Raw genomic sequence first — 72,089 nt, 5'->3', positions numbered from 1 at the left:
ACTCATTTAACAACTATTTGGCTTAGCAACAGAAATGTTGGGCTCAGTTGAGATTGTAAGTTGAGGTCTACCTGTATTCTCTTTATTTTTTACCCGAAGAATCTCCAGAAACCTGGGGATTTGCCCCAAATTTCTTTTGCACCTAGAAGAGCTGCATCTTCAGTATGAGCGTGCAGCCTTTACTGGGTTCAGGGCTGTCTCTGGCATGCCAAAGATCAAAATCAACAAGGAGTATATGGGGTCAGGGCAAAATATACAATTGGTTTTTAAAATATCATCTGAAATGTAATGAAAAACACATATAAGAAATATGGTTAATCTACACTTCAAAAACTGTTTTTAAAGTTTGTGGGCTTGTAGCTAATGCTTTTCAATATATAAATATATCCCTGAGGCCTTTGGTGGCCGTTCAATTATATCCATATCCAAAGGACAATGTTTATCATATACACTAGATAAAAGGATATTCTTATATAAAGATATAGCATAGCTATTATACATTCTTATGTTATGATCTCATGTTAAAAACTGTAAATCTTGTTGAAATAAAGCATAATTATATTTAATAAATATGTCCTATCATGAAATTTATGTGTTAGTAAATTATACATTTCTGTGATGTAAATGAAACAGGAAAAAATGGGTGAAGGAATCTATTAATGTCACCAGATCAAAAATTATGTTTTCCCCTATAAGAAATAGTCAAATAACATCAGAGAAAAATTACTAGGTAGAACTTTTCAACAGCTTTGCTTGGATATGTACATAGATTTAGCTTCTATTTCATTTTTTTCTAAATATATAGTTTAAAATTTTCAGTACATAGTAAGTTTATTATTAACTCTAGAAATGTAAAGGAACTTCCAGAGATGAATTTGATTTTCTAATTTTTTAAAATTATTTTGTTATTCCTGCTACTTTTGTAAGTTCTAATTTAGCCAAGTAATTTGAAGGACTCTCAACTGATCACAGAAATAGTGAAGAAAAAGAGAAAAGGTATAAAGAGAACAGTTGGAGGGTCTGTGATACTGAGCAAGTTTAAGAAGGACTAAAGGGAAGATTTCTAAGAGTCCCATGTACGCTGCTTTGAGCATCTCAGTGGATAATTTTAATCAGTTGAGACATGGGGATTGGTGGATATACATGACAGGTCTGGTGGAGTCAGACTGCAGTGCAGATATATATGTACACTGAAGCTATCAAAGTAAGTAAGAACATTACATCAAAATAAATTTCTGCTCCAGATTCTGGAATTTTATAGGAGGTAGACTATGCTGATATATATACATTTTGTTTTAAAATGCAGAAGCATTAAGGGATTTCTGTAAAAAAAAGGAGAGAGAGAATTTGTTTCCTGGTAAAGCCAACACTGCTGAATCACATGTGATTTACTTGCTGGGATCTGTAGGGAATGAAATATGAGATCTGACATGGATCAAGACGAATTTGTCATCTCAAGTAATAATGCAAAGATACAGAATTAAAAGTAAGGGGAAATGTAGGCTTTGCTTAATGTAGATTTTATAATAGCTATCAAGGAGTCTTTGAAATTGGTTACATAAAATTGGTAACTCAAAAGCAGGAAAGAAAATTTAAGAGCAGAATTTATGGATAAATACCGTTGAATAGCAGCAATGTGATCTGAGCATTAATAACATGGTTATTAGTCCCAATGGTGGAGACATGATTGCTGGTTTGATCTTACTCCTGTTCCACCCCCATCAGTGCTACATCCACACTTGCTCCCCAGACAGCATTGTCTCCCTATTTCCACTTTTATTCCTGTGATGACATCATTATTGATTATAAAAAATACCCTTTCATAAAAGTTCAGAAAAAAGCATTTTTCAAAAAGTTGTGAAAAATAGAGAGAGAAAATGTTGTGCCATGGTAAAGTAAAAGCAACCCGGATAATGTGCAATCCTGCTTGAGAACATTAGTGTGTATAAATTTATCGCATTTATAGAAATAATAAGTGGTTACCTTAATGCTGCCTGAGTGAACAGTTTTTGTGTACCAATAGGTAGCACAACTGATGTAGATGCAATATAAACTGCTACATCCATTTTCATATAATCTATATGGTAAGCCTGGGATCAAAAGAAGAATGTTAATGAAAATAATCATATCAGAGTTTTTCTGAGAATACTTAGAGAAACAGCTAATTTTCCTCTAGTTTCTAGGTGAGAAACATTTTTCCCACTTACAGTATTAAAATATGGAATCTTTGATACAGATAGTCCTCAATTTCTATTGCTAAGCAAGGCAGTTGTTAAGTGAGTTTTACCCCATTTTAGACCTTTCTTGCCACAGTTGTTAAGTGAATCACTGCAGCTGTTAAGTCTGAGTCTGGCTTCCCCATTGACTGCTTGTCAGAAGGTCATAACAGATGGTCACATGACTGCAACCGTCACAAATAGATGCCAGTTGCCAAGCGTCCAAATTTTGATCACATGACCATGGAGATACTGTAACAGTTGGAAGCGTGAAAAACAGTCATAAGTCATTTTTTTCAGTGTTGTTGTAACTAGAGTGCTTGTTGTCGTTTTTTATCACCTAATTTAACTGTGCATTTGATTTAATTCAATTGCACAACCATAAATGTCTGTTATTTATGTATATTGATATCCCAAAACATTAAAGCTTTCAACTTGCATTTCATAATAGTGACTATACTTTTTAAGAACATAATTATGAATTTTTATGTTATTAGTTGCTAGTCATTCATATCCAAGTGCAATGAGAGAGAGAGAGAGAGAGAGAGAGAATCAGGAGGACCCAGTTACTACTGATGGTGGAAATGTTATTCACTGATTTTCCCTTCTAAATATCTATCATTGCCAAACTCTAAGTTCAAATGATAAAATATGTTTCCCTCCTTCTTTTCCAGATTTCAAGATATAATTTAAAAGAAGAGTGAGCAATCTCAAAGGTCCTTTTTCAAAAGTCACCTGGGCTGTTTTTTCCTTGAGGAAGAAGAAGATGTTTCGCTTCCATTGCCACCATCCAGCCAGAACCAATGAAGCTTCTTGGATGAGAAGCAAAACGTCTTCTTCTTCTTCCTCAAGGAAAAAACAGTACAGTTGCCTTTTGAAAAAAGGACCTTTGAGACAACTACTATATGGCCTGGATCACTGAGTATCTCCACAGAAGACTTTTGGCATGCAGGATTTGTGTTGTTCACCACAGGAAGAGGAGTCAAGGTATTAGTGAACAGAGCAGTGATGCTAAGTGGGCGGGATCGTGTCATTCATTCCCACAGCATTTGGATTTTCTGGACTTTTCCTGAGATTTGAGGAACAGGTTTGCTTTTCTTGGGGGGGGGGAGATTTTTTTATGAGGTGTCCCTCTCTTCAAGGCCACATTAAGCCAGGAATCACACAGTGCAGCTTTAATCAATTTTTCTACCTAAAAACGATGAAACCATACTTGTAATCGAAGGCATTTGTAGTCAGAGAAGATTCTTTACATGTTATTAGTTTTTTGAATGTCAAAATTTCTATTCAAATTTGGGCATACATTTCCACAATAACCCATTTGTCAAGTTGTGATCTGCATCACAAAATTCTGATTTTGACAAGACAGCATGCTCTCCTTTGTCTATGAATTCAGTAAGTTCATATACAAAGCGTTAAGTTCACACAAAAATATATATGAGGAATTAGTTGTTTCATTTCTTACCCCACAATTAATAAAAGTCCAACAGATTATTTTGGCAACTGAGGCAGAAAGCTATGTGCTTGACCCTGAAATCCACTTGTCAGAAATGTCTCCTTGGGAGTTAAAATCCAAGGTGCATCCTTAGGGGTGCTAGAAAGTATCTTTTTTCGTACTTGCTTTATTTTTCATTAAAAACAGTTTATTGCCAGAAAGAAACAGAAAAGAACCGAGTATATGGCTGAAAAAATCAACTGTGATTCCACTACCACTCTTATATTTATGGGTTTGTGACACAAACCCATCTCATTAATTTGCAAAGATGATCTGAAGCCCATCAGTTATATTTTGTATGTGGACAGTTCTAGTAGATTAAGATTTGAAAATTTATATCACCATATTATAGAAGCTTCCATGAAATGATATTTAAATATTAATTGATAGCTGGAAAAGTTTATTCCATTTTCTTGGAATAAAAGAAACATTTATATTGTAATGGAGTATCTAAAAATAACTGGAGCTATAATTTGAGCATTTCTACATAATGAAAATGCATTCCACATGAAGGCTATTTATTCTCTCCATTAGAGAATACAACAATAAGAGCCCAATTAAATACAGACAAATGGGAAATTATATACTGCAGTTGTTTATTGCAAGGAGACTTTACATTCACATCTGGTTGAAGGGAAATTAAGGAAACAAGTTCATTAACTTTTTTTTAAAAGCCCTCAACCTTGATTTAAACAGATTCATGCTGGAAACATGGTTGGATTTTACCTTTAAATGGTTATATTTGCTAACTTTTTAATCTATCTCATCTACTGTATGCTATTGAAGTTACATGGCTCCAAATTTTATTGATTGTGTACTCAAATTTGGGATTACATCAAGTTATGTATGATTTAATAGATAACAGTTTGCTATATTCCCTGGAAAAGGGAATCAAGAATCACAGGCAAACAGTTCTGGCTGAGAAGGAAGTCTGCCCTGATTATTTCACAATAGGGTTTGTGTGTGTGTGAAAAGTCTCCTGCTCCGGCTCATCCACCATCAGCTGAACATGTTTCAAGAGTTTGGCAAAGCAGATCAAGGAACCCAGAATATAGGTGGACCTCGACTTACGACCACAATTGAGCCCCAAATTTCTGTTGCTAAGTGAGACAGTTAAATGAGTTTTGTCCCATTTAATGACCTTTCTTGTCACCATTGTTAAGTGAATCACTGCAGTTGTTAAGTTAGTAACACAGTTATCAAGTTAATCTGGCTTCCCCATTGACTTTGCTTGTCAAAACATCGCAAAAGGGGATCACGTGGCCCCGGGACACTGCAACACACATAAATATGAGTCAGTTGCTAAGCCTCTGAATTTTGATCACATGATCGTGGGTATGCTGCAGTGGTTGTAAGTGTGAAAAATGATCATATGTCAATTTTTTCAGTGACATTAAATAGTCATTAAATGAACTATTGTAAGTTGAGGACTACCTGCAATTGTGTGCAAGGAAGGCCAGATTATGCTCTTTCTTCTGGGTGATGCTGATCTGGCTATTCTAGGGGTTATTCAATAGCTTTCCAGAATTCAGCTTTGTGAAACATGAAGGGGTCATGGTATTCCAGAGGTGATGTTAATGGTATTCTGGAACAATGAGTTTTGTGTTTCCATTCTGCAGGACAATTTGGAATTATTCTAAGACTTTGCAACGTTGCCAGATCATTTGATAGTTCCAGGAAAGCTGCTAATTTTAAAATTGTAGAACTAGAGTCTTTTGTCACTGTGAAGGAAGATACACTTCCCTTTTCACTTGGTGCACTTAATATTTAATTTACATGCTACCCATCTCACAGTTCCAGGCTCATTGATCTTCTACCCGAGTTATAAATAAGTGGTTCCTGATTTTTTTTTATCTCAGTTCTTCCTCTTATCATTTTGACCACACTACGTAAAAATGGAGACAAAAAAATGGAAAGTAAAATCAGTACTTTTTAATTACAGGTACTTCTATGGATCTAGTCAATACTGCTTGTCTTTGCAGTGAGAACATGGGCCAGAGATATAACTTTACCTTTCCCCTACTGTTTTGTGTTCCACAAGTGTAACATTTATTATCAGAATATAGTTTAATGAGGAATCTCCACTAATTTTATTCGAACAACCAAATAACCTGTGAAGTAGCTTGAGCACAATAATGTATTGAATGAGGGATCTCGGGCCTCCCTGTTTCCATCAAATAAAATCCCTCAGAAAACTCTCCCTCCAAAACTTTCCCCTTCTCCAAGTGTTAACAACCCTTGTCTGTAGATATATTTTCTTACCGTAGTTCCCACATCAAAATATGAGGTGCCTTCTGTCTAAAAAAGCTATGTGATTCATCTCAAGGAAGGCTGAAACATGGGAATAGCCAAACCCTGATTTTCTTTCCCCCCATTCATTGTGCAGAGCAACATAGAATTCTTGTGTTCTGATGGTGGTAGACTGGAGGGAGAAATCCAATTTAAACTGAAGCAGTTTTCAGAGAGTTTACTGACTGTGGAAAGCTGGAGTATCATTACAGAAAATTCACAGCAGATTGTTAACATTCTGTTATGCACTATAATGTTCACCACTGTGAAAAAATAAATCAGAGCTAATTGTACAATGAAATACTGTACATGCCTCATAGCATTTTAATAGAAAATCAAGTCATTCTGTAGATTCAATAATTCCCTTTGAGTGATTTCCAGTTAAAGTGTGCAAACAGTGATGGGACACACACCAAATCATCATGTTTTTATAACAAGAAATTATAGAGATAAAATTGAAGCCCATGAAAAAAGAAAGATTCCAAATTATTTTATCACTTGCTTTCTACTTTATCCTTTTGCTTGTTATAAACTGGCTGTGAAGTAGAATGCCTTTAAAAAACCTATGGATATGCAAAGAACTCCTGTCCAAACTTGGGAGACTGGTTGGGAATTGCAGAAATCCTCAGTCAAATCCCTCTTTGTAAAAAGCATGGGGAATCACCTAGAAGGACAGGAGGAAGTGCAGTGAAAAAAGCAACGACCAGATTGAGCTTAAATTCATTCCAAGAAACTAATTTGATGATATGACTCAGACAGGCTCTTCCCTAGTTGACATAAAAATAAAGTAAGGGAAGGGAGAAGTACATTCAGATTTGAAATTCTGTTATTATAACTGTTACTATAAACAGTTCTCACTTTTACACCACTGATTTCTTAGTCTGATCTATTTTGTAGGGATGACAATCTCACTTATGTCCAGTCCAAGTCAATAACTAATTTGGATCTGGAAAAATATCCAGCCTGCTTATCTGTTTTTCATCAGAATGGGATACAACTATTATGAAGTATGCTAAATGTCACAGAAGTTATGGCCAATCTTTTGAATTGTACTCCTTTAGAATATTATTTAAAGACAGAGTATAATGAAATTTGCAGACACAGTAACCTTATAATAGGAACACACTAGCAGACAAATTATCTTGAAGGAGATTAGTGCAAAAAGAAAAGATCATGAGCAATGATAATGTGTCTTCATGAATGCAGTGTAGTTGATAATAAAGGGAGGGAGTGAATATTTGTCATTAATTAGTAGTTTACATAATGTAAATTGTTGAAATATCCAACTATTTAAATCCATCATTTACTTATCTGCTTGCACTCTACAAATGATGTATATCTTTACCTGAATTTCATGTTGTCAAAATACCATTGCAAACAAAGCAGTTTCAAATCCATTAATTTTCTTTCTTTTCCCAACAGTGATCACTATTTTAGCTGAATGATGTATTGGCAATGAAATAGAAATGAATTCTTGTAACAGAGAGGGGGAACTTAGGATGTAAAGTGTTTGTGAATTGTGGATACTATTTTAATATAATCAAAACTATTTGAAAGTGGTTGCTGGAATCTGTTGCTTAATAACAACAACTAATTCTTCTGAGAAGTCAAAGAAATGTCAGTAAACCAACTTTGGAAAGAGAGGGAAGGGGAAAACCATGTTTCCCATCAAAAGTTCCCCATATAGCACATACTTTAAAAGCATTCCTCCTTATAGATGGAGCTGTACAAACTTGTACAGTTGAACCCAAAGTTGTATCCACAACACAATATGGGTTAGCAATCACAATATTAGTGGAGCATCTCTTTTCATGTTTAAAAAAAGCTAGTATAAAAAATAAGCCATAGGACCTAATTCCTAATAAAGTAAGATATTGCTTATTTTGTGTTTTATGTTTTGTATCAGTTTAATTAGAATAATTAACTAAAAATGTAATTGATTCATTGAAATAGGTAAATATCAAGCAGTGGAATTAGGAAAAATTTAAAATTTAAAAGATTATTTACTTTTTTTAAAAAAAGTAAGATTTAAAAATTAGAAAAAAGGAATTAGGAATTAGGAAAGCTACATTAGTACCTTTGAATACTGTCAAAGCTACATTGATTATGATGTATTTTTGTGGCAAACGTCATGCCAAGCACAATGGGTTTTAAGTTTACATGTACATAAACCCCATCTTCAGAAGCTTACTTACAATAGAATCACACAGATATGATTTTACTGCAGAGTAATTAGAAGGTATATAGATTGATCTGCCCCATGCAGAACAGCACAACAAAGCCCTAAATTTATATTAATCCCAGAATTTAAATTTCAGGTCACTTCCTCTCATGTTATGAGTAAAGATTGGAAGACATCTACTCCATGTTTATATAATAGGTTAGTCTAGCTTGAGAAATGCTGGTTCCCATTTTATCAACTACTGCCTCAACAGAGATGATAATAATAAAATATTAAAATTGCTTTATCTAGGAATGTGTTTATATGAAACCCCAGGGAAAAGTTTAGAGAAAAAGACAAGGGCAGCCATTAACAATTTGTATGATTGGTTGGGGAAACTCTTTGACTTTATGAGATTTAGATAAAGATGCGAGTTGATGCCCATATTCCAGAGTTCAACATACACAATATGAAATTTTACTGATTTACAGACAGGGTCACTTATACAATATGTCTCAATGAGATTTCTCTTGTGTGTTGTTTTATTTTTAAGTGGAAGCATGTGTTAGAAGATTAAGCAGCATCCTTTTAATCTCTGATTGTCCAGCTCCCCCTGCTGTAATTACAGATTGTGAGACAGAAATGGCAACAGATGTTCAGTGTCTAAGCTAAGAATTATATACTTAGTCAATATTCCAGTAATTCACACACTGATTGAAAGAGCAGAACTTTACATTTAGACTGGATGGCAAAATGAAAGAATTTGTGAGAAGAGCTGAATATGAGTGTAATCCTAATTGCTAACTGCTAATGAGCAAAGAATGGTGCAGTCTATATGATAATTGCACTGTGCATAAATAAGATAATTTGCCATTTCTTTTTTTTCTACTCTTATTCAATATGTCATACCTTCTTAGGGATCCTTCAAATATATTTTCAGACAGCATCTTAAGTTGCTATCCTGTATTTTCCTTAACAGACTAATTAGTTAAAATTAAAATAAACTAATAACACTCAAACTCATCCAGACAGATGATGTTTCTTAGCTGACTGGCTGGCTGGCTTTTTTAATTCAGTCATTTTATTCCTTGTTCTGATTTTAAGAAAAGCAATATTGTAGATTAAAGCTCAGCCTAACAAATAGGTGAAGGACTAGATCAAGGGGGGGTAGGGAATAACAGCAGTATTAATTTACATTATTCCAGAATGTATAATGAGATCCAATTTTCTTTCTGGTTTATCCAAGCTCTTCTATTAGCAGGTGAATGAAATTTTCTATGTATTTCTTCCCCCCACCCCAAAAAAAATCCATAGAAAACACCATAAAGAAGGCTACACATGGAAGATATACCTCTCCTTGAATTCATATAATTGCTAAGTAATCAAGAAACTTTTTTTAAAAAAGCACACCCAGAAATTACCATGCTTTTATACTGACTTAAACATTTATCTAACAGTATTGTCTTATGTTCCATTTATCACAAATTCCTTTGAGTATTGCCTTTTTCTGGAAACATCACTGATATTATATGAAAAAGTCACAAACACAATAGTATACCTCCTTTCCTAAAGAATAGATGAATTGATAAAATACTTATTCCTGAGGTTCTTGGTGAGTTTCTTTAGCTAAATTATATATTTGAAGTATCTGGAAGTCATACAGTTGGGCAGAGTGATATGCCAAGTTTAGGAATTTTAGAATGTCAACAGAAATATGGAAGGGCAGGTTTCCGCAACTTTTCATATGCCCTTTTTTGCTCTCATGCTTTGTCATTTTTTGTTTAAATCATTGAGTTTTCTTAATTTCGTTGTCCAGTTTTTTAAATATAGTGTACTGCTTATATAACAATAGACCTGCTCAAAGATCCATCTTATTACAGCAGTTTGCTTCTCATAGAAGCCAACCAGTTCCATCTTGGTGTTCCCAAGCAGGAAACTTACCAACTCCCACCACTGCATTCTTGCAACTGTATTTGGAAGCATGCTTCTCGCTTGGAAGTATAGTTGAGGATTTTTTTTTTTAAATACGATTTGCCTACAATAGATTTGTCCTCAATCCAGCCCCTTTTTGAAGCCATCCAAATTAGTGGCCCTTACCACATTTTGTCATAATGAATCTGATAGGTTAATTATGTCTTGTGGCTAGAAATGTTTTGTTTGTTGTAAATCTCCTAGAGCAGTGGTTCTCAACCTTTCTAATGCCGTGACCCCATAATACAGTTCCCCATGTTGTGGTGACCCCCAAGTGGGTGTGGCCACCAATAAGAGGGAGTAGGACAGCTAGGGAAAAGGGAAAAAATGGCAGACAGCGTGGTTTGGAGACCCCCGTGAAATGGTCATTCGACCCCAAATGGGGTCCTGACCCACAGGTTGAGAACCACTGTCCTAGAGAGATAACCCAGCCCTTATCTTTGAAGTTGGAGAAAAATGTATTCTAGCCCCATGCTGTTCATGAATGTGCGTGATCAGTCTCCCCTCAGACAGCTTTCTCCAAACTAAAGATTTCCAAAATGTTTGCCTTAGAAAAGGTATTCAAACTCCCTAATTATTTTTTCCCAATTTATATTCTTTTTCTTTTTGTCTGTTTCCTTTAGTTGTTCAGTTCAATAAAAGCACCCCATAGTAATATTATGGAAAAAATTGATCCTCTATGCTTTTTTACCAGTCCTCTTTTTGTCTCCTGAATGTCATGTGCACCCATTAAATCATTTCTAACATTGGGCCTATTCTTATATAATTATCTGAAACATCTACATATTCCCAAACAGATGCTGCCCCGCACCAGCTGGCTTCCTAGGGGGCCATTAAAAAGCTGCTCTACCACCTTTTACATTTGATATACCAGCAGTCTGGTTGCATTTTAATTCAAATGGAATCTGTCTCTCTTGTACACCTTCAACTTGTCCCCAAGGCCCATATGCTATTGTAACCCTAGGAACTCTGGTACAGTGAAAGATACTATCACATTACTAAGTGTTGAAAAATTAATTGCCTGTTTAGTTGAATTTGCCCATGGAAGATGAAGAGGCATCAAATTATTCTTCACCTAACAGAGCATCCTAGTAGAATAGGACCATCTGGAACTTAATCTTGAAGTGTTTAGCTCACATCAAGTAATGACTATTCTAGAGGGATGAGAGAGAATGACCTTGAAGGACCAGAAGAAGAGCTGCTACCAAGACAAAAGACAGATAAAAGAGGGTTGAGCCCAGAACAGAAATGTAGCCTGAAAAAATGTCTCAGTCCAAACCCTCCTTATTTCTCACAAAGATAAAAGGAAGGAGACGGGAAGCACATTCAGAATTACAAGATCCTGTTGCTATGTTTTACAGTAAAAGTAGTACTGACCAGCATAACTTTGGTTTTAAGGTAGTCTGGTCTACCTTGAAGGACTGATACCTACAACATAGGTGCTATTTGTATATAGTATTGGATGGGAGTTAGTAAATAAATCATATATGTCTCACCTCGTTTGGGAATTTTTTTCCTAATGGGGGAACTTAAATGGCCTTCAGGTTTTTCTAAATATGAATTGGTGAAATTTTCTAGTGCCATGTCTGACAAGAGCAGTAACATCCAGCATATCTTCCTGCATCTAGAAGATAAGCTATTACAGAAGAGCAGTATAAATGGCCTGCAATATTTAAGTATTGATAGGGTATAACAGTAATCTATTGCTTTGATGGAAAATGCAAATAACCAAGTTCCAATAAGATGTGAAGTTATACAGATGTCATGTGGTCTCTTCATGTCAAATATATACTTTTTTCATAATCATATAATCTTTGGCAGTGGGGTGACAAAGTCAAGACTGAAGCCTTACCTCTTTTGTGAAGAGACAAATGGAGACAATAAAACATAAATTAAACTTAATAGAGTCAGAAGAATTGGCTCAACAAATAAAAAGGGTAAAACAAAACTTTTTTGAAATTGCAAGCAAACCGTGAAGATGGTTGGCATATAAACTGAAAAAAGAAAGAGAGAAGAAACTGACAAATAAACTACAAGATGAGAAGGGTGACTTACAATTTCAAACTGATGCAATAAAAAATAGTTAAAGTATTTTATGAAAAATTATCGATGTAGAAGGAATCTCTTGGGAAAAAAATGATACAATATTTGGAAAATGCAAACCTACCAAAAATACCAATGAAGGAGGTATGTAATGAGGTATTATAAGAGGCCAAACTACCAAACACATGGATGGAGGTAAATATTACTTTAATACCAAAAGAAGATTTAGATTTATAATAATAGTAAAGTTGGAAGGGACCTTGGAGGTCATCTAGCCCAACCCCCTGCTCAGGCGGGAAACCCTACACCATTTCGGACAAATGGCTGTCCAGTCTCTTCTTAAAAACTTCCAGTGTTGGAGCATTTACTGCTTCTGGAGGCAGGTTGTTCCACTGATTAATTGTTCTCACTGTCAGGAAGTTTCTCCATAGTTCTAGGTTGCTTCTCTCCTTGGTTAGTTTCCACCCATTGCTTCCTGTCCTGCCTTCAGGTGCTTTGGAAAATAGCTTGATTCCCTCTTCTTTATGACAGCCCCTGAGATATTGGAATACTGCTATCATGTCCCCCCTTGTCCTTCTCTTTGTTAAACTAGACATACCCAATTCTAGCAACCGTTCCTTATTTGACACAGATAAAAAAATTAAAGACCAATATCATTATTAAATGTGGATTACATTTTTTTGCCTCAATAATAGTAGAGAGATTGAAAAGATTCTTAATTGAATTTATCCATCCAGACCAAAATGGATTTCTACCAAGAAGACAAATAAAAAACAATTTGAGGATTATTTTAGATACACTGGAATACTATGAAAGGCATCCAGGAAAACAAATGGCTTTAATTTTTCTAGATGCTCAAAAAGCTTTTGATAATGTAAATTGGCAATTTATCACACAATTAAACTGTATGGACTTTGGAGAAAAGTTCATAAAATATATGATAAACAAACAGCAAAAGTAATTGTTAATGAAGACTATACAGAGAACTTTAATATTAAAAAAAGCACAAGACAAGGATGTCTACTATCTCCACTGCTATTCATACTAATGCTCGAAGTTCTCAATTAGAAACATCAGACAAGATCCGGAAATTAAAGGAATGGAGATAAAAGGCAAAAGTTACAATCTACAAGCATTTGCAGATGACTTGGTATTTATTGCAGAAAAACCGTTGGGTACAACATCTAAATTACTGGAAAAGATGGAAGAATTTGGAGAAATAGCAGGACTGAAAATAAACAGAGAAAAAACTAAAGTTATAGTTAAAAACCTGACAGATATGCAAAAAAACAATTGTCAGAAAAAATAGACTTACATATAGTTAAGAAAGAATATATCTAACAGCAAGATGTGCAATGATAAAAGAAGACAATGAGCAGGGGGTTGGACTAGATGATCTCCAAGGTCCCTTCCATCATCATCATCATCATCATTATTATCTTTTATTCATTAGACATGAACCTCAGTCATCTGAACATTCAAATTGACAGGTGCTGATGGTTGACACGGGTTGCTGCCAGCATCCTAGGTATCAACCAGGTATTATTGTTGTTGTTATTATTATTATTATATAAAATTATTAAATCAAATAATAATAAATACCTTGGAAAAATGGAAAAACTTGCAATTATCAGTGCTAGGAAGAATAGCGACTGTGAAAATGAATATTTTACCAAAACTTTTTTTATTCCAGATAGTACCTGTAAAAATAGGAAAAAAAATTTTTTTTTGATGATTTGAATAGATTGATCTTGAAATTTATTTGGCAAGGAAGGAAAGTCAGAATTAAACTGAAAATGCTACAAGAAACTAAAGAAAATGGAGGATTTGGACTACCAGATTGGACCCTACACTACCAAGCATGTGCTTTAACATGGCTAAAAGAATGGATAACTCTCAGAAATAAAAAGTTGTTATACTTAGAAGGATATGATTTACAACTTAAGTGCATGCATTTTTATGGTATCAAAAGAATAAAACTCATAGATAGTTCCAAAACCACTACATAAGAAACGCATTATTATCTATATGAGAAAAGATAAAACCTAAAATTTATACGAAAATCCCAGAATGGCTATCAACAATGGAAGCTTTCGCTCATCCAGATTTAGTTAAATCTGAAAAAAAATTAAGATATAAGGATATATTGAATACAGATGGAAAATTAAAATCTAAATAAGAGCTAGAAGACCAGGATATTGCCTTATCATGGTGGCCCCGACTGCAAATGCAATTGAGGTATGATAAAGATGTTAAAGCATATGGCTTTCATAAAGACCAGACAATGTTTGATCAGGTGTTGTTGACTTCTGATGAAAAAATGATTAAAAAATTGTATAATTTTCTATTGAACTTAAAAATGGAAGACGAAAAAGTGAAAAAAACAATGATTATATGGGCAAAACTTTTTGCACATAACATAGAATTAGAGAAATGGCAAAATCTTTGGAAAAGAAATTAAAAACTGACAATGGCTACTTCCTATAAAGAAAACTTATATAAAATGTTTTATAGATGGCATTTTCCATCTATTAAATTAGCAAAATTGTTTAAAAATATGTCTAGCAAATGTTGGAAATATGATCAAAATCCTGGTAAATATTATCACTTGTAGTGGACATGTGTAAAACCAAAAGAAATTTGGACTAAAATACATATTTGGTTAGAAAAGATGTTAGGAAAAAATGTAGATTTTAAACCTGAACTTTTTTTAACTAGGCATAATGCCAGAAAAGTTTGATAAACAAAATGTATATATTTGCGCAGCACTGGAAAAGCAAGATAACACCATCGAAGAAAGCAACAATTAAGAAAATATTGCACTGTGCGGAAATGGATAAACTCACACTGAGAATCAAAGAAGATACAGTATACTTTCAAACATGGAACTTATTTTATCAATGGTTGGAAAGGCGGGATAAAGAATAAGAACTTAATCTTTATGACTAGGCAAAAATTAACCCAGACAACACGTTGTTCAGTAAGCACAAATGAATTGTAATGATAGAAAACTAATAAAATACTTTAAAAAAAGACTGAAGCCTTACCTCTTTTGTACAGGTGTGATACTGTACATGTATAAAAGGGTGGAGCTTGTATCACAATACCACACTAATCATCTTTTAGATTTTGACAAACACATAACCTTGGATTCCCATGCTCAGTGCATGCTGAAGCTCTCTGCTAAACTTGTCCACAGCCTACTTCCACCTCCCATTTGTACCCCCATTACCACACTACCCTCAGCAACTGCCTAGCTTCTGGCATTGTAGCAGACCATAATCAGACTGGCTTTTTAAAAACTCGGGGAGCTAGTTTATGAGCCATAAAAGCAGTTGCAACCATTGCTTTGACAGTATTTATGCCACTTGCCATCAGAGGCCAGAACATCTGCAGCAGGCTGGTGTTACATTTCTGAACATAAAGGCAGGATCAGATATGAAATACACAGATTTGATTCCCCGCTTGGAAACTATTGTATAAGCAACAGCTTAAGAAGGCAAGACCCGTCACACAGAAATATCAGGATGTAGTGACTCCAAATATTTTGATCCTTACTTTCTTTTATGAAGTATATTGTAGGAATAGACAAAATACATATACACACATAAAGGAACATGATTAGCGTGTACAGCAAATCTCTTTCCAATGAAAAGTGTCATGCATCCATGGTCACTATATCTCACTGCTAGCTTACTGTATATTCATGGCTCCATGTTCTAGCCCAGTGTTTCGCAAATTTTTAGATGCGTGGACTTTAGTTTTCAGAATTCCACACATCTTAAAGTTGCAAGGTTGAGAAACACTTTGGTTGAGAAACCCAAAGATACAGTATGTTTTGGGGCCAGTTTGTATTACCTTTGATTAAAAGAAGCTGAAATCTGATATAGTTTAAATTTGCATAAATTGCTTTTCTCAGAACAGATGGAAGGAAGGATTATTGGTCTGAGATAGCATCAGGGAGGATGCCTCAAAAGTGGTCAGACTCTAAGGGAAGAACTGGAATGGAAAAATTCTGGCAATTAAAATGGGGTAGACAGAAAATAGATGCTGAAAATGGATCATTAGTTTTAGGACCAAGAAAGTTTGGAAAAGGCAGAGTTTATACTTTAAAGCTCAAAGTGGCCCAAAGTCCACCAAGCAATGCAGGGCACAATCCAAACAAGTGTGCTGAAGACGAGAAGATGATGAAAAGTGCTTAGGATCAACCACTAAACAATGCAGAGGACGCAATGGGAGTGTCAGAGGAAGAGACTCTGGTGAAGAAAAAAAAAAGGTTGAATCCCCGCTTTTGCATGTGACCATAATCAAACTTATCTTCTCTATTTAATCCTCTCTGACACAAATTGATTTTCCCTGCCTCAAGGAAAGCCCCCGGCAATCCCATCTAAATCAAAGATAGACACACGACTCACCTGCTCTTAGTACAGCCCAGGGAGAGCCCTAATTGCAACATAATAGCCAGGTGAAAAACTGGAACATTCCATCCTCAATGAGGGACCCTCCTATGTTCCATCTCCTTCACAATAGGCTTTTCCACTTCTGCTACTGGTCTTGAAAGGGCTGCATGGCCTTTCCATAAAAATAACCTTATACACTTGGAATAGCCCTAGAATAACCATCAAGCAAAATGATCTTAACTCTTTCACTGCCTTATTCAAATTTTAGTTTTCAGCACTTACTGAATCGTAATGTCTTGTCAGTTATGGCCAAGGAGCACCATTTTGTGGCTGCTTATACATGAACAAGGATTTTTTTAGCTTACCTCAAAGCTGCCAACAAATGAAATCCCTAGGATTTCCTTCCTTCCTCCCCCCTCCATAACCATAGCTCTCAACTTCTATAACTATCTTGGCTTTCTCATTGTTCAAGGTTCCGCCTTCCTGTAAACTGAAGTGTCAATGAATATGATCCTTTTTTTTCCAGTGTTGTGCTCTGTAGCACTGAAATTTCAACAACAAAGATGATCAAAGCCTACCAGTCAGAGAAGGGCCAACTGGCAGATGGTCTGACAAAAAGAAACTCTTTAAGTCTTTCCTTAACTCTAAAATTAGGTCAAAGGTATTATAACACAAATGCGGGCACACGCACACACAGAGGTTTAAAAGTGCTGTGCTAAATCAAGATAACTGTTCTTGAGGCTGAAAAACTGAGAATCTTCCATTGTTCTCTTGTCTGCTTTATCTTTGAGAAAGTTTGAATAGATAAAACTGAATTTTCTCAATATCTTTATGTGCATCCTGGCTAAAATATTCAAGGGAATATGATAGAGAAATATTTTTTCCTTCCATCTCATGTTTTAAAACATATCCATTGAAGTTCAGAGTAGGACTAATAAAAATAAATACCTACTTAGGCCATAAATAATTGGCAACAAACAACTTCTCTGCCATCAGATATCACTAATTTAGATTGTTTTTAAAAATGATTACACAAATTCATGGAAAACTGATTTCTCAGTTAGTAATAGACTTGATCACTTCATAGCTATACACAGCCTTCATAATCCTGAGCAGCACATTTTAAATACCAGTTACAAGAGGATATTGTCCTCTTTTGCTTATTAGCTTAAAGGCATCTGGTGACTGGCTACTGTATGATTCAACATGCTGGACCCTCCTTATGTTCTGATGATCTTGCCTTTTTTGAAAATAACTGATGGATAAGAGATGCTGCTTCAGAATAATAATCTAGCCAGTTTGGGGCTGAAATGTTCTTGAGATATTAACTCACAATTTGAAACAGACTTTCAGTATTAAGATTATTATTTAGCAGGCATAAGTACTTCAAGCATGATACATTAGCAAATCAAAGTTAGTTCAAATTTGTAAAAATATCTCTGCTGCATGTTTTTAGATAAATATAAGCATATGTGAAGCATGATCCAGAAAAATGTCATGCTGAAGGTTTCTTTAATGTTTAAGTTCATGGCAATGGTTAGTTATGTTTGTTATATGATTTAAAACTGGCTTCTAAAATGAACCACTATAAATCCTGGATTTGATGGGAAGCAGAAAGTTAAAAAACACAATAGAAACGATAAACATAAGTCCTTTGAACAAAATAATTAACAAATTCACATTCCTTTTCTTCTGTCCATCACTTCCAATGTCTTAAATCTGTCCAAAAAAGAACTAAATCCATTTGGTTTTTTGTTTGTTTTTAAGTAGAGCACCAATGGAATCGGTAAACTGGCAGTCAGTCATTACCAACATGGATGGGAATCCTCAAATTCTTAGGCTCTGGTCAAGGCCTTGAAATTGAGGAAGACATGTACAATACATATGGGTCAGAAGGGTTTTTTTTTAAAGTATCCAAACAAGCAAACAGAGAAGGCGTGGAGTAAGGAGGCATGGATTTGCTTGCTACCCTTGTCAACACTGCACCTTTTCTTGGCCCTGCACAGCAACTTTATTGTCCCCACAAAGATACACATTTGAATTAAGGAAGCTTTGTTCTCTTCATCTTTCTAACTCAGATATGTTCACAGGGAGAAGGTCATGTCTCCTTTGAAGCACTTTCCAACTTCATAGCCAAAGAGCTGCACCTTCTTAAACAATATTGTTTAAGTCAGGGATGGGGAACCTTGGCTCTTTTATGACTTGTGGACTTCAGCTCCCAGAATTGCTGAGCCAGCCATGCTCAAGAGTTGAAATCCATGTCATAAAAGAGCCAAGGTTCTCCACCCCTGGTTTAAATGATGTAAGTCATGAAGCCAAAAGTATGGCTTTTCAGGAAGAATCCAAATTTATGTTCATTTTAATGTCTAACAATTGAACTCACATTTCCTGGATAAATAAGCAAGCTGGAAGACAATTATCCATCAATTCAGTATTGTTCGGAATTCTGTGAAACTGATCAAACACATATAAACATAAGGAATATTTGTGGGAAGTTTGAACTATTATATCATGCGCTGAATAAAATAGAATAAAAAAAATCAAGACTATGGAAAATTATTTGCCAAATATAAAGTTTAGAGAAAACTGGGGATGAATTTACATTAACCTGAAAACGTGCATGAAAATGTGTACAAATCTATACATCTTTTTTGTTAAAAGATAACTTTTTAAAATAGAAGAAATGTAAAAAAATATATATATGTTCTCAACTCCTAGAGATAGGTAAACTTGCATTAGGAAGATTTATGAAAGCACTTTACAAAGTCATTTTACAACTTTGTAGTGTTCTATTGACAAGCATATGAAGAAGACAATAAAAGGCTACTTGCTGTTATTTTATCCCCAATTCTACTAAAACGTCTAATATTGTTTTATTATGGGTAAGTATAAAGACGGAAAATAAAATAACAATGTGCTTCAATATAGGAATTGCAGAAATAGCTTTTTAACTCAGAATATAAGCTAACTTCTTTAACAGACCAGGAAACTAACTTGGTGCAATCAGATGTTGCATAAGTTTATGCAGTCTAGGTTTATCTATATAAGATGCATTGTACTTAGAGAATTGATATAGAACTAGTCTCTTACCATTTTCCATCATGCCCATGGAAATTGTGGATAGCTTTTAAATTAAATTGGTTTCAACAATTTTGGGGCAAAGAAACACAGATCTGCCATAGTATTTAGTCAATGTAACACCATCCAGATATCTGTGCTTCAAGTAGATAATGAGGTCAGATTGCAGATGACTTACAAAAGTTTCAAATGCAATAAATCATAACAAAACAGCCAAAGGAAACCAGCAAGCTGAAAACAATAATGATCTGATCTCTAAAAATAGTGTCACTATATCAGATTAAAAATAATTTAGAAGTATAATTATTCATTAATTTTAATGGGAGAATTAGATTGTAATCTTCTTCTGTCTTGAACTAAGTCTCATTGGGCATAATAATACTAGTTTCTAAGTCGGTGCACATGATTTGAAGAATTAACAAAGATCAAGGATTAAAGTAGTTAATTCCAAAAGGAATTGTCATGCCTACTTTTTGCAGACATTCCTGTACTCTACTGATTTTCAATTTAAATGTTTGCTGCTGTTTTTTTAAAAAAAGAAACTTCTAATAGATTAAATAGGTTAAATATGGCATGTGATACTTAACAAACTGATTGGCTTCACCATGTTTTTCAGGAGACTCTAGATGAAAAAAAGAAGGGTTGTTTGGAGTTACACAATTCCCAGGAGACATACAGATGTGGACAAGGAAACAAGTACTGCCGTGACCTGCAAAATATGTGCTGTGTTTGTGTTTCTGCCTGAAAAAGATTGTAACTTTTCTTGCATCACTGTGTTGCTAAAACAGAAGTGAAGAATCTGGAGACTTGTTTGGCTAAACTGAGATGCACTGGGGAACATGAGAAGTGTCTGGACATAAATACATGGAAGAAAAGATCACTATTAAGAAAACAAAAACTCCAGAGGAAAAGACCTGGCAGCATTTAACTCAGAGAACTAAGAAAACTATAAAACAGTCCTGCTGTTGGAGTTCCAAAATTATTTTGGGGCCTCCTCATCAAGGTGAACCACAGACTTCTGCAAAAAAGTTTTTGCCTAATGTTCCAGGGACAGGAAGAAGAGAAGCTAGGTCTTCCCTGGAGATGCCAAAAAAAAAAAAAAAGGAAAGGAAAGGAAAAATGGGAAAGGAAGGGACTGTACAAGGGTAATGAGTGACTTTCTGCTGAGAGGAATTGAGTCAGCAATCTGCAGAGCTACCATGATATCAAGAGAAATGTATTGTTTCCCAGTGAAAAATCTGGACTATGATCGAGAAGCTGAGTTGATTAATCAAATCTACAGTCCATTTTATTTTTGTTCCCTTTCATGTTAGAACAGTGGTTCTCAACCTGTGGGTCGGGACCCCATTTGGAGTCGAACGACCATTTCACGGGGGTCGCCAAACAAGGCTGTCCGCCATTTTCCCCCCCTTTTCTTTGGCCACGCCCCTGGCACCTGGTGATGTATAAGTGGTTGGGGGTCACCACAACATGGGGAACTGTATTATGGGGTCACGGCATTAGAAAGGTTGAGAACCACTGTGTTAGAACAAATGACACTGCCAGAAAGAGCCTGGAAAGAATATTGGAGAGGAACTCAACAAGGAGATAAAATTGCTTGGTAAGCAGGTAGCATTTTCACCTATACTAAAGTTCATGGCCTAAGAAAGGAATGGAGGATCCTGGAAGTGAACCTCTGGCTCAAGGGGTGGCATTATCAAGTAAACAATGGATTCATGGGCCTGTTCTACACTACTTACCGGGACAGCTTCTGATAAGGGATAGATGACACATCATTAAGACTTAGAAAAAATAGTGGAAAAAGAATCTTACGATGGTCATCTCATGGGCTTTAAACTAAATCTAGAGATGAAAGGAGACTAATACCCTAAACCACATAATAGTGGTCCATCTGCCAGAAACTATGCTTTGAGAGATGCAGTAAAAAAAGTCTAGGCAGAGACATTTGTAAAAATCTCTACCTGTTTTGAACGAATTCAAGGCAATGGGGCCAGAGGATGGCACTGAAGGTTGCTAAAATAATTAATAGCAATGATCATAGAACCACTGACTTCAAGAGCTCCTGGAATGAACATCTTTTGGCACCTTTTCTTTGGTCAGCAGCCATACTTTATTCTTTTTTTTTAATGGCTCAAGATAGCAATAAAAAGATAGTGATTTGATACTGTTTCTAGAGGCATAAGGGAGCATCTCTCAACTCTTTTTTTCTGAGTGAATTGATAGTTCCATTTAATGTCATGTGACAACCCTACTTTGAGCTTTAATATACTGGTTTTTGTTTCACTAGCTTGTTTTCCCTCATTTATGCTATTGTTGTTTCAGTAGTATGGTTACAGGAACCATACAAAACAGTCTGGAACCATATAAGACCTACCAGTTTGCCCATGTCTGCTGTGTTGGAAGAACTAATTATCTAGAATGACACATATTGCCAAAAGTGGGACATCTATGAGGAGAATAACATCTCCTTCCAGCAAAGAAATGTTCATTAAAAATAATTAATTTCCTCTTGTGGTATACAAAAAATGTAATTTCCAGAAGATATAACCAAGCCCATTTCTTATTTTTGAATTGGACTATAACATAGAAATACTTTCAGTCGTTATAGTGGTGGGGGAGGAGGACTATTACATGAATTTTATATGTGTATATATGAACAAGAGAATGTTTGCTATGAATAAGAGGGGCTCATGATGTCAATTAAGATGGATATTATGGGAAATGTTTCTCTGTCTCAGGTAGGCCCAAAATCCTGTTTCCAATGTCTGGTGGTGCTCTTCTTTAGGACTTAGGCTAAATGTTTAGTGGTTCTTTTTATTTAAATCTAGTGGAATCTTAACCAAGTTGGCAAGCTTCTGATGAGGTCAAATCTGCAGCTCTTAATCAGTGTTTCTCAACCTTGACAAATATTAAGATGTGTGGACTTCAATTCCCAGTATTCCCCTACCAGATTCTAGCTGGGAATTCTGGGAATGAAAGTCCATACATCTTATCATTGCTAAATCTGAGAAACACTGTTTCAGATCTTTGGTGTTGCTGGCAAGGAATTCTAAGAACTACAGTACCAACACATTTTAAGTCCCTATGTGGGGGAAAGTGAGCTAAAATGGTGTTAATTTTATCTTTCAAAGGGGGGGGGGAATAGAGCTAAAAAAAAATCCAAATCATTTATCCTCACTGCACGTTGATGACGGAAATAACAGAGAAAGAATATAGTATTCTGTTTTTTTCCATACTTACAAAAAAACCTTTCATTTATATCAAGTATTCCAGAAGAATAGGCATTATAAATTTTTTCTGCCCGACCTGATATATAAGTAACTTAAAGCCATGAGCTGGCTAGTCAGTCTTTGATTAGGCATATGGTCACTGATTCCATAACAAAATTATGCTTTGCAGTCTTTCAATGGCAGAGATACCTATGTATTGAGCATCATGCACCAGAGGCGTTCCTGGGGGTGGGCAAATGATGAAGAATGCAGCACAACGTTGTAGTGCGTAGAACAAACCCTGTGATTTATATGCCTGCTTCCACTGTCAGGATGCATTCTGAAAGGCAAGGTGTGTGCACATATGTCGGATCATGTTCTTCTAACTGTACATGTATAATCAATTTTTCAACATTCTGGCTAGCTCCAGACATTTCTGCTGCCTGGAGCTAGCTGCAGTGATGAAAAATTGCTAGTGGAGTACAGTACAAAGTATAACTGTGGAAAATACACAGAGAACATACCCATACATTAAAAAAGAAATGAACGAATAAAAAGAGCATTGCACGATTTCCAGTATCAATTTTTCATTTGGTTCAGTATCATTTATCAAATGATATGATAAGAATTTGACTAAATAGAAATGATGTTGAACACAAACAAAAACATAATTCTTCCCTTTAAGAAAGACTGGGAGAAACTATAACAGGGGGATAGAAAGGTAACAAGGATGAACAAGGAACTAGATAGTAAATCCTTTCAAGGGAGATATTGATGGAATTGAGGATATTTGGTCTTGAGAAGGCTCAGCAAGATATAATTATAGTCTTCTAACACATGAGAGGATATTCCCCCCAAATATCATTGTTTCAAAGTGTAAAATACAAATACAAAATACAAACAAACAAAAAATGCAGTGCAAAAAACCAGAATACATTTGAATGCTATTAAAAAAAAAAAACCCTCCTAATGACAATTAGCAGATCAGTGATGCAATGCATTACCCAGAGCCACGGTAAGCTCTCCTTCAGGGGATGCCAGATAACCGTACAAGGGATCTGCTTTAATTTGGATTCCTGAGCATCGGAACTCCGTGGCCCCAGTAGTCCAGTTTCAAGCAATGATTCTACGGTTCTGAATCACTCTCTGTCATATGAAAAGTTAGAAGTGTTTAAATTTAATCCTGTTTTCTGGAACCTTCCTTAGAAATTTTAATCGTGTATTTATATTTCAATTTATTTTAAAATTAAAAAAAATAATAATAATGCCGTTTTGATGTCTTTTTCAGATTTATACTGACATCTGGTGGACAGATGGAGAATTGATTAAAACAGGTTTTTCCCTCCAAAAAAATAAACTGTCAAGAAGCTATGCTGTCTGTAATCCAATTTATGGGTAGGGCACCAGATTGAGAGAGGCTGCTCACACGTGTAACATGGATATGGAAAAGCTGATGTGATCAAGTCTGAAAGCTTCTTAGGCTATTCCATACTTGACACATCTTAGAAAAAGGTTTGGTTCTTCCAACTCTATATCTTTTGAGCAGATGTCTCTTTATTCTTCTATATGCACAGGGATGAATAAAAAAACACAATGGATTTGTTTACAAAAAAAAATGGAATCCGAATTAAGGATACACAATTTCACAGTGGCAAGCATAGATTTTGGAAACATGAGTATGGAAGAAAAGAGAAAGAAACCCAAGTGAAGGCGGAGCTGCAGGAAATCAAACTTTTAGAAATGGAAATAATATCTCAACAGTAGGAATGACAGTGAATTTAAGATGATGTTGAAGCTGCTTGGAGTAGAAAAAAATATGTTATAAAGCATCACAGAAGTTTGTGGAATTACAGTAATTGCAAGTATGTAAAATGAAGCTTAGTGAAAAGAAATTCAAGAGACTGAAGATAAGAAAAAAGGCATATCAGAGAATTATTATTTCAGAGAATTATCCTTATGAGGATCAGAGAAATATACTGAAGAGATAAAAATGGTTGTCAAGGATGCAATGCAAAAGATCAAGGAATTGATCAGTTTAAAAGAGGCAGAGAAAATGCAAACTAATTTTGATGGAAATAAAATTGTTCTGGAAGCAGAGCCAGCAAGAGAAAACTCCTGCAGCAGAGTGAAAATAAAAAAAAGTAAATTTTTTTTTTAAAAATTATAGAAATTCTTTGAAATAAAACAGAAGTGAAGCAATGCTGAGAAGAGTATTTTAATGTTTTGTATAGCAATGACAGTGATATGTTGAAGACTGGAATTGAAACAGTGTTCAAAACTGTATGAAAAAGAAGTTATAACTGCTGGAAATATTGTAAAAATTGGCACAGAGGTGGTAAACAGTGAGAAGTATTAAATATAGATGTAGATTGTTTATAGACTAGCAGTTAGACATCTTGAAGTTTATGTAAAAACTGCAGCAGCACTTGACATTGGGAAGAGTTCTGTTATTTTTTTTTTCTGCAAAGGGAAACATAACATGAACAAATGCATAACCAACAGGATAGCTAATTTGTTAAATCTGACAAAAAGATCACAATGAACAAAATTTGGAAGAACAGTTTGATTTTATGTCAGACAGAGTGTAGACAAGATCTTTACTCTTCAGTAGATTAGTTAGAAATGTTTGAATATAAGAAAGTGTATTGTATGTTTGCTGATTTAGAGAAAATATGTAATTGAGTACATTTGGAGCAAACAGAGTTGAATGTTGACTGCTGGATGTGATAAGAATCCTATACAATACACATAAAACCCACTTAAGAATAAATAATAACCCAACAGCTTAACATTGAGCAGCAATGGAAAGAAGGACTTGTTGACACCTCCTTGGAATAGATTTAGGGGTAACTGTAAAAGAGATGCTTGTGCTAACATTATAGATATGTTGATTTTGCCTGTACTTTTCTATGCGAACAACATACTGTTGGCTGTGGATGCCAATAATTAGCAAAGCAGCAAAGGGTGGATGATGGTAAAAACTGAAACAATTTTATTTTGTGTACTTTGGTGGAATGTTTTCTAAAGACACGAATAGAACATTTGGAAGAAGTGAAAGTACTGGGGGGGAAAGACAGTGAATGGTATATCATCTATTGCAAGGAAGGGCCTGTCTTGAGATGCTGCAGCAAAAACAGCAAATAAAAGGAAAAGAATAAGAGGAGATGAAGTTCAGCTGTTGAACTTTAAAAGAAGTTTTTCAAAGAAGAAGGACTATCTTCCTTTAATTATTCATTTAACATCTTAGCATGTTTTCTCAGGCCATAAGCAAGCACATTCGGAAAGACGTTTGAATGATAGCTTAAAAACCATCGGGTTTTTTTGAATGATAGATGCAATAGATGCAATAGAAGCTCGTAACTCAGATGTTTCATAAGGGAGATACAGTATTACACAATTTTTTCAAATTTTCAGTTCTGATCTATTTTATATATCATAAAGATAAGGAATAGTGCAATTATAATTAGTAAAACATTGTTAGAATTGAACTTTTCTCAGTAAAACATTGTTAGAATTGAACTTTTCTAACAATAAAGAATACAAAACTATTATTACTCAGCATATTAGCATATCTGATCATCAGAGGATTTTTCATTCTCTTGGGAGATGTGTATGTGTGTGTGTCTGTGTACACACATGCTTTGAGCCACTGCCTGCCCCACAGTTTTCTTGGCAAGGTTTTTCAGAAGTGGTTTGCCCTTGCTTCTAGGGCTGAAAGAGAGTGACTGGCCCAAGATCACCCCGCCTGAGACTAGAACTCATGGTCTCTCAGTTTCTCAGTTTCTACACTGGTGCCTTAATCATTACACCTAATCATAATTACATCTGAACAAATGTTTTTGTCTTTCTGAAATTATGTCATGAGTTTTCCTATCCTGAAACATTGGGACACCAAAGTGTATCATTTTTTTTCTCTCACACTGACAAAAGATTATGCTTAAGAGTTTATCTCCCTGTCTAAATAGATCATTTTTAGTTACTTTCTTTCTCTTGCCAAGTGTATATGTATTTGCTTCTTTAGTGGCAACACATTTATTTAAAACACATTGATACACTAGCAATTCAGCAGGACAAATCAGTTCATAAGGAAAATATGTCCAGTTGAATGGGTTTTATAATCAAATAAGTATGCATAGGATTGCAGTCTCCAAACCATCTTAAAAGAGTTCATAGCCAGCCAATAAGTACAAACATTTCTCTTTCAGTTTTCACCACTGTACTAGATGAAATTCTGCTGTCTGTGTGGCAATTATAAATAAACTTACAGACAGGATTGACAGAAGATCATTAAATGCAAAAAAAAAGTTGTGCTCTCTAACAAGAACATTTCTTTAATATTTGTATGTATAGATAAAAAACAGAGATAAAGCTGGCAAAATTATCAACAGCTATTAGCATGTAATTGTGATTGGGAATCACCCAGTGTTGGCTGAAAGATAGGAGGCTATATAAATATTTTAAATAAACAATAAACACCGGTAAATATAACACTGAAGAGAGAAAGACCTTTAACAATTAAAGAAAGGAGATGCAACTTAATATGGTTGGCAGAAAAGGTACAGCAGATGATATCCAATTAATCTCAAAATAATAATATGTAATTTGGCTTTTACTTGCTTTTTGTGTTTATTTAGTGTATGGCATAAAATGCATAAAGTGTATTAAAAATATATGAAAAGAGGTCATAATACTGTGGTACACATACGATGGAAATACGTAATCATTTTTGTAAGGTATGACGAATTCATGAAGTTATATATAAGTTATAAATTATATTTTGAAATACCTTGGCACATGAGAACGGAATTAGCGTTCTATGTATTAATATCTAGGACTTTTATCCAATTAAGTGCAGTATTTGTCAGCTGGAGAAAATCTGCTTTTCATCCAGTATAAGCTCTTAAATGGCAGTTGGTCACCACATGATCCGGTGTCTGGCGAGGAGCACCACGGTCACATTCAGACGAGGATCCTCTGTCCCATTTAAGTAAGGAGTCTTGACAGATGCCATGCAAGATGCAAATCCTATTCAGAGCTTTCCAGCACTGGTGTGGGGCACCAACATTTTTTTTCTTTTTTTTTCTTTTGCTTTTTTGTGTGATGCGCTACATAACATCATTCTCCAAATTTGATAGTATTGAAGACTGCCAGATTACTTTCCTTTATGTAAAAAGGATGGATATATTTCAATCAGTGCTGCAAACAAATCCAGGTATCCAAGAGACTTGGTATTTTGTAAAATTGATGGAAAAGTATTTTTATTTTATCCAAGCACTCATTTAGCAGAAGGTGAAATCTGATTCAAATCTAAGGACTTTTTTTGCCTAGTGTGTCCTGGCCTCTCATTTTAAGAGACCACAGACTACAGATTGGTCTTTAAACCTGATGATCAGATTTCATCTTATTTGTTTAATGTGCAGATTCAAGAAATGTTCCACTGAGCTTATTAGTTACTTTTTCAAGGACTTAGTAAAAATATTATCTAACTGTTGATGGCTGTTGGATTCCCCCTCCCTTAATGACTTGATTGACTTGCTTCTAAGTATTTTAAATATTTAGAAAAATATTCATGCTTATCAAGTGTTGTTCTATTAGGTAAGTATTGTCATTAGCTCTGGTCAGTAACATAAATGAAGACTGTAATTGCCTGGGGAATCCATTATTAAAGAATTTTGCTAATAAATCATATGGAGTGTAATGTTTTTCTAGGTCATCTAGCATAGGGATAACACTCTATCATTGTGGTGCTAAGTGGCTTAGATTGGCTAAGCTTCAGAATTTCAGCTCATTGAAAAGTTCTCACACTTCCCTTTATACTACAGCGTAAATAAATATCACCAGGGTCTAGAAAACATAAAATACTTCACATCTTTATCTTTCTTTTTAATTTATAAACAAAACTGGATTATAATGAAAGTAATTTCTGAGATCATATTTAAAATACACTATTCTCTGCTTAATTTAAACATAGCAAATATTAACAAGTATCTCAGATCTGTAAATATTTTTAAACAAAGTAACGTGATGCTAGGGAAACCAGCAAAGAACCAATTTTTAATTTAGTTGTGTTTATACACATACCCATACCAGTCATGCTACTGACTTTTGGTGTAAGTAGTATTATATTAATTGTTGAGTAGGAGCTTCTTGGAGGTCCAAACACTCTCTGCCTGGCATAAAGCCACACTTCACCTCCCATTTTCTCTCGGTCACCTTTCATATCATTTGATCAGAATTCTGTCCAATACCTTACGAGAGACACTTAATTACATCCCTGTAATTTCTGTATTCATTCTTGCTATTTTTCTCTTTGAAAAGGACAACCATAACACCTTTCTTTCAATTATCAGACACAAATACAATCTTCAATCATTGGGTCACAGAAGTCACAAAGCAAACAATATCCCTATTTTAATATTTCTCCAAATAAACCATCTGCACCATAAACAAGATTTATGACATTCTTTACATCTTTGGTTTCTTGGATACTAACATTTATGGCATTTGTTTCAGTTGCACATTTGAACATATCACAGAGCAGAATAACAAAATAGAAAGGGACGTTGGAGATCTTTTAGTCCAGTGGTTCTCAACCTTTTTAATGCCACGACCCCCAACAGGTCGTAAGTCGAGGACTACTCAACCGGTCGTAAGTTGAGGACTACTCAACTGGTACAGCACCGTTTGCAGAATGGGTCTTTTGGCAGGCTCAGCAGGGCAGGGACAGCCTGGACAATTCCTATTGGCTTTTGATAGCCAATAGAATTAGACTCTATTCAAGAGAGTCTATTCTATTGGCTTTCAAAAGCCAATAGAATAAAAGGGAGTAGCACAGCTAAGGAAAAGGGGGAAAAATGGTGGACTGCGTTGTTTGGCGACCCCTGTGAAATGGTCGTTCGACCCCAAATGGGGTCCCGACCCACAGGTTGAGAACCACTGTTTTAGTCCAATCCTTACCATTTCAGACAAATGGTTATATAGTCTCTTCTTAAAAACCTCCAGTATTGGAGTACATACAACTTCTAGAGGCAAGTCATTCCATTGGTTAATTGTTCTCGCTGTCAGGAAATTTCTCCTTAGTTCTAGGTTGTTTCTCTCCTTGATTAGTTTCCATCCACTGCTTCTTGTCCTGCCTTCAGGTGCTTTGGAGAATAGGTTTACCCCCCCCCCCTCTTTTTTGTGGCAGTCACCCAAATACTGGAACAGTGCTATCATGTCAGCCCCTAGTCCTTCTTTTCATTAGACTAGACATACTCAGTTCCTGCAACCATATTTCATATGTTTTAAATGATTAAACCATATGTTAAATAATTGAACTAAAATTTTCTGTTCTTAAATGTTAGTCTTTTGGTCCCTCCTGTGGCTAATGTTGGAGTAGAACTTAAATGCGCGTGAGGTTGCCCTCTAGATATAGTTTGTAAACCACAGCTGTATTAAAAATGCAGATGAATAAAAAGATGAAGAGAAAAAGAAAGTGAAAAAAATTGGTATCTCAACTGAAGATAAAAAATGAAATATCAGTTTGTAGTTAGGGTAAAAGGTGATAGAAAAGTAATAGTTTGTAATAACACTCAAGAGGTTTTTTCCTTTAAAAATACTGTAGTCTTTATAGTTTGTAATCCACAGACGTAGAGTGCTATTTGCAGACCAATAGTATCTGAGGTGTCTTATTGCAGTTTAGAGCACAGTTTTACAACCCTGGTAAATCAGTTTACAATACTTGAAGTCCACAAGTCTTAAAGTTGCCAAGGTTGAGAACCCCTGCTCTAAACAAGCCTTGCCTTGTAATAATAGCCAGAGAATCTATAGTATAAACAGCCTTGTAGTGTAAACAAAGTCTTGATCAGTATTTTCAGGATCATTCAATACATAAAATCAATCAATCAATCAATAAAATTCAAGAAGTGGCTCACTTGCTTATAGTAACTTGAGGTCCTTTACCTAGGAATATGTTTGCCTGACATCACCTTCTTATGCATTTGTCTCTCCTGCTTTTCTAAGATGTGTAAGTAGGAGTGCAATAGTTTGGGGGGGGGGGCTTCTCTCAATATTCTTTGGAGAGAGTCCCACTCGCAAGTGCTGTCTAATAAACATTGCAGTAAGCCTTGATTATTTGCCTTCAGTCCTGCATTTGACTCTACACTTGTAAACAAGAGAATGAATAGAAGGCAAGACAAGAAACAATGGATGGAAACTAATCAAGGAGAAGCAACCTGGAATTATGGAGAAGCTTCCTAACAGTGAGGACAATTAACTAGTGGAACGGCTTGCCTTCAGATGTTGTGGGTGTTTCATCACTTGAGGTTTTTAAGATGAGACTGGAGAGCCACTTGTCTGAAATGGTATACTGTAGGGTCTCTCCTGCTTGAGCATGGGGTTGGACTAGAAGACCTCAAAGGTCCCTTCCTGCTCTATTCTGATTGGTTGAATGTGTCTAATAGATTACCACCTCAGTCACTCCATTGCTATATGCAACATTCCCTGGTAATAGTAAGAAAAGTAGCAGTCAGCTTTGGCAGATTTGGGATGGTGTGTCACAAGTGTAATCAAATCCCAGTTTTACCTCAAGCATGCTTGTTATTGTAATGTAAAATAGGATATCTAATTTACAGACCTGGAAGTGCACAACCCACAAACTAGGAGTAAAGTGCCCTGCATAGATCACACAGGCAGGATGTGGGCATTTAACCATTTATCCATAACCATTATGTCTCCTTGAATGCTTGTTCAATCTGATGCTATTGTCATTCAACTTTATTATCATTTGGGGTTTTAAAACAGGCATTTTTAAAATCCGTTACTAACATTTAGTTATCTCTCTATAAACAGGTACCCAAACCATTTTGGATTTCCCCCCCTTTTTTTTGAAGTCTGAGGCTTTGCAGAGAAATGGTCAGAACTTCATACTGTATCTCTTAATCGTATTGGGAGGGATGATGCTATAATTAAAACTGTTTCCTCTTTTTGGGTGATGTGTCTATCTTCTAAGTGATGGCAGAAACCATAGTAGAAGTCTATTAGAATGAAACCTTATTGTGCTATATACTTTTTAATATACTGTTAATGCATCTGAAAAACAGATGGGAGCAATTTCTGGCCATATAGTGCTGTCATATAACTTTGGTCAGTTGAGGTAATGACTAGTTCTCCCTTTTCCTTCACAATGGCCTTCTCCAGTTCAAGAAGGATGGAGAAAACTGCATCTAAGCAATGAATAATTATCTTCTAATCTTCAGAACTGTTACTTGTTTTACTGCAAGACACATCCAAACATTATTTTTGGCACTAAGCATGTTATGTCTTGCTCATACAATGACAGTCACAAATTAACTATGGTTTGTTGAATGAACAATAATTTTGGGGACCATACATTACACTAATCCAGTGGTGGCGAACCTATGGCACGGGTGCCAGAGGTGGCACTCAGAGCCCTCTCTGTGGGCACGTGCGCCATCGCCCCAGTCCTAGGCCTTCAGCTGGGTTTTATAAAATCTTTTCGCTTTAGGCCTCCGCTGCCGTGTGCAAAAAAAAAAAAAAAGGTTCAATCAGTCAATTTCAACTTCTTGCGGGGGAAAAAAAAGATCTTGCAAAGTTGGAATTGACTGAACTTTTTAGCCCCACCCAGTCTGCCGTTTCCACCGCAGCCACGCCCACCCAATGGGCCACACCCACCCGGCACTCAACAATGCATAAGTGGATTTTGGGTTGCAGTTTGGGCACTCAGTCTCTAAATGGTTCGCCATCACTGCACTAATCCATAAATTATGGTATACAAACAAGGCAGAATTCATGAAACATGCTCAAGCAAGACAAACCAACTCACATTATGGCATATGAGTCAAATATATGACCTCAATTTACACAGGACACCTTGGTAGAGTTGTATCTGGGGGTGCTTTGAGTAAATGCGGTTTATAGGCAACCAATACCGTAGAAGAGAATATATGTAGCTCAGGACTGAACTATTATGTTCAATAGTTATATACCCTGTTTATAACTAGGGTAATAAAATCTAAGAACCTAAAAATGATGTACTGATGTTGTTATCTAATCAGGTTATGAAATGTCTGCAAGCGGACAACCAAGCTCAGAGAGCACCAAGGACCCCACAAATAGGCACCATTAGCCAGGCCTAAGATCTAAAAATAAAAGTGCTGGAATGGGAGGCTAAAATGCATGAGAGACCTTGCCTGGCTCCTCATGTGATCCTCATGATCAGGAGACCCCGGTTATCAGGAAAGCTGTTGGCCTCACTGGCTCCTCTCTCATGGATTACAGGACTCTAAACTACGGACAAATTGACCTCTGGGTTTATGAGAAAGCATATTTTGAAAATCAGAGAAGGCTATACCTATCGGCTGATTAGACTTCTGAGCACTAGAAAAGTTTTCCAACTCCATGCAGCTTTCATTTCACAGAACTCGTCCCCTCCCCCCTCCTCTTGAACATCTTGGCTTTCATGGCCAATTCCTTAGAAAACTTGTGAGGGAAATTCCTCCTCCTCCTCCTCCTCCTCCCTCCCTGGCGCCTTCTCCGCCTCCAAGGCGTTCGCCGGCCACGGGGAGGGCTGACCGGCCCAGGCGGGGAGTGCCGTTTGCCGAGCTGACCGCCCAGCGGGGGCCTTTTCTTCGGAACAATTTGCAAGCCCGTCACATCCGCTGGGAAGTTACTTGGCCCGCGTCCGGCAGACAAGAAGGCGGCGCGCCCCGCAGTGGTAACCCAAGTCCCGAGACGCTTTGAGCTCCGGCAAGAAACTTCCTTTCTCGGGGCGGTCAAGGGACGGACATGCGGGAAGGAGCACCATGAAGCCGGTCCTTGCCTCCCACCGCCGCGGCCGCTTTGAGGAGCAGCGCAGGGGCAGGCAGCGGCTCCCTCCTCTCTAACCGCCTCAGGTTGCGGCGGCCGGGATGTCGCGGGCGGCTGCCTGGGTCACGCTGCTGCTGCTGCTGCTGCTGCTAGCAGTGGCGGAGCGCGGCCGGGCTCGCTTCACCTTCCGCCTCCAAGTGTCTTCCCCGGGGACTCCCGAGGGCAGCCTGGTTCCCACGCCCGTGTTGCTAAAGTCGCGGAGCAGCGGCGGAACCGGCAGCCCGCCGGCGCTCCCAGAAGCCTCGGGCTTGGCCTTAGCGTCGGATCCCGGCGGCTCCCTCAACTTTCTGGCCATGGTGGACAATCTACAGGGAGACTCGGGACGCGGCTACTATCTGGAGCTGCTCCTCGGCACCCCGCCGCAGAAGGTAGGGGCGGCCCCGGAGCGGGGCTGGTGGAACCCCCGAGGGAGGTTTCCTTATAAAGTTTGTGAGTTCTCACTCGGGACAGCAAAAGTCTCTTTTCCGCCACCGCATCCTGGAGCGGAGCTCTCCCTTTCCCTTTCCTGGGCGATTCAAGGACCCGGGCGCGGGCGGGGGAGGGTATACAGGGCTTAAGGCAGCCTTCGTCAACCAGGTGCTCTCCAGGCGTGCTGTGGCTTTCAGCCGCTTTAGTTCCAGCGCGTCCGGAGTCCCGGTGGGGAAGACTGGTTTAATGCGTCCGAAGGTGGTGGTGAGAAATAGATGGGGCTTTCTGCAGTACTTAAAAGTACCTAAGATCCGACTGATCTTGCTACTTTGTGGCTAACTCCGATGCTTCCGGGAAGCCCACGGATTTCCAAAGCTGTAGTTCTTTCTGCTGTTCTTTTTTTTATTTATCTGGAGGGTTCGGTAAATGGTCAATATCTTCATGTTTTAAAATTCCAGTATGTCCGCTTGAATGCCTTTGTTCAATCTGATGCTATTGTCATTCAACTTTATAATCATTTGGGGTTTTAAAACAGGCATTTTTAAAATCAGTTACAAATATTTAGTTATCTCTCCATAAATAGGTACCCAAACCATCCCCCCCCTTTTTTTTTGAAGTCTGAGGCTTTGCAGAGAAATGATCAGAACTTTATCTCTTAATTGTATTGGGTGGGGTGAGGCTGTAATTAAAATTGTTTCCTCTTTTTGGGTGATATGTCTCTCCTCTAAGTGATGGCAGAAATCATAGTAGAAGTCTATTGCACTATATACTTTTTAATATATTGTTAATGCATCTGAAAAACAGAGGGGAGCAATTTTTGGCTGGGGGAGTTTTTAGTGCCCGGAAAAGTAAAATATTACTTTCCTTGCCACAATAAAACTGCTTTCCCCCACCCTTACAGTGTTGAATGTGCATGGCTCGTGATGTTTTCTGAATCTGGAACAACTCTATAATATTTCAGAATAACCTGAATCCTGAAATTCATTGTGTTTATGTTTGCATGAGTGACTTTTTGAATCACAAGCCCTGACCTTGCTATAGCATTTGCTACTTCTGAAATAAGGAACAAAGGATCTTTCTATAACTATGTAGCAAAATCCTGGTGTAGATGCTGATTCCATGCGGCTTGCTGATTGTGTAACTGTAGGCATTCTATTGCCATTGTAAGTTTTACAGCTGACGCATAAGCACAGAAGTGCCTCAAATGTGAGGTAAGCTTTTCCTGTTGATAGGACAGTTCATGTTTGTCCCCGACACTCCTTTTTCCTCACCCTGTGCCAGGCTGGTTTCTGGCCAGGTTACACATCCTGCTAAGCCCAAGAAAAAAACAGACAAAAAGAGATCAAACCATATTATGGCTTAGACGCTGCATGACCTACGTTTCTGTGTATGTGGGTAGAGAGTATGTGGTCTGTATTTCACATCAACCCACTTACAGGAATTTGAATTCTAACTCATAAGCACAGAACCCTCACAATCTAACCTTTGTGCTTACTGACATCTGTCTGCAAGCCAATGGGCTAAAATCTTTCAACTTTATTGTGTTTGTGAGAATATTGAGAAAATAATTTCATAATTGTTAAGGCAAGGTTTGTTTTAATTATGATTTGATGAATGAACTACAATGATGTGGTTTTCACGTTCTCCCGAGTCATGCATATACATTTTTTTCTAATTTTTGGAGCACCATGAATCCTATTTTTCTGTCACATCTGAAGTCTGAAGTCCACCCACAGATTAATTTGGTCTTCATTCTGATTGTGTTCAAAATTGCTAATAAAATTTTGTTCTTCTCTCTTGTATGGTGTTTATATTTTTTGGAAAGGTTTTTTTGGGGGGGATCAGTTGTCTTGTATTTGTCTTTTAAATTGTTTTACTATTGTGCACTTGCCCACTATCTCAATGGAATTAGGTGACCTTATAATTTTATACAGTGTTCTAAACATGAGGGGGCCAAGACCAAACTAAATTTGATTTTTTATTTACATTTTAATTCAAATGTATTGTACCTCATATGATTACTCTCTGAATTAGATATTTAATCATTTTGCCCTTCTGCTTAATTAAAAAATTACAATTTGATAACAGTTCTTAGAAGTCTTCACACAATTCTCATGTATTAGGATCTGCACTACAAATTTAAATCATGAACCACAGTTCACCAACTATAGTGGCTTAGTCCATACAACGTGTCAAGCCAAAACCAAACAAATCATGAAAGATATAAATTCAGCCTTTATGTGAAAGATTTGCAAAGATATCAAATTTGTGCATTTCCTGGAAGGCTGTTGAAAAGTGACAGTTTTTGCTTTTAGTGATGGATTGTTACTTAGTTATTACAAACTTTGGTAAATTTTCAGAAAGAAATGTCAAGTGAGGGAGTGCTTGTATTCATGTTAATCCTACCCTAGGTCTGAATAATGTGATAAATTCTGTTTAATCCAGTAGAAGCTTTTGAATTCTTTGCAATTGTGAGTCCACGGCACTGATTCATTGCAACAAGGTCTTGTACTGGAGGCTAGATGTCCTTGAAAGCAGCAGTAATGGGATGTTTACAGAGTAGCCAACCCTACCTTGTTTATAGCCTTTCAGCCCATATAAGTTCAGATGAATGCCTGAATTACATTATGAAGAACCCTTTTCTGGGTGCCAGCAATGCCATTTCCCAGAGAATTCCACCCCTTCTCCTCTCCAACAGTTCTGGGATCATAGTAACAATTATTATCATGCTGGTAATATCAAAAAACAATGAGAGTTATAGTTGATAGTGTTGGTTTGAAACTAGAAAAGGCTGATCTACGTGATAAACAAGGAAGGATATGGGTGAGGAATTATCCCAATTCAGATATTTATTATTTGCTACTAGTTTGCAAAATGTCTGGGATCAGAGTTTCTTTGCAGAGTAGAGATGATTCATAACTATCCAGGATGATAAAATAAAATAGAAATTGCTGCAAATCAACTGAGTGACTCAGTGAAAATTATAACTTTTATCTTTCCTTCGCAATTCTTTAGAAGCACTGAATTAAAAGAACTTTTCTAGAAAAAAAATAACTTATTGAACATTACTACTGCTATTTTTGCAGGGTTGTGGGGTGTAGTTCTGTACACATTTACCTAGGAAATAAGCCTTACTTGATTGTGGACCCTACTTTTAAACAGACGTTCATAGAATAGCATTGCTAAAAAAAAAAAAAAGTCTTAAATGTTGGATACAACATATTAAAATATCCCTATAGTCACTCAAAGTTTAAGAATGTATTAGCAACATAGTTCTGTTTGCGTTTGTTCAAAAGTAAGGGTTTTTAACAACCCCAGTAACGGTTACTCCCTAGGTAAATATGCTCCCTAGGTAAATATGCTCCCTAGCTGCTGTTATGGTTCCGGCTAATGAAACACTTCAAAGAACTTCCAGGCATTGATTTTCCTAAAAGTCATTTATTGTTACAAAATGTCAGCACAGGCATAACGAAGGTATGCCAAGATCAAAATTCTCTTCCCGTGAGCAATTAAATTATCAGCATGTTCCCTCCCTAAATTAGCTGTCAGAAATATGCAGACTGCATTTAAGAAGATTACATCTTTAATACAGTATAAATATTTTTTTCTTAGAAGTTTTATCAGAAACTGGATATTGATAAACTGGGGAAAAAACCCTCAGTAATTTATATATGTATGTATGTATGCATACTTGAATACTTTGAAGTTTAGAAACTTAATTATTTTTCTCTGTGTCATGAGATTGCATGTGAAGAAATAATGTCTCATTGGGCAGGATGACTAGTCAGATGATGAAGATAGACTTATTAATCCTCTGAATGTTCACAGTCCTAAAGTGAATAATAATCAGTTGTGTTGGTTCGAAAGAAGAATTTTGAAGAGCTGAGTCTTATTTCCTGAAAGCCTTCGGGGCTTAAACTTTCATATTTTTTTTCAAATATAATGTTTCTTTGTAATATTTCAACGGATCATTATAGGACATTGTGGATATAAAGAGGGTGGAAGTGAAAAATGGCGAATCTTTTTCCTCTATTTCAGTTTTGCTCTGTTCCATTAGCTTTTAATATCCTTTTGACTAAAGTGGTGGTTGTGTTCCTTCTCGCATGATTTGGTACATTTGTCTTACCATAGAGCAGTGGTTCTCAACCTGTGGGTCGGGACCCCATTTGGGGTCGAATGACCATTTCACAGGGGTCGCCAAACAATGCAGTCCGCCATTTTTTCCCCCTTTTCCTTAGCTGTGCTACTCCCTTTTATCTATTGGCTTTCAAAAGCCAATAGGAATTGTCCAGGCTGTCTCTGCCCTGCTGAGCCCGCCAAAAGTCCCATTCTGCAAACGGTGCTGCACCAGTTGAGTAGTCCTCGACTTACAACCGGTTGAGTAGTCCTCGACATACAACCGGTTGGGGGTTGCGGCATTAAAAAGGTTGAGAACCACTGCCATAGAGGGTTTTTCTGTTTTTTATGGTTTTGAACGTAGGCTATTGGAAAAGGTTTTCCACTGAGTTACAAGCATGCAATTGTCACTGTTCTTCAATTTGTTAAATATTTTTTACAAAATTGCACCCACTGTTTGGGATTACTTTTACCAATGAACAAGCTGGAAAGTTTTGTTTTGTTTTTTTAACCCCCCCCCAAAAAAGTTACTTTTCCATTCTTTTTTTTGTTGAAGAGGCTGGTATGGACAAAGGAATGCTGGAGAAAATGTCTTGTGAGTCCTTTGGAGGATTTGGATTTTAAAGCCATAGTACGAATATTTGAAAGGATTAATTTTTTTTGCCAAGATACCACTGAAATATTTCTAAATACTTAGTGTAGGAGGAAGGGCATCTGTAGCCTTTTGGATCTTCAAAAAAACTACAACTCTCAGCAGCCCAGTCAACCTGGTTAATGCTGAGGAATGCTGGAGAGCCGTAGTTCCTTCCCCTCTGAGCTGGAAATCATGTGCCCTCTTTGTAACTGATTTCCCATGTGGATCTGACTACACAGTGTACAGGTTGTCCTTGACTCACAACAGTTCATTTACTGATCACTCAAACTTACATTGGCACTGAAAAAAGTGATTTATGATCATTTTTCACACTTATGACCATTGCAGCATCCCATTGCTTATGTGATCAAAATTCAAAGGCTTGGCAACTTTCTCTTAATTATGATGGTCGCAGTGTTCTGGAGTCATGTGATCACTTTTTGTGCCCTTCTGTCAAGTAAAGTTAATGGGGAAGCCAGATTTACTTGACAACTGTCTTACTAACTTAACAACTGTAGTGATTCACTTAATGTGGTAAGAAAGATTCACTTAACATGGTAAGAAACTCACTTAACAACTGTCTCACCTAGCAACGGAAATTTTAGGCTCAATTGTGGTCATAATTCAAGGACTACCTATACTGTTATTTTGTGTTCAGTCTCTCCTGAGCAGAACTGTGATACTGGGATTTTTTTTTTCTCTTGAAAGGCCTGTAACTGATATTTCCCCCCCTATTTCTAGAACTTGACACAAGCATAAATCAAATACTTGCCATTGATTTCCATATGCTTAGAGAATAAAAAAACAGCCCAGCTTCTCTGTTATTTTTCTTTTTCTTTGAATTACCTTTGTTTCCTGTCCTCCTTTCTTTTCTTGAATTCCAACTACTTTAGAAAAATATTTATGATACAAAATAGAGTTGTTACGTGGTATTAGGGTTTCATTTGTACATTTGCCTTCCTGAATTCTTGCCGAACCTGGAATAAAGTTTATTCTATACTAGTGGAATAGTACTGTGTCCTGATTTGCTATATCTACAATTGATTTGCCTCCACCAAGATTACTACTTAAGGGTATTTTTGGAAAATTTTAAGAAAATATTTTATTTAATAAATGTTATACTTATTTATTTATTTCATTTAACATCAATATCAAATTTTGAAACCAGCATTCAAATAGGTTTTAATAAAGTTTGATAACATTTGAAATTTCTTTGCTTATTATTTCCCTTTATTGCTTTATTAGTCACCTTTGCCTTTGTTTCCTTTTTCATAAAGACAATATTGCTTTAACAGGCCAAAGAGTACAGATAGTCCTCAACTTACAACAGTTCATTTATTATAAATGACTGTTCAAAGTTACAGCGGCACTGAAAAGAGTGACTTATGTCCATTTTTCACACAACCATTGTAGCATCCCCATAGTCACATGATCAAAAATCAGATGCTTGGGGACTGACTCATATTTATGACCTTTACTGTGTCCCCAGGTCATGTGACCACCTTTTGTGACCTTCTGACAAGCAAAGCCAATGGGGAAGCCAGATTCATTTAACAACCATGTTATTAATTTAACAACTGCAGTAATTCATTTAACAACTGTGGCCAGAAAGATTGTAAAATGGGACAAAATTCACTTAACAAATGTCTCTCACTTAACAACACAAATTTTGGCCTCAAATATGGTCATAAGTCGAGAACTACCTGTACTTTATAATATCATATTATTCAAGAGTCAATGAGACTGATGTTTTCAAGCCTGGATGATTTTGTGGCTATATGTCAAATTTAATGTGGGACTGTTTTGTACAATTTGTATTACTTTAAATAAACATGGTACATACTTCTCATACCATTTTCTCATTACCATTAATTAATATGTTGCTAAAAAAATAGGGTTAGTTCCAATCCAAGAAGATTTATAGTCCCTGGGCTTTTTCTATTGAGAACAGCTGTAAAGTATAAATATCAGTCTTGTGTTTGTTTGTTTTTCTTATTTTAACCAGTCACTGATACCTGAAAAACATCTTGTATTAAGCCACTTTGCTTTTTAAAATGGTTTTAGAAGTATCTTTAAGAAATACTCAGTGTGTGTGTGTATGTACATGTATATGTAGGTTTTAAACAAGTACAGTTAAGTTGTAGATATAATTATGCTGTGATCATGTTCTAAAACTCTAGCAGGTGGCTGACCTTGCATGGGTTTAGAAACAAGGTCAGGTTTGATTAATCCTTGGGTAAAAAACTAGCAGAGAAGTTTAGACTGATGGGTCAAATAACATCTTAAAAGAATGAAATTTGAAATCATCTCCAATTATTGCAGAAAACTATGGTTGTGTCTGTGAAGATACCTAAAGTATCTTCACAGTATCTATACAGTACAGTACAAAATATTTGTAGAGTATCTGTATAAAAATGATGGGTAATAAACATTACAAGAAAGCAGAGTAAGAAAACTAGCCTAATTCCATGCATGTGTAGCCAGAGCGAAGCACCATTTCAGAGGATCTTGTTAAGAGAAAGCATATAAGAACTATATTTGAAGGTGCTTTTTTATCCCTGTATAAATTAAATGAAAACTGCTTCAGTGAAAATCTTATGTGTCTACTTGTTTACTATATCATATATAGTGACATTCATAAATTATTCGGCATTGTTTTCAAAAACAAGTTAAAATGTGGATTGTCAACACCTCACAGAGTAATTTGCCAGTCAGGGTATTTGCTAGAATCAATACGAATTCAAGTCAAATTATCTGGAGACCATCAGACAGAGGAATTTGTTTGTACATTCCAAATTATGTGAACAGGTGTGAAACTTTTACTTCTATTGGAAGTTATAAGATTTGATCTTCATTCATAATGAAATTTATGTGCATCAAGATATCTAGTTTGTAAATCTTGCTAAACATTCCCTTCCTATATCTATTTTTCATCATACAGGTAAGATTAAGGGAAAGATTGTGAGAGTAAATATGAGAACAGAAATCCAAATCCAAATTATTCTCTTAATTTATTCCTCAGAAATTAAATTAGACTAAAATGTGAAACATCCTTACTTTATATATTTTTCTAAGGAGAAATAGTTTGTACTGAATAAAAAATTGTAAATAGTATGTTCATTGTTGGGTGGATGTTTTTCCTCACAAAGAAATGTGAGAATCTTTACTACATTCTCTTGTATGTTATGTGTGGCTCTTTTTTCCCCCCCTCCTGGGAGGCCAGCTCTCTCCCCCCCCCCCCAAAATGACAAATCTTTGTAGGCTTGAAAACAATATAATTAACAGCAAAATGAATTCCCAGTGGAGTGAGTACCCTTACTTTTTCCCCATTTTCTATGAAATTCACTTGTCATTGTCTTCCAGTGGGCCCCTATATACATCTGAATGGTCAGGTTGCAGAAGATTGCTGTACCATTAACAGCAACAAATACAACTCTGCACAAATAAAAGTGATGTTCTAAACAGAGATAATCCAAGGCCTCCAACATCACAATATTACGAATGACATGAATTATTTCAATATTATGAAATCACAATAGTTACCTTATAAGGGAGATGGGTCGCATACAAATTTAATAAATCAATCAATAGTAATATTTTTAAAAAAATTAGTGTGGAAGCATGATTCTCTTCCTGTTGCAGAGAAAGAAAATGGTAAACACAGATCTCCATGCTAAATTCCATGAAGAACGATTCTGCCCATTCAGCAGGAGTTCAGAAGGACCTGCAAATTAATAAGGATGCTCACTCCAATCTGCCTGCCTTTACTTTGCAATTTTCTCCAGAGAAACAATAACATTTGAGCACCTTCTCCAATTTGATTTGCAATAGCTCATCTTTGCTTGGGTAAGCATTTGGCAGTGCAGCGAGCTATGGTTTGATTTTTTTTTTTTTTTTAGTGGTCTGTCATTATATAGGAGAAGGTTGTAGCCTACGACTTCAAGGTTAGGCAAGGCAAGCATTGCAGGATTGAGCAAAGATTATTTGGTTAATTATTTTAGAATTTCTTCACAGTTTAGTGTTAATTGTGGAGAATGGTAACATTTACAAGCCTTTTCCACATCATCTACTCCAGCACAGATTATAATTAATAATAGATTTTCATTAACTGCTCTAAAGATTCATTTATTGGCTAACTTTGCTCTTTGAAGGAGTTTTGCCAAATGAAAGAAAGAAATTGGATGTAAGTAAAAAGAGTTTGTATGATTAAATTGTACCAATCTATCATGAACATTTAAAATCTGTTAGAAATTATTCTGAGACCCAAAACAGATCAGGGGATATTAAAAATAAAATAGCAGTATGATTTTTCCCCCCACACTTCATAGTATCATATAAAATTATCTGCAGTCCTGAGGCCTGAAATACAAGAGGTGTAGAAGAACTAATCATTCAAGAAGTTGTATTATTTTTTGTTTCTCATGGTAAATATGCCACTATCTTTTGGTGAATGTGAGGAATTCTGGGTTTTCCCCTTGAAGATGGCAGCAGGGTATCTCACCATCTCCAAAGCTGATGAGATACCTGAGTCCTGAATTCATTAGAATTGCAGTCTTTGATCCAATAAATTCTTGCATCCAACATAAAGGAACTGTGATTGGAGTTGTGACTAACCAGATAATGTTTTTAGTGAACTTTAAGTGATGAGATTGAAACCTGTAAAAACACTGTCCTTTTCCCAGCTGCACAGCATTCTAAGAGGGGAAAGATTTACCTGAAGTTGGTTATTGTGCATTACAATATTTCTGGCTTCACAGTATGTATAAATTGGGTGTGAATAGTTTTTCTAGGGAGTTGAAACTTCTTCACAATCTTAATTCCAAAAAAGATAAGAATACCCCCATCAAGGCAGATTTCTGAGGGAGAATATAAAGTATCAGGAGATTTGGTGGCTGATTTACTCCCTACGTCTATCTTATTTTTTTGGCTTTGTGGCTCTATTGATAACACAGTTCCCTAGAAAGAAGTTATTTTAAAATCAGTGGTATTTAGTTCTGGGTAAACAAGATTAAGATCATGCTTTAAATGTCATAACGATGAAGGACGGGAGAGTGGTGATTAACTTTGGCCTCTCCATAAATCATAGAAGCAATGCTGTATGTGAAATACAGCTCTTAAAATAATGAACTACTCCTTTTAAGTACATGTGAGTAGCGACTGCAACCATCCCAAAGGTACTTTTTCAAGAGGCAACTGGACATTCTTGTTTTTCTTTGAAGATGTTTCGCTTCTCATCCAAGAAGCTTCTTGAGCTCTGACTGGATGGTGAGGAATGGAAACATCTTCAAAGAAAAAGTCCACTTGCCTCTTGAAAAAGCACTTTTGGGACAACTATGTGCTGGATAACTGAGAATCTCCATAGACACGAGACTGCAACCAGTTGAACCAGAATCTGAGTGAGCCTTGCTCTTTAATCAGCCTATTATCTGGCACTCTAAATGGAAAGTCAATATTGTTGTTCACTTCCTTCAATGTCTGCTGATTGACTGGGGCTCTAAGATGACTTGAAAAGCCCATGATGCCTTTTTTTTCCTTCAGGTTTTAAATTCTGAGAGACTGCCTGGACAAGTTTCTGCGGTTTCCTTGGCAATTTTTTTCAGAAAGTTTTTTTTTCCAGAAGTGGTTTCCCACTGTCTCCTTCCTAGAGCTGAGAGAAAGTGACTGGCCCAAGGTCACCTAGCTGGCTGTCTCCCAGTTTCTAGCCTGATGCCTTGACCACTACATCGAAGTGGCTCTATGTCATACAGTCATGTAGCTATCATGGCTACACAGAAGTTATCTGAACAAAACTGTTGTGAAATATCTCTGGTTTAACAGGAAAAGCAGGCTGCTGCTGAAATGTGCCCAATCAAGACAACTTTCTTGATTTTGGGGTTTCCCTTTATTGTTTCTCAAATCAAATCAAATAAATAAATGTGTTTTGCAGTTTAATATAATGTCCGAAATGCAGTGAAAAAATTCTGTGCTGTTCTATAAAACCAACTTGTTCTTTTTTTAAAAAAAATATAAACTTTAATGAAGAAATACCATCCTCAGTTGCATTCTTTTATTTCTTAGCTCCTGTCTAAAATTGTCTAAAAATAATTTAACCTGTATTTCTGGATCTTAGTTCTCTTGAAACAAGATATGAATTCAGAAGTTCAAACAAAAACTGGATTGCTTTCTAAAAATGGGATTCCCACTCATTTTGCTCATAGCTTGACATAGAAGGAGGAGGAGCAAAGGAGAAAACTTTTGGCAACAAAGAGCTTTCCCATAAAAAGGCCTGGATTAAAAGACTGCATAGTTGGGGGGGGGGGAAGAGAAGAGATTCAGGGCAGCCACATCCTACTTAGAACCTCTCAGGATTTATCTAGTAAGTAAGAAAGTTACAGCTTTCTTACCTACTAGATAAAAGTCTCTGTCCATTAGGTATAAGCAATGAAGGATTGAACTCGATTGGATCTCACTGTTTCATCTCTGGGTTTCAGCATAACAATTTTGCATTAAAACTTCAGCAAATAAATTGCATTTACTAATTCTGTGTTCCTCCAAAGACCAATATGAGTATTATGAACTGGAGGAAAAAAAAATCATATTTACAAATTCAAAGTGAGCAATAACACATAGTAGCATTGGGCTAATGGCATACATTGTAGCAGTTTGAGTGCTTTATCTTCTGTTTTGGTTGGAAGTGGCTGTTCCAGAATGGTTAATGATGTAATTAGAGATTGTTGTGTTAAATGAGGCAGTATTTAAATTGGCTTCTAATTTTCCCACCTATTAACCAGCTTTCTCCCCCCCCCCACTTTTGCAAAAATTACCGTAGTAGACTAATTCACAGCAACAGCTGATTATTAACTATAGAATATTAAGAATCCTGTTCTTCAGCCACCAGAAAATCAGCATGCAGGATACAAAGTTCAGTCTGGCTGACATTTCCTTATATAAAAATTCCTTTCCTCCTGCTGCTTAATTAGTTTTGTAGAATTACTATTGCTTACTGAAGGGGGGGGGGCTTTACTTAGATGGCTTTAAAACAGAATGCCAATAGAAACAACATTCCATATAATGGCAAAAGTCACCCCAAAGTGGTGAATGCTCCAGCACTGGGAGTTTTTAAGAAGAGACCGTACAGCCATTTGTCTGAAATGGTATAGGGATTTTCTGCCTGAGCAGGTGGTTGGACTAGATGACTTCCAAGGTCCCTTCCATCATCATCATCATCATTATCTTTTGCATTTGATTCAAACTACTTGGTGTAAAATTCTTACATCCACTAAAGAAGTCAGATAGAAATGCAGTTTATCATAATATTTAATGACTATTTAGGTCGAGGCCCCAAGCTCTTTAGTTAAAGGGGAGTCAAAGTCCACAAGTCATAAAAGGGCCAAGATTCCCCACTCCTGCCTTAGATAGACCCATTGACTTTTTGTTGTTCATATTGACCATTTTGGCAAATCCTGATTTAGGTAGTATTACTGCTTTTATTGAAATCTTTGAAGAAAGGAAAATGTGATTTGTTAGAATGATATCTGCCTGTTCCTTTAGAAAAATAACATGCAGAAATTTATCAACCTACATAGTTTCCTTTAACACTATAAAAGATGATCCCGGGAGGATCATGGCGGATCTGAAGGGGGCAGTGCAGGACAGACGGGCATGGAGAATGCTGATCCATAGAGTGGCCGAGGGTCAGGCATGAATGAATGGCTGATGACAACAATGATAGTTTCCTTTGCAGGGAAAGATTTCAGTATAGAGCAGGGGTAGGCAACCTTGGCTCTTCCATGCTGGCTCAGAAATTTTGGGAGTTGAAGTCCACGAGTCATAAAAGAGTCAAAGTTGCCTACCCCTGGTATAGAGGAACAACCAGACAATCCTTCTTTGGCACTTCTGATTAAATGATTTTGTTCCCTTCCCCAACTTAACAAACACCTTAGGACTTTGATTCCCAGAATTCCTAGATAGCATGACTTCAGCTGAGAATGTAGGGTTAATTGTCCCAGCACAGCTGGATCACACAACTGGAAGGCTGTCACCGATTTTTGATTCAGACTATACAAATCTTGTTAATATTATTAATGATATGAACTGGCATTCCAAAATCAGTAATTTTTACCTTTTAATCACTGACCATTCTCTTGTGTTTTATGTTTATGCTAGTTTCACTTAGATGTGGAATGTTAATCTGGATAGTAATCCTTGAATTCTGGTCAAACCCTGAAGTGGGTTTGCTGATTTCATGTTTGACTAAACTTAATTGTAGATGATATTTTTATTTGTGGAAAAAGTATTTCTTCAACAGACTCAACAAGATTTAAACTATTAAAAGATCTTCCTTAATGGTAATATTTACTGGTGTTTTTTTGATACTAATGTTTAACTGAAACACTGTTTTAATTAGGTATTGTGTGGTGATGGGCTTTGTCAAATAACAATTTCACCCAACCATTATATGGAACTAATAATTTTCAAATGCTTTATTATGTCTTGTAGTACTTGCAGTGAAGTGCTACTACTCTAAGCTTTGTAGATTTTCTCTGAATATGTCCAAATTTCTCCATTGTGCTTCTCTACTAGTAATCTCTATAGCCCAATAGTAAATTATAGTTTTGAAATATTACAGACATTTCCTTAACTGTTCTGAGTATTTATTCCTATTCCTAAAATATTATTTATTTCTTATAAGTTTAAAGTTCTAGGTTTCAGTTAGTTATAAATGTGGCTTTATACATATGGCCAGGCATAATTCTATGTAAAATTATTTTCTGATTATTAATAGTTCAAGGTAGGGGAAAAGAAATAATCCCCATCATGGTTTTTAGTCAAGCAATATACCTGCAAGTAAAGGTAACATGCTGTATGGCTAGTCTATAGTATGCAGTTTCTTGCTGAAACATAGCAACCATGTAGCAATAACTATAAACATATGGCTTGCTGAACTAAATGGTTTAAAGGATGTTTACTCGTATTAAAATGGAGGACAAAATGTGTTATCCAGATTGCTAAATATTCTTTTTTTTTTAAAAAAAAAAAAAATTTTCAGATCAGAATACCAAATCTGTATTCTCAATTCTATTACTTTCTTCACATTCCATCCTTATTATTCTACTCTTTCTGCTGCTATTAATCTATACTTTTCCCACAAATTTCTTGCTTTAGTGCTATCCATACAATATGAAAGAATGATAAATTTCTACCCCCTAATACTTCTGATTCACCCTCTGTTTCTTGGTCTTTCCCCTATTCATTTCTCAGCAATATGGCATTTTGGCTTTTAGAAGGTGCAACACAATTTTGCTATCCAGATAAAATCTATATACTACTAAAACTCTCATTGTGTTTGTCTCTTTGTACCGTCAAATTATTGTACTGCAATAGTTTTTGAATCAAAGTACCTACAGTAAAATCAACTAACTTTTAAAAAATGCCTAAAAATCTAGGTCCTCTTACTCCTGTTGAATTTAAATTTCCACAAAACAGTTCAGACCAGTTTTGGGGTTTTTTGTTTTTGCAAAGATGGCTGTTGCAACATCCCCATAGTCATGTAATCATGACTTCTGATGTTCCCTGCCAGCTTTACCCTAGCAAAGTCAATGAGGATGCCAACAGGAGGTGGCTCTCACTCCTACGGCTTTTTCCCCCCACCCACGGTCATTCTATTTATATATTTAGGTTTAGTAAGTAAATGTTGATTATTGTAGTGCACTTGCTACTACAGTTATTTTTCTGATTATGATATATATTCTTTTCAGAAGATCATGGAACTGTCCAACATAGAGGTAAAAGAAAATCCGGTCAGCCTAAAATTTAATATTCATTCTGATCCAATCAGATTGTGCTTCCTTTTTCTCAAACAGTGGCCTAACAGGTCACAGGGTGGTCTAGTATAACTTCAAAATTTAAAGATCTAAATATATTTCCATTAGCCAAGAACCACCCAAACCCCAAACCCTCCAGAAGGTGAAAAGTTGAAGAAGTAATGATTTTTAAATTGCATTTCACACTTAGGTCACAAGCTTTTAAAAAAATCAATTTCTCTGAATATAATACAAAAATAACTTTCTTTTCTTTTCAACAGCTAAATATTCTAGTTGACACGGGAAGCAGCAATTTTGCAGTTTCAGGTGTACCAAATACAGATCTGACCTCATACTTCGACACAAAAAAGTAAGAGTTTTGATCCCTATTTCCCATTCCTTAGGACAGTGGCCCCCATCCTTTTGGGCACCAGGGATGTGTTCCATGGAGAAAGGTTTTTGCTGAAGACTGCAGGGAGTATGGTTTTGCATGCTGCCTGCATCCTGCGGATGGGCCTTTGCTTGTTTATGCATGCTGCGGATCGGTGCCGGTCCATCAGATTGGGGGTTGGGGACCCCTGCTTTAGAACATTGAATTGAAGTTTGTATTAAATGTTAGAGAAAAAAATAGCAAAGGTAAATGGAAGTTTTTTCTTTACAAAGCATTGAATAGGATGTTTATTTAAGTGTTCTGGCATACTTTTGATTGTGTATCCGTATTAGAATTATTTAATTGATACACATGATATGATTCCCTCCAGCACAGCAATTTCCTCTCTTTAGCAAATGAGTTTTCTAAAGATGAAAAGAACAATCCTTAGTCCATCCTAGTACTGTTTGAGAAATGTCAGATTCCTAAAGCCAAGAAAGACACACTGTGATTCTCTCAGCAGTTTCCCCTATTGTTCCTCACCTATAAATAGAAAACTTGCTAAGGAGATTACTTGCACTGTAAAACAAATATTCTGGGAACTATTAGAGAGGAGCCATCTTTACCCTTTTTCTCCTACACCAACTATCCAAATTGTAGTGTTTCTTGCTCCTCTGCAATGCACTCCCTTCCTCCTTGGAATCAGGGCAATATTTCTTCACAAGAAGCTATGCCACAGTTATATTCTGTAAATATGCAATGGCATTCTTCCTTTTTTCTATGGTACCTGTGACTGACTGCAGTGCCACACATGGATACGTGCTTGTATCAAATGTGTATATGCTGTATATGCAATGAAGCAATATTATCATATTGTATCCCGCTGTAAGCTGCCCAGAGTCACTGTATCAGTGAGATGGGTGGCATAAAAAATAAATAAATAAATTTAATAAATAAATTATTGAAATAGTGAATGAAGACTTCAAGGTTAAGATTGCTGTAAAAAGTACATTACTAATGCAGTTAAAGGTCATGTTGTCTTAAGATGAAATAGTTGCATGAATTTATGTCATATTCAGATACTGCAAAGCATCTAGTAACAGGACAAGCTTAATTGTGATGGAATGTAAATGACACCTAACATTGTACAAAAATGGTATTTGTGCACAATATTTTCACAGCAAAAAGGAAGATTTAAAAAGAAAGGGGGTGTAGCCCTTTGTAATAGGACGTTCTTAGCCCCAGTTTCACACGGTAGAACAAATTCATTGCATATAAATTAAAAGACTGAAATCTATGCAAGGATATGTTGTTCCCAAAACTGGGTCTTAGCTTGGTGTTGAAGCCAATTGTTCACCAAACCCAAGATGTGGAAAACAAAAAGACTTTTATTTGGTACCAAGATGAAAGTGACCTCGGCTTTGAAAGCTACCAAGGCATCATTTACAGTTTTACAGCAGTTTTTATAGTCAAAGGTGATTTTCATATACCCCTCTGCCCACCCAACACATCCCCTTTCCCTGCCCCTGATAATACATGCATAACATATGATATTGATTGGTTACCTGGAATACCTGGATTGCAGCCTCCTAAAGCTTTCTCGCTTGCTATGCAAAATAGCTAAATGTCACGCCATCTTTGCCCACCTTAATTCACGGGAATATTGCAAAGCTTCTAGTTTCCTGTGCCAGCTATATGGTTTTGGGTTTTCTTATAAGCGAGCTATTCATGTACCCAACATCCTGGCTAAGTGGTTGAACCTATGAATCTGTCTTGCTTCATTGTCCCTGCACCCCCAGCCCCCCTAACATGTCAACTGTTAGCAAGCTTGTCTGCAAAACCCTCAGTGAGCAGAAAGGAAAAAAAGCTGTTAAAGAAAAAGTTGTTTAAGAGTAAATGTTTCTTCTCAGAATTCATCTTCCTCACTCTCTTGTCCATCACAACCACACCTGAGTCCTATCTCCACATATGACCCTTCTTCTGATCCCCGGGGCCTCATCCGCACGTGCATTCTTTCATCTGACCCTTCACATATATGGAGAGGAAGAATTTGCCTGACTGATGTGGTATCTGGAAAATGGTGGTTGTGCTACATCCTGCTTGGTTGGTTGTACTGTTTGGTTGGTGGGGCTTTGCTGAGTTTACATAATAGATATAATTACTATTCTTGAGAATGGTGAACTGTGTATATGATGCTTTTATCACAGAATATGGAATTACTTGGTCTATAACTTTTTGTTTCTTTCCTTAGGTCCACCACATATAAATCACTCAACTTTGAGGTGGCTGTTAAATATACTCAGGGAAGTTGGATTGGAATTCTTGGAACAGATGTTGTTAGAATGCCTAAAGGAATAAATGGTACTTATATCATCAACATTGCTACCATTTTTCAATCTGAAAATTTCTTTTTAAAAGGCGTTCAGTGGCAAGGGATCCTTGGTTTGGCATACAGTACATTGGCTAAGGTAAACTATATTTCTTATTCATCAGTTTCTTTATAGGAAAATTAAGGCCGGTATTGTATACAAATGAAAATTTCAAAGCTTCTTCTATGATTTTACAAATTTGTATCCTAATCTACATTGCTAGTATTCCTGCATGATTTCACATCCAAGACTACCCACCCAGGTTATCCCTACTTAGCATTTTGAAGTCAGCAACATGCTTATTCAATAATGATAAATATTTTTATCATTAAAATCATTTTATCATTTATATTCATTCTTAGGAGGGAGAAGTGAACCTGCAGTTCCAAGGCCACAGGTGTTCCCATCCTGCAAAATTTATCCCCAAATTACTAAATGCATGGGGAAGTAATCATATTATTTATATTTAAATCTAATGGAAATAAATTAAAGGAAACTAGATGAGTCCACATGTGTAAGTTCTCACCACCCACCCTTAAAGGATATTATAATGCTAGAAAAGGTGGGAAAAAAGAAAAGCCAAATGATTAGGACACCTTTGCTTCTCCCCTGCAAAAAAAAAAAGAAAAGAAAAAAGAGTACCACATTTGAGTTCTTTATTGTTGGATGAGCATGATAGAGGTATATAAAATTGTGCCTGGCCCAGACAATATGGACAGGAAGTGTTTTTTTCCCACCCTCTGTCTCACTTAATTTTGATAGTTGAAACTAAATGCATGAATAATTATATGGAAAAGGAAATTCTTTTTATACTATTAAACTGTGAAATTTGTTCCAGCTTATTAAAAACCAGGCATTTAATTTAGATGGTTTTAAAAAAGACTGGATATGGTCATGGATGGTTACTACTACTACCATTTGATACTAAAATTGATGGTTGTTTATTACCTCCGAATTCATTGAGAGTGTAACATAGGGAGACATCCCCCATCTAAGCTTATGAGCTTCCAAATGCATCTGCTAAGATCACTGTGAACATAGAAAGCTGACCTAAATCAGCTTATTGCCTACAGTCAGTCACCAATTGTTAAATATAATTTGGGTACAAGTGATGCATTGAATGTTATGGAGGTCTCTATTTAATCCAACCACATAGAGGACTATTGGTATTCAAAATTGGTATAAAGGAATAACAGTTCAGGAAGTGATAAGGGACTTTCCCAACTCCTGAAGGGCAGGGGAAGAAAGCATAATCCATTGTGGCATAACATTTGACACAAATCTAGTACAGGTAGTTTCCAATTGCAACCACAGTTGAGACTGGAACTGCCATCACTAAGCAACACAGTCATAAAGAATGACCTCCAGTGACTGTGTCACTTAGCATTGTCAGTTCTGGCAATCCAGGTTGCAGATATTAAGTGTGAAAGCATACACTGCTGTGACTTCAAATTTGCTGTCTGCTTTCCCACCGATATTTGTGGGAAGCAAGCAGGGAACATCTGAAATTGTGATCAAATGACAATGGGATCACTGCAGGGGCTGGAACTCCAAGGAGTGGTCATAAGTCTCCTTACTCAGTGCCATTACAAGTTTAATGATCACCGAATGAGCGGTCAGGATGTGAGCACCAACTGTACTAAAGTTTTAGCTATTTTAATATCAAAATACAGAAGTACAAAGAGAAAAATACCCTAACTATATTGCACAGTAGCAATTGAATAATACACAAAAAAATAACTACTAAGCAAAGATAAAACACAAATAAAAACTGTATGGGGAAATTTTCTAATAATACGTTCTCCTCTTCCCCTCTTTTTATTTCCCTAGTTCACCACAACACCTAGATAATTTCCTCTAGAAATATTTCTGGAACTGCTGGCCAGAACCTAGAGGGGAAGACCAAAATTAGAGAATATACAGCAATGGCAAAATTGACAATTTATAACCATAATAGAACTCTATCCAAATTTAAGTAAGCATGCCTCCCTTATATAATACACAATGCATAGCAGGACAAATTTAGACATTTGAAACACAGTTTTTAGGAAGAAAGCTATGACACCAATCAAAAATAATAGATGAAAGGATTTAAATGGATGCTAGCAATTACCTTCAATGTTTAATGTGTAGCATACGTTTGAGGTTTTAATAACCTCAATTTAATAAATTTGTAATCCACTGTTAAAATTCCTTTTATCCCACAAAAGTAATATGCATGGGTTGCTCTCTATCAGTTTATTCATGGTGCATCAATTTGTGTACAGCTGAAGTTTTGCAAATTTTTTTCTTTTCTTTTCTTTTTACAGCCTTCAAGTTCTGTGGAGACCTTTTTTGATTCTATTGTGAATCAAGCCAAGATCCCTGATGTTTTTTCCCTGCAGATGTGTGGAGCTAGTTTGCCTGTTTCTGGAACTGGTACTAATGGAGGTAGTCTTGTGGGTATCTGTCAGGCTGAATACTAGGGAAAATATGCATTTTCTTAGACTATTTAATGCAATTAAATCCAATCACTTGACATCTTTCCCATATCCTTTAGAAACAATATGGCTAGGGCAGTTTACGAAATCCTGCTAATCGATGATTAAGTTGACATTGCTTTATTATTTCTTACAGGGAATTAGCTTAACAGTGACCTAAATATATATGCTAAACTTTAAAATTCAAGGTTAAATTTAGGCTTTCTTTTGTTTAATAAACTACAGGTAGTCCTTGACTTACACCACAATTGAGTTCCAAATTTCTGTTGTTAAGTGAAAAAATTGTTAAGTGACTTTTGTCCCATTTTACCACCTACCTTTCCACAGTTGTCAAGTGAATCACTGCAGTCATTAAGTTAGTAACATGGTTGCTAAGTGAATCTGGCTTCCCCATTGACTTTGCTTCTCAGAAGGTTGACCCTGGGACACTGCAATAAATATGAGTCAGTTGTCAAGTGGCTGAATTTTGAAGATGTGACTGTTGTCCCCAATTTGGGTCTGAGTCTGGTGTTGAGGCCGATGGAGAACACCAGACATGTTTTCTTTTATTCAAGCGCACCAAGAAAAATGATCCTGGCCAAAATGTCTAGGAATCTTGAACCACAGAATTAAGAAAGCTTTATTCATTTCCACTAATGCAGAAAGCCGGATAAGAAATATCATCTAATAAACATCTTAGTAATGATCTAACAATTATTCTATTGGTCTTTGGCCATCCCTATTCCTAAGCCTTGGCTAATGAACGCTTCAGAAATGATTTAATACACATTCTATTTGCTCCAGGCCATCTCTATTCCTAACTTTTAGCGGAGCTATACAAGATGCCTCTTTGTTACTTTTATCAGTTTTCTAACCACCCTGTATTGTTAGAAGTTTTACACGTGCACATTCCCTGTGAATAATTATTTTTTGTTCTTGCCAGACCAACTCCACAATTACAGGCTTCCCAATCTCCTTTCAAGTGTATGCCATAGCCTCGCTTTGTTTTGGCATCCAGCCCATCATGACCATGGGGATGCTGCAATAGTCATAAGTGTGAAAAACGGTCATGTCACTTTTTTCAGTGCCGTTGTAATGTTGAATGGTTACTAAATGAACTATTGTAATTCGAGGACTACCTGTATTAAGTCAAAGTGTAACCTGGACAATCACAACTGAATTACTGTATCAATCTTCCAGTACTTTTCCTTTAATAATCTTGAAAACTTGAGAACCATAATTTCTCTTTGGTGTTTTTAAAGGAAAGTTAAGATATTTTTTTCTTGTTCATTTTGTTTGTTTTTATTTAAAATTCAGTGTTTTAAATGTAATTTGTTTTGTAAAAGAAGTAGCAATAATCCTATTTGTATTTTATTTTTAAAATGTGTCCAGTTAAGTTCAATGGTGTTTGCTTTCATAGAATCACACAAGACAAATACATAGTTCAAAGCTATTTAATATTTAAAAGTGGTGACATTTTGTACTACCAGTGATGATTTTCCTCTCAGTAAACTACTTTCTTAAATGAAAATTAATGTTTAGGTGGTGGTACACAAAAATATAAACGCCCATGCAAGCTCTTTAACTTGCTGACATATTGGGACTACAACTTCCCCAATTCCCATTCAACAAAAGAATGACTGGCCTGTACATGGATGGACACCTGTCCACTTACATGATCGACAGTCAGCTGAACAAATAAATGTAGCAAGAAGTCACAAATATCATTGAACTTTGTCCTGCAGACTTACCTGAATTCATCCCCACTGCTTCATCTTAACAATGAAAAGGTGTGCGAACTTTGTGAAATTTCAAAATAGGAAGACTTTAAACCCAGCAGATTCATTGCCTTCTCCATTTTCCTCTGATGAACAGATCTGTAGAATGCCCCATTTTCCATAGGAATGCCAACTATTGAGAAAGCTTCAGAGAAAAATTTCCCTCTTCAGCTATGTAGGGAATACCAATTGCCACATAGGGCATTCTCTTAAAGACATGGCATTACATCTTTAGTTGATTGTCTCTGTGGTATTTAACGGATTAGAAATCAACTAGAATTGTATATATTACAGCAGCATAACAAATGCACAGAAATGAACAGTTTGAAAATGATGTGCTGTTCATTGTTCAGAGATGGAGGAACTATTTAAATTATATTAATAACATTTGTGACACAAGGATTATTTGAATCTTCTTGGGTCCAAGTAATTTTTGAAATTGATATGGTTTATTTAAAAAAAATGCAGCCCAGATTCTTAGCCATAACTTTAAATGCATAGGTTTGAAAATGAAAAGTTGTTTCGGCTAACTCAAAGTATTATCATGAGGTGCTTTACTAAGTACTCCTCCTTAAAACATTAAAAAAATATGTGTCCTCAGAACATTTGCTGTGGCTGCTTCAGACTTCCCCTCTTTTCAAACCAGAGAGAGCCTTTGATATAATTGTATGTACAAGTAGCCTTCAACTTACGACTACAAATGAGCCCAGCATTTATGCTGGTTAGTGAGACATTTCTTAAGTGAGTTTCGCCCCATTTTACAACCTTTCTTGCCACAGTTGTTAAGTGAAACATTGCAACTGTTAAGTTAATCACATGGTTGTTAAATGAGTCTGGTTTATCCATTGTCAGAAGGTCACAAAAGAGGATCACATGATCCCAGGACACTACAGCCATCATAAATGTGAGTCAGTTGCTACGCATCTGAATTTTGATCACGTGACTATGGAGATGCTGCAATGGTCGTAAATGTGAAAAATGGTTATAAGTCACTTTTCAGTGATGTTGTAACTTTGAACAGTCACTAAATAAACTTTTGTAAATTGAGAACTATCTGTATATATATGATGCAATTGCCTTAATGCTTCAAATGCTTTGTTCACACATAAGCATGTTGTGATGTCCCTTTTTCAAGTGCTTTGTACAGCTCTCTTAATGTTGCTAGATAAAGCATCTCTCTCTCTCTCTCCCTCCCCCCCCCTCTCTCTGTAAAAGGTAATTTGTTTATAAGCCTAGTTATTTCTGATTAACTTTTTAAAAACTGTTTTGATTGACTGACAGTACTGAAAAATCAGATGTCATATTGAATTTATGTATTTATATACTTATTACTGTCACTGAATCATTTTGAAACCATCTGTTAGATTGTAGACATATTTTGTAACTTAATTATATTTGATTAAATGGTAAAGTAATTTTTTTTAATCTCTTCAGGTATTGGGTGGGATTGAACCAAGCTTATACAAAGGAAAAATTTGGTATACACCTATTAAGAAAGAATGGTATTATCAAGTTGAAATACTGAAATTTGAAGTTGGGGGCCAGAACCTTAACTTGGACTGCAAAGAGGTATTTTTAATAAGTAAAAATTATAAATTAATATCCTTCCACTTAATGACAAATTTCACATGTGTGGGATCTGCTCCACAGATTCTCTTTTGTGTATATACAGAAAGGGGCATGGAGTTGTGTTGCTACATGAATACAAAGGAACTTGTCCTTCTATATGGTTCTCATCATTTTCTTATTATCCATCCTCAAACTGTGTGAATATGTTTTTTAATGGTCATTTGTAAAAGAAGTAACCATTTTACTGTAGAATTATTTCATTGTTGAGTTATTATTTCTGTTGTACAAGCCTAACCAAACTTGGTTGAATATCAAGTCCGACCCCCTGCTCAGGTAAAAAACTTTATATAGACAAATGGCTGTCCAGTCTTTTCTTAAAAACCTCTAGTGTTGGAGTATTCACAACTTCTGGAGGCAGATTGTTCCACTGATTGTTCTAATTGTCAGGAAATTTCTCCTTAGTTTTAAGTTGCTTCTCTCTTTGGTTAATTTCCATCTGTTGCTTCTTGTCCTGCCTTCAGGTGCTTTGGAGAATAGCTGGACTCCCTCTTCTTTGTGGCAACCCCTGAGATATTGGAACACTGCTATCATATCACCCCTCATCCTTCTCTTCATTAAACTAGACATACCAAATTCCAGCAACTGTTCCTTATATGTTTTAGCCTCCAGTCCCCTGATCATCTTTGTTGCTCTTCTCTCTCTTCTCTTTCTAGAGTCTCCAACATCTTTTTTACATCGTGGTGACCAAAACTGGATGCAGTATTCCAAGTGTGGCCTTACCAAGGCATTGTAAAGTGGTATTAACACCATGTGATCTTGATTCTATCCCTTTGTTAATGCAGCCTAGCTCTGTGTTGGCTTTTTTGGCAGTTGCAGCACACTGCTAGCTCATATTTAAGTGATTGTTCACTAGGACTCCGAGATCCCTCTCACAGTTACTACTATTGAGCAAGGTAGCACCTATACTATATCTGTGCATTTGTTTTTTCTTGCCTAAATGTAGAACCTTACTTTTTCCACCACTGAATTTCATTTTGTTAGATAGTGCCCAATGTTCAAGTCTGTCAAGATTCTCCTGTATCTTAAGCCTATCTTCTGAAGTGTTGGCTATTCCTGCCAGCTTGGTGTCATCTGCAAATCTGATGAGTTCCCCATATATCTCCTCATCCAAATCATTGATGAAGATGTTGAAGAGCACTGGGCCTAGAACAGAGCCCCGGGGCACCTCACTACACACTTCCCTCCATGTAGATGCAGTTCCATTGAGGACCACATGCTGAGTACAGCTAGTCAGCCAGCTATGAATCCATCTGGTGGTGATGCTGTCTAAACCACATTTTCTATCTTATCAAGTAGTAAGTTGTGGTCTACTTTATCAAATCCTTACTGAAGTCCAAGTAAATTATATCCACAGCATTTCTGTGGTCCACTAATTTTGTCCCCTGGTCAAAGATTGTGCTTCTAATCTGTTTTTTACGGTACTGTTTTTGATAGGTTGGAGTTTTTTTCCCTTTGTGTAAAGCAGATGCAAAAAACAAGTTAAGTAGTTCTGTTTTCTCCCTGTTGCTTGTCACCTTCTTGCCAATTTCTCCCACTAATGGATCAATCATTTCCTTAACCTTTTTCTTGTTTTTTACACGTTGAAAGAAGCTTTTTGTTGCTGTTATTTTTTACTTTTGTCGCAAGCCCTATTTTATTTTGAGCCTTAGCTTTCCTCACTTCATCTTTGCAGGCTTGGACTATATGCTGATATTCTGCCTTAGTTATGTGCCCCTCTTTCTACCTTTTATACTTGTCCCTTTTGTCTTTTAATTTATCAGAGAGTTCTTTATGCAGCCAGCTGGTTTCTTTTGAGAGCTGTTATTTTTCTTCTTATTTGTTTATTTGTTTTTTACACCACCCAAAGACCACTAGTGTTGGACAGCCAGTAAATGTAAATGAATAAACAAAGAAATCAAATTGCTTATATTTGCTTCTCAGGTATACTCTATCTTTTCAGTTGCTCTGTAGCACCATTTCTACATATCTGAACTTTAAGTGAATTCATAAAGCTTTTGGACATGTCTTGCATTATACCTGTTTCTTTGTATAACATAGAAACTTGTGTAGCATGTTTACAAATTCGGCACAGATTTAGTCTGTAAAGAATTCAATGGGATTATTTCTAGTGCAAGTTTATTGAAAGGAAATTGCACAAAAGCAAACTAAGTTAATTTAACCTAGTTTAGTTTGTGTTAGGTTCATCATTTTCTGGTTTCAATTTCTCTTCCTCACATACTTTAATATAGTTGAATGGGAAATATTAACATTTGGGTCCATGTCTAATCTTAGTGTAATCAATATTTCGGATAAAATGATACCAGTTATGCATATTTATCCCACTACAAACATGTTAGCCTTTAGATTATCTTAAGGCAGTGGTGGGATTCAACTATGTGAACAACCGGTTCTCTGTGTGCATGCCACTTCTGGAAGTCCATTTTGGGCGTGAGCAACAAAAAATTAGCTATCGGTTCTGCCGAAGTAGTGCAAACCGGCTGAATCCCACCACTGTCTTAAGGCTCTTGATTACTTTTATTTCTCTTTTACCTTCTTTAGCTATTCTCTTCTGGTCAAATTTTGCATTCTCCAAAAAGTATGTGTAATATTATTTTCTCCACCTTTGAGTTTAATGACAATGATAAACAATAGATGGTTCCATTTGGGCTGCTCAAAAAAGACAGCATAGAATATGGAGACAGAAATATGCGTGCTCTTAGAAGAATTGGAATTGAAAAAAAAAAAAGTCCTACTTTTAGGACTTATATGCTCAAAGGCACCATGCTTTTTAATTGTATATAAAAACCAAAAAGTTAAGAGGAAGAGGGAAAAAAGAATTCTCACATGGGGGGTTGTGAAAATGTGCCGGAGAAATTGGAAAGGAGTGGAAAATGAGTGGTGTTGGAGCAGATTTGTACAGATAATGAAATTTCACCTCTTCCTTAAATTTAAATGTGTGACAAATCAAGTGTACCATTGTCCATGTTCCTCACCTCTAAAATATTGGATACCTCTAAAATATTTGACAACTTGATAGTTTTATTTGGTTCCTCTGATATTGACAGTTCATCGTAATTTGACCTAGTTGGGAATTGACGACCAATACAACTGGAGTTTTACTAGGTAGCAGAATTATCAAGCTCCGTAAACATAATTCCATCACATCTTCCCCCAAGTGGAGGAACTTGGGGTTCTAAAAAAAGGGGGGGGCTATGGACTTGATATGCATTGTTGTTTGTGAGCATTAATTCAATATCTTTACTTTGCTGTAAAAATGACTAGATAGTCATCTCTTTCAGGTTCATTTTCAGGTAAGAAGGTCCTTTAAAGGATGAGGTCCATCAAGATGCTCTTAAGTTAATTTATACTATAGGGACACCCTAGAAGAGAGGTCAAGGCTAGTCTTATGATTCTTTTGCATTGTTGTGCCAAGGAAAACCTTACTCTCTCTTCAAGTCAAGATACTTCAAAGACCCTATTTCCTCATAGTATGAATTAGGTTTTAGGTTTAGAAGATCTGATACTGCCCAGGTCCTTCAATATGTATTTTCATTCACCCTCCCCCCACAAAAAAGTTTATTACTGACTGGCTAATTGTTATGATAAGTGTTTTTTTTCCCTCTCCCCTCCTTTCAGTACAATTCAGACAAAGCAATTGTGGACAGTGGAACAACTCTCTTGAGGCTGCCAGAAAAGGTCTTTAATGCTGTTGTGGGAGCCATTACACAGACTTCTTTGGTAAGCTAAGGCTTATGAGTTTGTCTTCTGAGTTAAGTTCTCAAAGAAAATATTTTCAATGCTTATTCTGCAATCAAAAGATTGGAACTACCGTAAATGCCAACGTAAAAGGCGACCCGGCGTATAAGACGACCCCCGTCTTTATAGCCGGGCCACATTCCTAGAACGTCGTCTTATACGCCAGAAACTACCAGTATTTCCGGCGTATAAGACGACTCGGCGTATAAGACGACCCCCATCTTTGGCGCCAATTTCAGCGCTCGCGGAAGTCGCCTTATACGCCGGCATTTACGGTAAATGAGATTCTTTTTCCTCCTTTTTGGGTGGAGACTTGATGGAGGCATGTATAAGTTAAATTTCAGTACTATCAAAATTATACCACACCAGTGTATTGAAAATGTCATGTATGCAGCAGATTTGCAGATAAAATGTTATTTTGTTATCGGTAACCCCAAACAAGATAAGTATTAATCTTATTTTTAAGGCATAGCTTTATTTGTTTTAAAGACTGGTTATCTACACATGGTATAAAGTTCAAAGTGTGGATCATATTAATAAATACTGAGAAATATATCTACGTCCAAAAATATGGCAATGAAGTCAGGATGTCAGAACTCTCAACTTCTTGTGCCTGCCCCTTAGCTAGACCAAGGATAATAACCAAAACCAGGTAAGTAATGTGACATTGCTGAAGCAATGCATATCAGAAGTGGGCAGTGTTCTTATGGTCTGGAACTGCACCTTTTAAAAATGGTTTTGCTCTGTGGGGGCACAATGTCATGATGTTACTATATTGAATGAAGCCAGCATTTTTTAAAATTCTTTTTGTTTTTGCTCCAATTCCTCAAAAGTTTAGAAATGTTGGTTTCATCATTGCCAGAAATATTTTGTGCACAGCAAAAGGAGAGTGAGACACTGCATGCAGGTGCTGGTTTGTTGCCTACGCCTGCTATAGATATAGGAAGCAATTAAATGGCAAGTTTCCTAGAAATAAGTAGGAATTTCTTGTCTCACTTTCTATTCCAGTGAAGAGGCTAGAAAACTAAAAGCTAAGTGACAATATCTACAATACCCCAAGTCTCAGGTTTCACTTAATGTGCCCTGATGAGCATGAAAAGCAGCCAGACTTCCTCTTGAGTTCAATGCTGACTGTTCAAATAGTTGCATGGCATATCTTTGCTGTGCCCTGTCTAAAAGGAAGGGGATTCTTTGGCATCTTCCATGGCAGACAGCCCAGATCTACTGTTTAGCCACCTTTTGCTACATATAGCAATTCCAGATCAAAAGTTCAACATGTTGAAGGCTTCTTGTGGAAGTTTGTAAAGCTCCCAATTAGTGTACCAACTTAAACATTTGTCCTACTTTTTCTTATGAGAATAAATGCCACGGTTAAGATAATGGCATATGTTAAACTGAAATAGACACTGATAGTCAGGTAATAGAGAGACCTTTTATAGATGCTGAACACTAAACATATTGAGGCAGGGACAGAATTCAGGATTCCCCCCCCCCTTTTTTTTTTTTTTTTTTTTCCTTATAGATACAAGAATTCACATCTGGGTTTTGGAGTGGCACACAGCTTGCCTGCTGGGATAAAAGTGAAAATCCTTGGACCCTCTTTCCTAAGATCTCGATCTATCTAAGAGATGTCAATTCCAGCCAGTCCTTTCGAATCACTATCCTTCCACAGGTCTGGAGCTCTTATTTTACTGTTACTAATATTTATGACAAGGAAGATGGAGCTGGATTAATCATGTGCTAAACTAACAACTGACAGCTATTCGTGTACATCCTATCATGGATATTGCTGTTTGTGTGTAATTCCAGTAGTGATGCTTACTCCCACAGTAGATGTCCAGGTTGTCTCCCATCTAGCCATTAATATGGTTGACTGCTTAGCTTTTATTTAATGATGCTGCTTCTATTCTGTAGAATTCTCTTTGCATTTTATCATCACAGAAGCCATATTTAAGCTAAAGTGAATCTGGGGCTTCCGGTTCTGCGCAGCTTAGCACAACAGCCGAGGGATCGCGAGCTCCGTGCCCTACGGCTGATTTCTTTCTGTTTGGGGACTCTAAATGGGCCAAAAGCCAACCCAGAGAGGTGGCAAAGAAGGAGGGAAGCCCCAAGGATCGTGGGGAGATGGTGGTCGATCTGGACATCTGGGGAAAGCTCTCCAGAAACCGACAGAAGAAAGGCTAGTGTTTTCTGTGAATCTAGCCCAGTGTTTCCCAAACTTGACAATTTTAAGGCATGAGGACTTCAACTCCCAGAATTCCACAGCCAGCAACGCTGGCTGTGGAATTCTGGGAGTTGAAGTCCACATGCCTTAAAATTGTCAAGTTTGGGAAACAGTGGGCTAGCCCAAGCTACATGCAGCCAAAGCCAAAAAGCACTAAACTAAGCGTGATCGTAAACAGTTTGATTGAACTGGGTAAGGATATTGATTCTCTCTTCTACCTGACTGATTTCCTGGGGGAAAAAAAGAAGAAAACCCCAGAAATAAAAATCCTCCAAAAGTCAGAGGGGCGAGGTTTCGCTCCACCCTTCTCTAATGGAAACGGTGAATTAAACTTAAGGGGAATAAAGCTATAGAAATAAAATTAACATAAGGTTTAAAACTGAAAAAGGTGAAATCGATGGAATTTATTAAGAATTTCCTGGTAAAAGATAATGGACAGAGATAAATGATTTGTTTTGAAAATTGAAAAATGAACTGGTGCTGACATCTAGTGCTGGATGAATACTGCTGTAAATATACAGCTCAGGAAAAAAAACGTTATTGTGACCTTCAAAGAATTAAAGAATAGCTGCAATAATAATAAAAAGAAAATACTGTGGATTATCTACAAAGTGAGAACTACAAAACTTTAGAAAAAAATTGACCTTCCTAGACTTTAAATACTTTTTAAATTGTGACTTTAAACTGATTGGCAGAGAAAGGATTTTTGGTCATTATAGAACATCAGAGGGCTGCAAAAGGAACATAACAAGAAGGAATAAAGACTTTCCAGGAGGAAATGTATGATATGCTACAACAATTACAAATGACATTAATGTCAAACTATAAGGAAATTAAAAATGAATTTGAAAACTTTACTGAAGGCACTTCTAATTTAATGTCACAACAAATAAATGACCAGAAAATAAAAAAGAGAGAGATCATGTAAAACTGATAACTGAAAATAAACTAATGGAAAGAAATTTAAAGATGGAGACTCAAATGGAGAAGAACTTGCAAAAAAACACTGGATAAGGAAAAGAAAACTTGGACTCTAAGACCACAAAATAAATTTCAGAATAAGAAAACAGATTTGATAAGATGGACTGCAAAGTTGTTGGGAGTACTACAAGAAATGGAGAGACAAGAGATCATAAGAGAAATCTTCAATGAATACAAAGGGACAAAATCTTTGTCCAAAGACATGATGTTTGATTCCCTTTTAATATTTACAACAAAACTTATAAGATTATGGAAAGACTTTTTGACTCAACCGATTATATTGATTGGGAAAAAGGTTCTGCAAAAGGAGAGGGCTAAATTACATGATGGGGCGCATCAGAGGGAATATTTAAAAATTAAACACTTGTTCGAATACGGTTGAAGAAATAGAAAGATTATAATGTAAGAGGGATGAACTTCCTAAGCAAGACAGTATTATTTGTCTTTTTCTTTTAGTTTGCTTTCAAATATGAAAAATATAAACATGTTTGGGATGGTTATTATAAAGGAAATGTTTTAGTTATCTAAATGTAATTGCTCTTAAGAAAATTCTAATAGATAACTAAAAATGTTTTGAAATAGACTTAAAAGATTTGATGATTAGATTTATTAAATGGAACATCTAAAGACTCAACGTAGGTTTAATTATGGATAAAAAGAACAGAAGAAAAAAAATTGGGAATAAACTTAGTTTAGTTTAAGAGAGATGTATTTTAAGTAGTATATTATATTTCTTATTCTTTTCTCCTTATTTCTTTCTTCTCTCTTTTCTTTTTTCTTTTGTTATTTTTCTTTTGTCTCTTTTTTTACTTACTTTTTAAGACATGAATATAGATTTAAATACTTAAATGTAATTAACTTTGAGAAAATGTTAACCAGTAAAAATGTTTTGAACATTGTAGGGGAAACAAATTTAAATAAGAACTGCAAACAGGATTTATGATGAGGCAACCAAGATGACTAGATAGAAAAGAAGCATAACATTGATATGATTATTATTGGTAAATTTTAGAAAAACCTTTATATTTAAATTGTTACCTATTAAATTAATAAGAATTGTATTGATTTAAGGTTAGTAAAAAGATTATTTGAAGAAGAGAAAATCAAGTAAAGCTACTATCTGGACTTTGGAATAATAAAAACTGACTATTAGTGACTACTTTGTAAATGTATGCCCAGACAATATGCTGTTTACCAAATATTAAGGTGTTTATGTTAAAAAAAGCCCAATAAAATATGAAAAAATAAAGTGAATCTGGGTAAATTATACCAGTCAGAAGGTATTTAAATATCTGTGTGAAATATAAGCTGACCACTTTTAACTGATATATGGCGATTGCTCTTGCTTTTAAAGCCTTGTATTTATTTTACACTTAAAAAAAATCATTTGGATGTTCATTGAGGTATATTTTTGCTTTTTAAATCATCTTTTATGTCTTTCCAAAAAACAGCTTTACATTCAGCCAATTCTAGGGATTGGGCAAAATCTAGCCTGCTATCGGTTTGGTATTTCCTCTTCCTCCAGTGCCTTGGTTATTGGGGCTACAGTGATGGAAGGATTCAATGTCATCTTTGATAGAGCCCAAAAGAGAGTGGGATTTGCATTAAGTACTTGTGCTGGTAAGTGAGGGGTTCTAAAAAAGAAAAAAAACTTTCAAATTAGTATCTTACTTTGCTTATAAGCTTATAAGTGCTTTTAAAGTAAATGTGTACTTAAAAAGCATTTACAAGCTGACAATTGAAATATGCAAACACAAACATGTGTGTGTGCATGCACGCGCGGACACATGCATGCTTAGAGCAGGAATCTCAATTTGGAATTGGCTACCCTGATGGGAGGATGGCTTCTCAATTCACAAAATAGCTGATAGGTTTGGCCAGTTAAAAGAATATCCATTTCCTGACCCTCCTAACACTTCATTTTACATTTTATCTTTTTGTCACCTAAGTTGGCTTATTTTCAAACAATGGCCTGCAATTATCAACGTCTTTCTTTATGAATACTTTTAGGGTTTATGTTAAAGTTCAAACATATTTTTATAAATAGAGAAAATGCCGAAGGGTTATAAATTCAAACCTGAGGGTCACAAATAGAAGTGTCCTAGATACTCTGTATCAGAGACCCTACTTTTCTATGTGTTTTTGCGATTTTTAATCTCCCAAATAATTTTGCTCAATAGGTGAAGCAGAGCAATTATGCTTTCTGAAGGCTTCTTGTGAATTTCATAGGATGGATTGAGGTTTCTTTCATACACTTAGAGAAACTTTGGATCTGTGTCTTCATTTTCAGTGGATTATTAAATGTTTTGCTATTGAAACTGATGAAACCGGCAAGAACAGCTCATGCATGCAAGATGCTCTGTGTATGTTCATCAAAAGAAAAAAAGAATCCATTGTGTTTCAAGAACAGTTATTTAGATACTAAATTGATTTTTATTTTTTTTTTGTCTATACTTAATCACATATGTGCACGCACATAAAGGCACACACACATAAGCAATGGAACGTTGACTTTTTTTGGTGATCTTATGCTTGAACTGTCTCAGGAAGAAAAATGTGAATCGGTAGCTTTGCTACTAAAATATTAAGGTAAATGAAAAGGCAAAATTTACCTTAAAAATGGTGATCTTAAGGCTCATTTGCAGTAGTAAATAAATTGTTTCTAAATGTCTAGATTATCTTCCAATTTCACTTTAATCATTAGGCAGAAAAAGGTTTCACAGAATTGAAATGATTTCTTTGATTTCACAGATCATAGGAAATAATTGTTACAACAAAATCTTTTAATATTGTGAAATAAAAATCTATAGTTTTGAATTAAACTCATTTTCCTATGAAATGTCCTGAATGTAAATATGAGGTTTCTTTTGTAACGTGCATATTTTCCTCAGCTTGAATTTAACAGAGAGTATACTAGCATTTAATTCTAAACCCTTACAGGCTTATAATTTTTAACATATATATGCTTTTTGTTTCCTCTGTCGGTATTTATCTTTCTTTTAATTTTTTTTATATAGAATTGCATGGTTCTCCAGTATCTGAGATTGAAGGCCCTTTCACTACCACAGATGTAGCAGCCACTTGCATATCAACTATATCTCTCCACGAACCAATCTTGTGGATTGTGTCTTACACACTTATGAGTTTCTGTGGACTTGTACTTCTCATACTCATCATCTTGCTCCTTATTCCACCGCGTTGTCGTCATCATTATGCTGACGGCGACACCATAAACGATGAATCATCCTTAGTAAGGCATAGATGGAAATGAAGAATTTGATCAACTCGTGAAGAATCCTTATGTATTCTGATAGGGATTGAAGAATGACTATCCATTTTCCTCACCCTGAGTTTCTTCAGATGGGTTAGGACTACAGCCTGTGCTTCTAAATCAGCATGGTTATATGAGCTGAGAATTTCAGGAGGTGTAGTTGAACAGACTTGCAGGCACAAAGTTAGGGTATTTTAGCCAAAGGTGAAAATCCAGGCTTCACTCTGTAGGAATACTATGGCCAATCACCAAATCATCTCCAATTCTCCTTTAACAAAAATTTAATACTTTAACAGTGAATTATTTTTAGCTATGTTAATATATAGCCATTTCAAATGCTACTCTATTATTTGCTTGATATACAATTGCACCAATTAGCATACTTTTTTTAAAAAAAACCCTAAAACTTTAGTTTATAGTTCCAAAAAGGTTGTCATCTCCACAAAACAAAAACCTACAAAATATTATTTTGATAAGCCATTCATCAAACTTGCCGTAAAGAACAGAAATATTTTTTGGTCTTTGTTTCATTATTTTTTTCATTAAAAATATCTGTTCCTTGATGACTCATGACATCATCAATAGCTGGCAGAAAGAGAGACTGATAATTAAAAGGAGGAAAATAAGGCAGATTTTTTAAAAAGATGAGGGCTTTCCCCCCTCTTTGGAAAATTATCTGTTTCTTTTAATGATTTAAGTTCAGTTCATTGGTATGATATAGGTAGACCTGCTTGATGTAGCTGCAGGTCACTTTCAATCCACATTCAGCACAACTGGAACATCCCTTTAAAGCTTCTCTCCCTCTCCTTCCCACACACACATTCCCTGTTCATGACATTTTAACATTTACAACTTTTATCACCCACTTAAGTGTCCTGGTTTTCTGAATTCATGCATAAATGATCTTTGAAAGGGTTCTTTGAGCCTTTGTGCACATATCCTGCAGAAGTAGCATAGATATAAAGCAAAGTCTCTCCCTCTCTCCATCCCTCCCTCCCTCCATTTATCAAGACTCTAATGACTAGAAATTTGTAACAAATACAGTTGAAGGGGAATTTCTTCAGTTAAATGATTCACTCAACTGTGACCTGGCTGAGAAAGGTGAAGGCCCATAAGTGGTCAGATATTTAATTACTTTACTTAACAATAACAATTTTTATTGATCACAATTTTAGCACGTACCAAACACAATGCTAACAGGAACTTATTCACGTATTCACATATTTTTGTCTATGCTAATTCTCCTTTATCTTTGCTTATGCACTTGTGCCAAAGGCCTTCACGATATATGAACATGCATTTTAAACAATACTCATAAATATGATTCTTAACTAAAAAAAACCCTGTAATACTAAAAAAACTTACTGTGGTTAGTGTTATTGTTACATATTTTGTAATTTTTTTAAATTATATTAAATTGCAGAGTCTGATCACAGGTAAAGAGTAAGCCATTATCTCCATGAGGTACACAAAATCTTTACATAGTAGTGATGCTGATGTTGAAAGAAAAATTAATGCACTGGCAAATGTGTTACTCTCAGATTACTTTTGAACTTTTGCATTCCTTTTATTGGTGCCATATTCACTCTGTTTTGGAATACCACTTTTGAGTTTGAATGGCATAAATGCAGATACTTGAAAAAATAAGCAATAAATGAAAAAATAAGCAATAATGGTTTTGTTGAGAAAGAGGGACCTCTGTGAGTTTTTAAAAAGCTGAAATACGGTTTCAATTGCTGAAATAGAGCTAACAAAGTTTGTACTTTCTGACATATGCTTGCATTGTTGTTCCAACACACCCATTTAAACTGAGAAGGATGGCAGCTTGGTGAGTGTCACAAGAGATGCTCGGCAATAGTGGGCCAAAGACCATTTTTAACCTCAAAACACATTGTGCAAGTATAGCATGGAAGCTGAAAGGTCATGAGATCTCATACATTTCAACTGACATTTTCTCTATCATAAAGGTTATTTATACCTGTAATTAAATTGAAATAAACTTTTATGTAAAAATTTTCCATAGGCATGTTGACTGATTATTAAGGACTGGTTTTGTTCAATGAATTCTGTGCTACTTTTATGAAAGGTGTCATTTCCACAAGAAACAGCTGTTCTTAATCTTCAGTCTGTCTTCAATGAAAACAAGCAGTCAACTCAAATGAAAGGACAAACAGGATCCATTGTAAGAGTTAAGATGCTTGACAACTCCCATGCAGAGGTAGACTAGTACAGGTAACCCTCGACTTGACTCCAAAATTTATATTGCTAAGCAAGACATTTGTTAAGTGAATTTTGCCCCATTTCACAATCTTTCTTGCCATGTTAAATAAATCTGGCTTCCCCATTGACTTTGCTTGTCAGAAGATTGCAAAAGGTAATCACATGACCCCTGGACACTGGGAACATCCTAAATATAAACCAGTTGCCAAGCATCTGGATTTTGATCACATGACCATGGAAATGCTGCAGTGATTGTAATTGTCATTTTTTTCAGTGTCATAACTTCGAACGGTCACTAAACGAATGGTGGTAAGTCAAGGATTACCTGTATTGGCAGACTGCAGGTGGAGGAGCAAGCTACAAATGGGCTTCTTTCAAAATACTGTATTTTTAGCACCAGTTTCTTTGGTGAGATAAACATCAATCAGTTTTGATGGTTCTATCTAAATAGATTTCATGGATTGATCTGATTATATAAGATACAGCACACAAAAACATTTATATTCCATCTTTATTAGTTTATAGTGATCTGAACTTCACCCCTTATTTCATTTTGCTTGCCATCTTTTAGCTTTGTTTTTTTAATTCTAATTGCACTGATTATTGTGCACCACCCAGAATTGTTGAGAGGTAGACTGTGTGAGTTTAATAGATTTTATTCCTTAATGGTGGCATGTTGTAAAACATACTATGTTTTACTTTCTTCAATCTAATGAGGACTAAACTATCTAATTTGCAGTAATGTACATATTTACAGTACCTTGGAACAAAATGCAGTGAACTGAAAACTGCATGGCTCTCAAACCATTTTTTTACAATTAAAGAATTACACATCTCTTAATTCTGTCTAAAAAAAACATTGCTAGTTAAAATGTGGTGGGTTGCCAGGTGCTGGTCTGCTTGTTTCTGGTCCACAATAAGATAAGTACAATATCTGAAGTTAAAGCTTTAGAAACTTTTGTAGCAATTTGAATTGTCACAACATCCTATTAGCTCATAACAGACTGTAAATTAAAAAAAAATTAAACTATCATTGCAGATAGATCTAAAGAGTTCTCCAGCATTTCTATTCCTAAAACCTGCTTGAAAACCAAAATAACTTAATGCCTATAACCCTCTTTCTGCCAACTAACTTCTGCTTATTTAGTAAAGATAATTATTGGATCTGACTTGGAATAGACAGTGAATCTTGGTGGAATTTATCCCATTTGTTCCTTTTACACCATTTGTTTTTGTGAAGTATTGGCAGTAAGAACTTTGGATTCTTGCTTATCCACAATACTGCTTTATTAAAACTATCTGATGAAAGAAGGCATTTCTGTGACCAAAATTGGCTATTCTAAAGAATATATGACAGTCTGTTCCATTTGATATCTACTATATCAGGGCTTTTCAACCTTTTCACCCATTGCACCACTTTTAGGATATGCAATATCTGAGTACCACCAGTCACCTAGCAAGGTGTTAAAAACTTGATGACCCCCCCACAAAAAAGGAAAAAAGTGATAAAGTACAGGTAGTCCTTGACTTACAATAGTTCCCTTAGTGACTGTTCGAAGTTACAATAGCACTGAAAAATGTGCCCCCCTGTTGGCAGAAATTCTAGCCCACTGAATAACACCAAACAGCAAGTTGAAATTAAACAGAGATTTATTGGATACAATGGTTTGCAAAGCGTGGTGGACTCCAAATCAATATTTGAGCCACACCTAGTCACAGCAAAGCCCTTCCTCTGTGGCTTCATTGGCTGAGATTTAGAGGTTACAATCTTATCAGGATTGCCTAAACCAGTGGTTCTCAACCTTTCTAATGCCGCGACCCCATAATATAGTTCCCCATGTTGTGATGACCCCCAACCACTTATACATCACCGGGTGCCAGGGGCGTGGCCAAAGAAAAGGGGAAAAATGGCGGACAGCCTTGTTTGGCGACCCCCGTGAAATGGTCGTTCGACCCCAAATGGGGTCCCGACCCACAGGTTGAGAACCACTGGCCTAAACAAAATACATTATCCCTGCCCCTTATTATTTTGCTTCACCTATTCCCTTATATGTATTTTATCATGAAATCCTACAGTTTAGTGTGGAAATCCTATAGCCTACATGTAGAAATCTTACAAAGTACATGTACATGTAGAAATTGTGTAGAAATCTTACAGTCTACATGTAGAAATGTTTGTGTAGAAATCTTACAGTCTACGTGTAGAAATTTTACAGAGTACGTGTCACTTAACTTCACTTTTTATTCTAAAATTTTATTCCTCACACCCCCAAGGCATAGCTGAGCAAGACACCTGCCTGCAGTGCTCTTCCTCCTGTCTGAGCTTTTCATTGTTGTGAGCATTTCTGCTGAGGATTGGCAGTGGGAGTGGGGTGGGGGTGTTGG

At 36.1% G+C, this 72,089-nt stretch overlaps 1 protein-coding gene across 1 annotated transcript; it reads left to right on the top strand.

The window, feature by feature from the left end:
* Positions 1–33,456: 33,456 nt before the first annotated feature.
* On the top strand, positions 33,457–69,502 carry BACE2 (beta-secretase 2). Its single transcript, XM_039369271.1, has 9 exons — positions 33,457–34,096; positions 48,950–49,038; positions 51,290–51,506; positions 53,717–53,845; positions 57,079–57,213; positions 60,889–60,990; positions 62,531–62,680; positions 65,665–65,833; positions 67,231–69,502. The coding sequence occupies exons 1-9, from the start codon at positions 33,770–33,772 to the stop codon at positions 67,482–67,484; spliced, it is 1,572 nt and encodes a 523-aa protein (XP_039225205.1). The 5' UTR covers positions 33,457–33,769; the 3' UTR covers positions 67,485–69,502.
* Positions 69,503–72,089: the final 2,587 nt, after the last annotated feature.

This window comes from Crotalus tigris, unplaced genomic scaffold, assembly GCF_016545835.1.
Source record: "Crotalus tigris isolate CLP2741 ecotype Arizona unplaced genomic scaffold, ASM1654583v1 scf7180000017601.7605149639:7615979, whole genome shotgun sequence".
Lineage (NCBI taxonomy): Eukaryota > Metazoa > Chordata > Lepidosauria > Squamata > Viperidae > Crotalus > Crotalus tigris.
This window is presented reverse-complemented; position numbering and strand designations above follow the sequence as displayed.

What these genes read in the sequence shown, in the direction of transcription:
- BACE2 (XM_039369271.1), top strand. Translation starts at nt 33,770, where the DNA reads ATGTCGCGGGCGGCTGCCTGGGTCACGCTGCTGCTGCTGCTGCTGCTG. An exon ending in TCGGCACCCCGCCGCAGAAG is followed by an intron (nt 34,097 to 48,949) that starts GTAGGGGCGGCC and finishes TCTTTTCAACAG; the next exon opens with CTAAATATTCTAGTTGACAC. An exon ending in CCATTACACAGACTTCTTTG is followed by an intron (nt 60,991 to 62,530) that starts GTAAGCTAAGGC and finishes TTTTCCTTATAG; the next exon opens with ATACAAGAATTCACATCTGG.